Source organism: Falco peregrinus, unplaced genomic scaffold, assembly GCF_023634155.1.
Source record: "Falco peregrinus isolate bFalPer1 unplaced genomic scaffold, bFalPer1.pri scaffold_42, whole genome shotgun sequence".
NCBI classification, from domain to species: domain Eukaryota; kingdom Metazoa; phylum Chordata; class Aves; order Falconiformes; family Falconidae; genus Falco; species Falco peregrinus.
The window spans coordinates 767,448-831,149 of record NW_026599609.1 but is presented as its reverse complement, the minus strand read 5'-3'; the positions used below and the strand labels follow the sequence as shown (position 1 = coordinate 831,149).

At 50.7% G+C, this 63,702-nt stretch overlaps 2 protein-coding genes and 1 pseudogene across 2 annotated transcripts; all 3 read right to left on the bottom strand.

The window, feature by feature from the left end:
* Positions 1-3,473: 3,473 nt before the first annotated feature.
* On the bottom strand, positions 3,474-4,463 carry LOC129783478 (olfactory receptor 14C36-like). The gene has a single exon (XM_055793436.1). It carries the CDS (start codon positions 4,407-4,409, stop codon positions 3,474-3,476), a length of 936 nt encoding a protein of 311 aa, XP_055649411.1. The 5' UTR covers positions 4,410-4,463.
* A 17,287-nt stretch (positions 4,464-21,750) lies between these two features.
* Positions 21,751-22,684, bottom strand: LOC129783463 (olfactory receptor 14C36-like; annotated as a pseudogene).
* Positions 22,685-45,007: 22,323 nt separating this feature from the next.
* On the bottom strand, positions 45,008-45,910 carry LOC129783480 (olfactory receptor 14C36-like; the record flags this gene model as incomplete). The annotated part of the gene is made up of 1 exon (XM_055793438.1): positions 45,008-45,910. A coding segment is annotated over one exon (903 nt), but the record flags the coding sequence as incomplete, so codon positions are not given.
* Positions 45,911-63,702: the final 17,792 nt, after the last annotated feature.

The following is a 63,702-nucleotide window of genomic DNA, read 5'->3' as shown; positions in this document are numbered from 1 at the left end:
AGACAAAGCAGACAAAGCCAAGTCGGTTGTTGCAGTATGGTTGGATTTGCCTTTGCAGTCTAAGAAAAATTCTGTTGGATGGTCCAATTTTGTCAACTTGATCATAAGAATCTGAAAAAGATGTTTAGAGTTGACTGCAGTGGATCCAACAGCTGTGATTATCCCTGTACAACAATTCAATTTTGAATGGGCGCTGTCAAACGCTACTGCCCTTCAAGTGGCTCTTGCCAGTTTTCAAGGGCAAGTTCAGCACCATCATCCACCTCATCCACTTTTGAAAATGACTGTAGATGTAACTTTGCAGCCACGGCAGCTAAATCAGAGATGCCCAGTCAAAGGTGACACAGTGTTTACGGACAGGTCTGGAAAACCATGAAAAGCCACTGCTGCTTGGAAGCAGGACGGGCAATGGCATTCCCAAATTGTATATTTGGAAGGAACCCTGGAAGTTGAAGAGTTACAAGCTGCGGCCTTGGCATTTCAGTTCTTCCCAGGCACTCTTAATCTTGTTACTGATTCAGCCTATGTGGCAGCCCTCCTTCCCAAGTTGGATATCACTGTCCTTGGCCATGTCAACCATCCCAAACTTTTAGCAGCTTAGACTTTAGGTTGGGAAGGAATTTGGAAACGCCGCTCTCCATTTTATGTTATGCATTTTACAGCTGTTCTTCCCTACCCGTTCTCTAATTGAAGGCAATGCTAGAGCTGATGCTCTAGTTTCTGTGGCTCTGTCACTGCCTGTTCCTGATGCCCACCAGCAGGCCGTGTTAGCCCACCAATTTTATCATCGTATTTGGCAATCCTGGTATCATCAACTTGGCCAAAAGCGTCTCTCTCAGGCTGCTGCATGCAGCATTGTTGCAGCCTGTCCAGACTGTCCAAATGTTACCTCCATACCCAGTCTTGGAGTCAGTCCTAGAGGCCTTCAAGCTTTAAAACTTTGGCAAACAGATGTCAGTCATTACAACGAGTTTGGCAGACAAAAATATGTCCATGTTACAATAGGCACATATTCTGCTGCAATGATTGCTACTGCCCACACAGGTGAGACCAGTCGTGAGGTCATTTGGCACTGGCAACGTGCTTTGTCTGTGCTCGGTGTCCCCCTTGAAATCAGAACAGACAATGGACCTGCCTATAGCTCCAAGTCCATCATTCAGTTCCTTTCCCGGTGGGGGATCTCCCACAAATTTGGTATTCCCCATTCCCCCGCGGGCCAAGCCATCGTTGAACGCATGAACAATACTCTTAAATGCCTGCTTGAAACACAAGAAGGGCGAATGAAGGAAATGACCCCAGAGGCACGTTCAGAGAAAGCATGCTGTGTTTTGAACTTTTTGAAAATCTCTGCCAACCATGCGGTGCCTCCCATTGTGCGGCACTTTGTGTCACTTGGTAATAAGCAGCCAAAGCACAAAGGCATCTTAGTAGGCATGAAAGACTTTGTACTAGGCAGTGGTCAGGACTGCATGGATTGTTACCTTGGGGGAGAGGTTATGCTTGTGTCTTTACAGATGAAGGTCTGCAATGGATACCAGCTCGCTGTGTGCGGCCTGAGATTAGCGTGCTGGATCGTGGGAGCACGGCTGCCACCAGTCAACCCAACAACTGATGTGTGGTCTCCTTAGCACAGCAACTGAACCCATCCCGGTTTGGTGTGTCTCTGGTGCAAGGCAGTCAACCCTCCCACACATGCCTGGTTGGTGTGCCCTTCCTCAAAACTGACTTGCAACGTGTGTTAACAGACATTATTGCACAAAAGCCGAATGTACGATTTCATCAAAGACTTTGAGTAATGAAGGATCTTACTGAAAACCTTGGTATTTGGGATAATAGGTTAACTCTGTATAACGGTAACCCACAAGAAATTGATATTGTTGGCACATTGAATGCTGATAGTTGTTTTTATGTAGATGCTAATGTACCGGGAGGCCATGATGGCACCATGGCACCCACATAAATCAATATGTGCTCATGCTGATAAGCATAATGTGTTTAAACACAGTATAGCTTTGGATGAAACATGTAATGGTGTAGTTGAGTCATGGAACTGATGGGAATGTATTGCAGCAGCTCTTCTCTTACCCGGAGCAGCAGCAGGGAAAGCATTAAAAGAGTTAAATCACCTTATTTGTTAGGTAGTTAAGAATGCAAATCAAACCTCTAGTGTTTTGGGATTGTTAGCTGATGATTTGCCACCACATGCGATTTTACAAAACAGAGCAGCTATTGAGTTTTTGTTGTTGACTCAGGACATGGCTGTGAGGATCTTGATGGCGTGTACTGCATGGATTTAGGTGCCACATTGCAGCAACATGTTACCAAAACCTGAGAAACTGTCAGGGGTTTTTTGGCATCAATTCACTCAGTTGGCGGTATTGTTTGTTTGCTATTGCCTAGTTTGTGTCATATTTGCCAAGGGCCCTGCAGCGCACAGCACACCTGCCGCAAACAGCACACAGCTGTTCAAAAACAAAATAGGGGAATTGTTGGGGTCTGCAGTCGGTCTGCTAATGAGTTAGTTGACTTTGAAGGCTTAGTCGCGTACCTTTAAGACATCTACAAAAATGTCAGGCATGTAAACAGGATGTGAAAAAACCAGAACTTAAAACCGCAGCATACGGGCGCCTACAGCAACAGCAAACAGCAAGCAAGGAGAAGACATAAAGCCTATCAGCATCTGACACATGTACTGTCTAAGATATATAAGCAATATGTTAAAACAATAAATGCCATTTTAGCCATATTGCCTGAACTCACCCACGCATATACAGTGGTTTTGAGTCTGTCTTGACTTGCGTCACCACACCAACTGTGACAAGAGCTATGGGACTTGTGTGTAACAAGTGTCAGTGCAAACAAGGCTGCCTTTATATTGAAAGTGGCTGCCTTTACATTTAAAATAGGAATGGATCTGGGTCTCACTGAGCCCTGGAGTAGGACAGAGGTGACCATGCAACAGATGTTCCTGATGGGGGCTGGGGTGTAAGACAAAGAAGGGAAAGGAGTGGTGTTAGGGACCTCTTGGGGAATCTGGGGCAGCTTGTGTGGTGTGTCCAGGGGATATGGCACAGAGCAGGCCCCTCAGTCCTTCTCCTTAATTGCCTTGGTTCCTTCACCATGACCCCTAGATCTGCACACCTGCTGTGTGCCCCGACCTGCTGTGTGCCCACACCATGCAGACTCACCCAGCTTAAATCTACACTGGTATTTTCCTCTACCAGGCACTTCCCAGATATCAGTACTGGGAAAAAACTCTTTTATTACATAGATGTGACACAGGAGTCTAGCTGCACCATCCCCCAAAGCACACGTATAAAGGCCTCTGGGTCAAACAGGCTAGGTTCCTGCCTTGAGGAAGTGGACTCCATGCAGGCATTGCAAAACAAACAGGATTGTCACAGATTAAATGCTAAATGCACAGGAAGTTCCAGAGATGACCAGGAAATGCCTTGTGAGGAGATTCAGGCAGTTCAGTGCTGCTGAGAGACACCTGACTGCATCAGCTTCTTCAGTGCGTCCTTCAGCTCCTGGTTCCTCATGCTGTAGATGAGAGGGTTCACTGCTGGAGGCACCACCGAGTACAGAACTGACACCACCAGGTCCAGGGATGGGGAGGAGATGGAGCGGGGTTTCAGGTAGGCAAATATGGCAGTGCTGAGAAAGAGGGAGACCACGGCCAGGTGAGGGAGGCACGTGGAAAAGGCTTTGTGCCGTCCCTGCTCAGAGGGGATCCTCAGCACAGCCCTGAAGATCTGAACGTAGGACAGCACAATGAAAACGAAACATCCACAGACTAAACAGGAACTAGCCACAATAAGCCCCACTTCCCTGAGGTAGGTGTGTGAGCAGGAGAGCTTGAGGATCTGTGGGATTTCACAGAAGACCTGTCCCAGGGCATTGCCTTGGCAGAGCGGCAGTGACAGTGTATTGGCCGTGTGCAGCGCAGCATTGAGAAACCCACTGGCCCAGGCAGCTGCTGCCATGTGGACACAAGCTCTGCTGCCCAGCAGGGTCCCGTAGTGCAGGGGCTGGCAGATGGCCACGTAGCGGTCATAGGCCATGACGGTGAGGAGAGAACACTCTGCTGAAAGGAAAAAGACAATCAGGAAGAGCTGTGCAGCACATCCAGGGTAGGAGATGTCCCTGGTGTCCCAGAGGGAGTTGGCCATGGCTTTGGGGAGAGTGGTGGAGATGGAGCCTAGGTCGAGGAGGGAGAGGTTGAGTAGGAACAAGTACATGGGGGTTTGCAGGTGGTGGTCGCACACTATGGCAGTGATGATGAGGCCGTTGGCCATGAGGGCAGCCAGGTAGATGCCCAGGGAGAGCCAGAAGTGCAAGAGCTGCAGCTCCCGCGTGTCTGCAAATGCCAGGAGGAGGAACTGGGAGATGGAGCTGCTGTTGGACATGTGCTGCCTCTGGGCATATGGTCCTGTCACAGGAGAAAAAGACAGTGATAATTTAGGGGAGACTTCTGCAAGCAAAATCAAAGCCATTTCCCACAGACCATCCCCCCGTCACACACAGACATCCCTCTCTTTTCTCGGAGACCTTCCTGCAGCTGTGTGGCTGCAGCCCTGCTTGGTGCTGGCCGTGTGGGTGATGAAGAGCAGGGCATCTGCCCACGGGCTCTTGACCAGCCAGCCCCACTCTGCAGCAGTGGGTGGGGGCAGGGACCAGTCCTGGTGTTTAACTTTGTCCTCTGAAACCAGTGCCAACGCAGAAGGGCTGGTCAGCGTCTGCAGCGCCAGTGCTAAGGAACGGGAAGGGTGAAGGCATTGTAAGAGAGCTTTAGTTTTTTTCACAGCTCCCCCCCATCTCTCCTGTTGAGTATTTTCAGATGTCAGAAAAGCAGAGCATTTTTGCTGCCCTCCGGGGGAACAGAGTGAGGTCTGTGAGGCAAGAGGATTGCCTGTGGGTGAGTGCACAGTGAGGGGAGGCGGTCTGTCCATCAGGTTCCCAGTTTCTATGGGCTTGCACCTTCCTGAGATGAATGGTGGCCACACTCCCATGTTACCCTGAAATACCACAAGGCACTGCTGAGAACGGACTGACCCACCACAGACCAGTAAAGGTTGTAGACTTTCATCAGAACTCAGCATCCCACCCACAGCAAAGGATACACAGCTCATTTCACCCACCCCAACAGTGTTTTCTCCATCACAGAAACTCTACGCTTCTATGTGGGGCTTTCAGATCACTAATGGGTGCGAGGGGACAGGTTTCCACTCTGGAGGGCAACTCGCTGCTTGGAAGGGAACTTCAAGGAGGTAGCCAAGTGCCCTAACAAGAGCATCAGGTTCAGGGAGAACCAGCCCCTTGCCCAGCCCCACATAGGGCATTGCCCACAGCCCCACAGCTGAGAGGAAAGCTGGGACACTTGTTCCCATGGACACACCTGCAGGAGAGGACCCACAAGGTCAGAGTGTGACTCTGCAGCTGAAACACCCATCCCCAGAGAGCCTGACAGCAAGAGCTAGAGAATAAAACTAACCCAAAACGGCAGAGAAAGAAGTAAAATTGCACTGAAGGTCTAGGTAAGAGTGTCCAGGGCGAGCGAGCCAGGCACTGAGGGCAGCGTTGCCCTTGCCCAGCTCTGCTCGCCGCCTCCCACACACCAACACTGCCGGGCAGCTGCTCTCAGCCCCTGTGCTCTGCAGAGGGACCGGGGCACGTGGCTGCAGAGCTGCACCGCGGCTCTGCTGGAGCTCTGGCTGCAGAGGGGGTGGCTCACGCCTCGGGACCCCCAGCCCTGAGGGCAGAGGCTTTGCTGGGGGGAGAGCAGGCCAGGGGGATGCCTCAGAGAAAGGGGTCTGCACTGCACATGGTCAGAGAGAGCTTTCTGATTCTCCCTTCCACAACAATTCTGTCTGAAGTTTCCTATCAGTCCTTGCAATATCCTGGATGTCAGGAGACTTTCCTTGTGGGACGTATCTCCCTGTGCCAGGTCTTTCCCTGTCAGTGCTCACAGACCACATCTCTGCCTCTGTGCACTGGCCCCACACAAACGTGCCTCTCTGAAGGGCACTGGCTGGGCACAGGGTCCTGTCCGCAGGGGGAGAAGGGCAGCTCAGAACGACCCTGATGGCTCCAGCAAAGGTGCTGCTGCTGCTGTTCATAGGCGGAGGAGTGGCTGAGGGCACTTCAGGAGGCTCCTGGCAGACCTCCTCATCACTCAGAGTTACAGCTGGCAGTCTCAGGGACATCTTCAAACTCGAGATCTCCATTAACATTTCTGCCTCCCCTCTCCTGCCCCCAACAACAGAAAACTGAAAACACAGATTGAGGAGAGCCCTGGATTTATCATAGCAATCCCTGCGCTGACCTTTGATACGAAAAGTCTCATCCAGACATATTCTGAGGGTAACCTATACTTGTAAGCAGCGCTCACCCTTGCGGCACACTCTCAACAGCAGAGAGATCCTTCCCTATCAGGGGTCGGTCCATACGCCCCCAGAGCTGTCGGGAGCCCCCAGCAGGCTGAGAGCTGCCCCTGGCAGGCGGCAGAGCCCCTGCCCCAGCACACAGGCCCCTGGGCTGCAGGGACCCTGCTGGCAAGGACAGCCCTGGGCAACCCTGCCTGCACAGCCACCTTCACAGCCCTGCAGCCGGCCCTGGCACAAGGCAGCCCACATGCCCTGGCCCTCCCACGCTGCAGCAGGGAAGCCCTGCTCTGCAGCACACTCGCCTCCTCCACAGCACAAGGCTCCCACACGGTCCCACAGGCTGGGGGGGCCCCAGCTGCTGCAGACCCGGCTAGGAACTGCAGAGGCATTGCCCTGCAGCCACACACTTACCGGCTCCAGGGCTCTGCAGATTTCTCCAGCAGGGAGCTCTCAGCAGCCCCCCACCAAGGGCTGCTTTTGAGCTCTCCCTGCCTCCCTCCTCTGCCCCTCTGGGCTCCCTCCAGGTGTCCCTGGGGCTGCAGGGGAACCTGCTGGGCAGCAGGATGAGGCAATCCCTCACGGGCCTTGCCTCTCCTGGGGGGACACACTTATTTCCAGCAGTGGCAATTCCCTTACTAGAAAAAGTTTTCTGCAGGAGTATCAACTTTTGTTAACCCATTACTAGAGAGGACACCAGGAAAACTGCAGCAAAGGATCCAAGTACTCCTAAAAGAGCGTGTGTGCATGTGTGTGTCTGGTGGTTCTGCAGGCAGGGGCAGGGAGGATGTCTTCAGTGCTTCAGTAAGCCCTGCAGAGCCCATTTCAGCACTTCATTGCACAGTCCGAGGGCACAAGACTCAGCTCTCCTTTGCCCAGGCCATGTCTCTGCTCTGAAGCAAAGCCTTTGCACCCACGGGCTCGGGGACACTTGGTACCAGGTTGCCTTATGGCCAGGCAGAGCTGGGCTGGTGCCACAGCTGGGGGGCTTCAGCCCAGATGTGCAGCAGTGCTTTCATGTTACGACAAGGGGTTTCCTCAGACTCTTGGTTTTTAATGAGCCTGGCAGTTTCCAAAGAGAGACGAGACCCTTGTGTCTGACCAAGCTGCCCACGACCTGTGCTTTGGCAGCCCACTGTATCCGAGGGTGACTCTACCAACCTATCCAGGAACCCCGCTGACAGCATCATTGAGTCAGAGCCCTTAAAACACCTACTCACATCTCCAGAGACTTATAGGAAATGAGCTTCAGCTGAAGATTTTTATTATGCAAGTTTGTGACAGAGCAAGGTTCAAAGAATGCCAGTAATGGTAGGCTGACTGCAAAACACGCTTAAAGCAACACACTGAGCAACAGCTACCGTGAGTTAGTGCTAGCATAAAGTTCTTACCCTATAGGCGTCCCTAGGGGGAACGACAGGTTCAGCCCATCCACTGATCCCAGAAGTTCCCATGGAGTCTCCACTCACTTATCCCCTCATTGTCCACTTTGACACTTCATAGCACGTTGCTTATTCATTTACCTACATGGGATAGGTTACAAGTTTCTCACTCGTGAGGTACGTTAGTGCTCACCCTCAGGCAGCACCACGGAAGGCTTTCACTGACTGCACACGCTCCCCAAGCGGGGTTTTGCCCGCGTTTGAGGGCTGTTTGACATGGAGGTTGCAATCTGTCACTACCACAGTTACCTTTGTCTTACTATTGGCTGGGGGTTTTTTGGTTTGTGTTTTTAGGTGTTTTTGGTTTTGTTTTTTTTTTTTTTTTTATATGTATGAGGGTTGAAAGACCTTACCAGCTTGTCTTCGGCTGTGGCCAGAACTTCCTTGCTTGAATGCTCCTTCCTTTGGCAATGGTGTTCTTTCCACCCCTTGTTCTATGTCACTCATCCTTCCCAAGGTGACTCCCTTGGTCAAGAAGTCCCTTCATTCCCAGAGAGTGGGTCCTCACTTGACCTCACTTTGTTCACAGAGGTGTTTATCAGATAGTGAACCACTGAATCACTGTGGTAATTGAGTGGTTTAGAACACCCGCCACCTCCGGACTTATTTCAGTCCTGGCCCAGTTCATTGTATTGACATTTCGGTGGAGCTTGAGTGACTCCAGTCATTCATATTGTTGTTACTGTTTGGTATCCTGTGCCCAGGGAGGTGTAGTAGGACCTTGGAGGTGGGTAACTTTGGCATGGAGGTGTGCATTGGTATTACAGGGAGATTATTTCATCTGAGGAAAGTCCTATCACCTCAATGGTTGGCTCAGCAGTGGACAGCCTCTCGTAGCTTCTTATGTGACATCAGCTGTGTGGTACCATCAAGTTTCCCTTCCTGCAGGGAGCACAGCAGAGCTTGACTGTGGGGTCTCCACTTGCTCCACCCTCCACTACTCCCATCAGCAGGTGCTGAGATGGCAGGGTGTGTTGCTTAGGGAGCTGTGGTAGAGTAGATTCCGTCCATGACAACCATCCTAAAAGCGATGCAGTTACTTTAGCCTAGAAATCTTTCTATACTGCTAGGCTTCTGTTGGGTCCCAGTTTTCCCTAATTCCAAAGTAAAGAGTAAATTTCCCAGGGACAATTGAAACAGGAGACACAGAAAAAAGTCCCCTCAACCCCACTCTGTAGTGGGGTGAACTGGGAGTGACAATGCTGGAAAGCCCTTTGATGCCATGAGAACGTTTAATCTTTGATCACCCCAAGTTCCTCTTTCCCCCTTGCCATAAGGCAGGACAGACACCTGCAGAGCCCACAGCATAGTCCCTTGCTCCTTGGAACAGCCTCAGCCAGACCAACCACAGCTCATGAGAGGGACATCCAAAGGTCTTCCAAAAATCAGAAAGGCCTTTTCAGTGTGGTTTTGATGAGGAAAGCTTGAGGGTTTGTTCAGAGAAATCTCCCCTAACTTGTCACAGTCTTTTCCCTATTGGATAGGTCCCCATTCCCAGAGGCAGCAAATGCCCAGTGGCACCTTCATCGCCCAGTTCCTCCTCCTGGCATATGGAGACCCATGGGAGCTGCAGCTCTTGCACTTCTGGCTCTTCCTGAGCACCTGTCCTGGTTTCAACCGGGACAGAGTTAATTTTCTTCTTCAGTATATGATCTGTTTGGGCTATGATGTGAGAACAATGCTGAGAGCACACTCATGTTTTTAGTTGTTGCTGGGCGATGTTTATGCTAAGTCAAGGACTTTTTGGTTCCTTGGGCACTGCCAGCGAGAGGGCTGGAGGGGCACGGGATATTGGGAGGGGACACAGCCAGGACAGGTGACCCAGGGTAGCCAAAGAGGTATTCCATACCATATGACGTCATGCTGAGTATATAAACTGGGGGAAGAGAAGGAAGTTGGGAACATCTGGCATTATGGCGTTTGTCTTCCCGAGTAACCATGGCACGTGATGGAGCCCTGCTGCCCTGGGGATGGCCGAACACCTGCCTGCCCATGGGAAGTGGGGAATGAATTCCTTGCTTTGTTTGCTTGTGCCCGCGGCTTTTTGCTTTGCCTATTAAGTTGTACTTGTCTCAATCCTTGCGTTTTACATTCCTTCCCGATTTTCATCCCGATCCCTCTGGGTGAGGGAGGGGTGAGCAAGTGACTGCGTGGTGCTTGGTTGCCGGCAAGGGTTAAACCACGACAGCACCGACCTGGCTGCCCTCATAACCAACGGCCTCGTCATCACTGCCGTCATCAGCTCAACACCCGGATGTATTTCTTCCTCCTCAACCTCTCCCTTCTCGACCCGTGTTCCATCTCCACCACTCTCCCCAAAGCCCCAGAGGACCTTTGGTGCAGCTGAACCTCATGTCCAGGAAGGACAAAGTGCTTTGGAATGTGTCCTTGGCAATGCTACCTGTGATCCAGGAACACTGTGGAAATCATTGGTCTGTTCCTCAACTGCCTCAGCACAGGGATGATAATCAACGGTGCTGGCTAACTGGGGAGGCCCCAGAAGACTGGGGGTTAGTCAAAGTGGTGCCCACCTGCAAGATGGGCAGGAAGGAGGATCTGGAGAACTACAAGCCTGTAAACCCAATCCTTGTGTCAGAGAAGGTCATGGACGACAACTAGGTTGCTCAGGCAAGACTTGCCCTTGTTGAAGCCATGCTGGCTGTGCTGAATTACCTCCCTGCTCACCGTCGGCCTTAGCACAGCTTCTAGGAGGATCTTTTCCATGATCTTCCCAGGCACGGAGCTGATGCTGACAGGTGGCCAGTTCCCAGGGTTCCTCTTTCTACCCTTTTGGAGGATGCGTGCAATGTCTCTCTTTTTCCAGTCACCAAGAACTTCACCTGAGTGACTTGACATTTCCAATAGCATGGAGGGTGGCTTGGCGACTCCATCAGCCAGCTCCCTCAGGACTCAGGCATTCATCTAGTCAGGTCCCACAGACTTACTCATGTTCAGGTTCCCCATGTCTGTTGTTACTGGTTTGCCAGTTGTGTTTGTTGGGGGTGCACATTTAATTTGTCCTTCATTCTCTAAGTGACATGCCTAGACCAGTCCTTCTTCTCCTTCTTCTTTGAGTCCCGTGCCATGTTCAGATCCAGCCACACTTTGTCCCTCCTGACACATCCCTACGTAACTGGGCAGCATCCCTATACCCTTTGCAGGATCCATGGCCCTCCTTCCACATCCTCTGCAATTCCTGGATGGACCTCTTCAATCGGGTACATCTGACAGTTGACGGGATGTGTCAGGAAGACTCTCAGAGTTTCTGTAATGCAGAGGAGAAGGAGATGCTCCAGAGGAGGGCTTCCTTGCCACACCATCAGGGGAGAAGGCATGGCGGCTCTCTGCTCCCAGGCACAGCTGCAGGGGTGTGAAGTTGCTGTGTGTGGAACAAGGGGTGCCCAAGGCCGGCTGGGCTGAGTGGGTGGTGGGAGACTAGAATTCATGTTGCTGGTTTGGAGCAGGCACTGAGAACCCAGCTCTCGTTAGCACTTTTCTGAGCTGCTCCTTTGGCCCTGCACACACCAGGATGGCCCTGGGCAGTGCCGTGCTGCCAGGAGGGTGCAGAAGGGCAGAGCTGAGCACAGAGCGGGTGGGATGGCTATGTGAGCCCTGAGTAGCTCGGAGGCATGGGGCCAGAGAAGCAGCTCCAGGCAGGGACAGCTCCAGGCAGCAGAGACGTGGGCAGGCAGCAAGAGGGAGCTGCTCCCAGAAACACTGTGGGAGGGGGGATTCAGGCATCTCCCTGCCATCCCCTGCAGGGCAGGCACCTTCCCTGGAGAAAGCCCCTGCTCTTCTTTACCATCAGCATAGCCTCTGCACTTAGAGCCATGGGCTCGGTCGCCTTCTCCGTGGCCTCACCCCAGAAGGGGAGAAATCACCAAATACCCTCCCAGCTGCCCCATCCTGCCTCCACTGGTAGCAGCGCTGCAGCGTTTGTCCATCTTCCCCCCTTCTGTCTCTGCTCCTCGTGCTCTTATCACTCAACTTGGATGCGGCGTGGGACTCAGAAGCACTTGAGAGACCAGCCTGAGGGGTCTTGCCATACAGGTTAGCCTATGGCAGTAAGGTCTCCCAATCGCCTCCTGATACCTAAGCTCCCAGAAGTCCAAAAGAGACACCTCTCACTTCAGGACACCCCACCTTCAGGAGCTGGGTGGCTGCAGGCTGCGCTCCAGAAGGGCACAACTCTCCGGTGGCATCGCTGTGTGATCAGGGAGCCCCATGGAGAAGACACCCCAGGAATGCTGCTGGGTAGCTGTGCACAGGCAGCTGCAATGTGCCCTCTGTGTCCCTGGCTGCAGGGGCAGAGCGGAGATCCTTCTCAGGTATGATGAGGCAGCATGAGGAGTTTGCAGATCGGTACTTGGAAACTGGCTGCCTCTGCTCTCAGCAGCGTCCAGTTCCTTCTCTGGGAAGCACTGGGGGTGATAGTCCTGCAGGTCAAGGAGCTGCCAGCACAGGGCAGCTGAAACCAGGGCGGGTGGACAGACTGGCTGTCCTCAGTCCGCACAAAGGGACTGTCTCTTTGCCTCTCAGGGCCCACCTGATGGCACCTGCAGTGCAGCAGGAATGGCAGTGCCAAAACCACTCCTCAGCTGTGGTGGGGCAACCGGAACAAAATACACAGAGAAAAATCCCCTCAACTCCGCTCCATAGTTGGGTGAACACGGGGTGGCAATGCTGTGAAGCCCTTTGATGCCCTGAGTGTATTTAATCCTAGATCACGCCACGTTCCTATTTCGCTACTGCTGTAGGGAAGGACTGACTCCTGCAGAGCCCACAGCAGAGTCTCCTACTCCCTGGAGCACCCTCAGCAAAAACCAACTCATGAGAGATCTAGTAAAGGTCTTCGGGAAAGCAGAGAGGCCTTTTCAGTGGAGTTCCTCTGAGAAATATGTTAGGTTTTGCTCAGCAAAGTCTTGCCTAACCCTTTTCCCTCTCAGACAATCTCTATGCCAGGAAGCACCAGATGCCAAGTGGCAACTCCTTAACCCAGTTCCTCCTCCTGGCATTGGCAGACACGCGGGAGCTGCAGGTCTTGCACTTCTGGCTCTCCTGGGCATCTCCCTGGCTGCCCTCATGGCCAACAGCCTCATCGTCACCACTGTACTGTGCAATCACCTCCTCCACACCCCCATGTCCTTCATCCTCATAACCTCTACCTCCTCGACCTGGGCTCCATCCCCACCATTCTCCCCAAAGCCATGCTCAGATTCCTGTACGACCAGAGCCATCTCTTACCGAGGATTTGCTGCCCAGCACTTACTGATTCTCTTTTTCATTTCAGCAGAGTATTTTCTTCTCACTGTGATGGCTTATGACTGCTTATGAGATTTGCCATCTACCTCGCAAACCTGACAGCCTGCAGTTGTGCGTGAGGAGCTCCACAGTGGATGTCATTTCCCTCAGCTTTACAAAACTCTTGTCATGGTCTTCATCAGTGTTCTTCTGCCCAAGCGATGCCATGACACTCTGGGTGCAAACAGAAAGAGATGAGTAAAACACCAGCTGGATGGTCAGGCTGAGAGAGCAGTGGGGAAGGGCTCACACCCCACCTGGAGGCCACTGGGACATACTGGGGCAGTGTGGGCAGCACAGGGGACTCTCCTGCTTACAGTTTAAGAGCTGGAAAGATAATCCAGTGGAGGCAACTCTCACAGTGTCTGTCGGTGGCACGAAACTGAGAGGACCATCCCTGTGCCCTAGGGATGCCATGGAGGGGAACCCTGGCAGGTGGGGTGGCCGCCCTGTCAGGAGCTGCACAGATGCAGGAAGGACCAAGGGCAGAGCCTGCACCTCCCTCGGGTGGACTAACACCCTGCAGCTGCAGGGCCTGGGACCTGCCTGGCTGGGCAGTGTCTGTGCAGAAAAGGCCCTGGTGGTGCTGGGGGACAGAAGGCAAAACACAATCCCAGCCCGTGACCTGGTAGCAGAGGCAGCCAGCCGTGCCCTGGAGCGTATGAAGAGGTGCCTTGACAAGGGAGTGCGGGAAGTGATTGTGTCTCCGTGCTCATCCCTCGTTAGACCCCCTGTCCATGACTGTGTTCATTTTTGGGCCCTGACTGGGGAGGGAAGGAGGGAGGGAGCGGCTGGGTGGCTGCTGGGCATTTGGCCAGTGACAAGCCGTTACAGCAAGGAAGGTGTGTATGTGGGAGGGAGTTGAGGAAGGAAGGGAGGCAGCAGAATGTCCCCAGGACTTGGAGGGCCATGGAGTCATTTCATTGGCCACCCCATTCAGAATGAAGCTGGGAAGTGAGCCTGAAATTCAGAACCAACAAGGTCCATAGACAGGCCAGGCTGTTCCTGTGGTTGTGCCTGGAGACCCGCACACCTACAGCACAGGTTGTGCTGGGGCTGAATCTCCTGCCTGGCTTCAATGGCCTCCCGAAGCCATGGACAAAGCTTTGGGTGGAGGCCCCAGGTGAGGCTGGTCAGGGCCAGGAAGGCCTAGGGATGCTCTCAGGGCCCTGCCCCCATGGGATCCCACCTGCCAGTGCCCTCAGCAGGCCAGGTTCTCCTTCCCTCCTGTCCTGGGCTGTGCTCTGCTGCTCTCCTTCCCCATGTGCCTGGGCATCAGGGACACCACAACTGCACACTACTAGAAGCAAGGTGGCCCTGGTCTTCAAATCCCTGAGCAGATTGTCCTCTTTGGGGAGTCCCAGGTGCAGATGAGCATCAGAGTGGGTGGCCTGGTTGGTCTGGGGAACTCTCCCACAAAGACCTGGGCTCCTGGCATCCTTGCTTACCTGTGCAGTGATCACCAAGGAGACTGATTCCCCCAGAAGAGACAGGCTCTGTGATCCACAGGTTTCCTCAGGTCATTTCAAGAAGACGTTGTTCATGCCTCACCCTGACTGTATGACCTGTCGCTCTGTCCTGGCTCGGGCTGGCATGGAGTGCATTTTCTTCACAGCAGCCCTTCTGGTGCTGTGCTTTGCATCTCTTCCTAAGGCAGCGCTGACCACACACCAGTGTTTTGGCCACCGCTGCAGAGTAATCACCAAGGCTTCTCTTTCTCACACTCTGCCTGCGCTACAAGGAGACTGGGGGGATGCAAGGAGCTTGGGCAGCTGACCCCCAGTGACCACAGGGATATTGCATATCCCAGGACGTTGTGCTCATCAATAACAGCTCGGGGAAAGGAGGATGAAAAGAGGACATTTGTGGTCATGGCATTTGTCTTCCCGTGTCACTGACAGATTGCTGAAGAGCAGCTTTTCTGGAGATGGCTGAACCCCTGCTGCCCATGGCAAGGAGTGAGCGAATTGCTCATGTTGCTCTCCTTGCACACAAAGCTTTTGCTTCTCCTGTTGAACTGTTATTTTCCTGACCTGTGAGTTTTCTTCTGATCCTCTCCCCCATCACGCTGGGCATGTAAGGGGTCAGTGAGCAACAGATGCTGGGCATTTGCGTGCTGGCCAGTGTCAAACCACAACTAATTCCTCCCTCAGTGCCACCCTGGCTGCTCTCCCCTTTGATCCACACTCAAGCTCTCACCCAACCTCATTGCCTGTCCAATACAAGAGCTCCATGTATCTGAGCTGCCCTGACCTCACACAGAGCGTCCCCCTCCCCTCATCTTTCCCGTAGGTCTCCCCTACAGACCTTGTGTCTCCATCCCCTACCAAAGGCGTGGGAGCTGCCCTGCCCCTCCTCAGCGCTTACGCCACTGATGTCACAGCTCTGTGGTGGCACAGGGGGCTCCTGCTGCCCATGCCCCAGGCGGTGGGCTCTGGGGCCCATGTGGGCTGCAGCACCTCAGGGGTGGCACCAGGGCCAAGGGCAGGCTTGTCACACGGACACCGGTACCCAGGGATGGGAGCCCTTGTGTGGGAGGGGTTTGCTGCCCAGCAGAGGATGCTGGAGCGGGTGGCAGGGGGCAGCAGAAGGATGAAGGACGTTCCCACCACGAGAGCAAGGGCTGCAGTCCCCGAGGCCAGAGGGCAACAGGCCTGGGCTGCGCAGCCCTGGCAGGAGAGGGCTTTGCTCTCCCAGGTGACTCTGTAGCACCCTGCGGCCTGTGCCAGAGCTGAAGCTCGTCTCCAAGATGGGCAAGATGCTGCTGCTGGTGCTGAGAGAGCCCCTGGAGGAGGCCAGCCCGTGATCCAGCCCTCCTGGGGCTATCCTGCTGGTGGCAGGCCGGCCAGAGAGCAGCTCTGCAGAGAAGGACCTTTGGGTGCCGGAGGACAAGCAGCTGAGCAGGAGCCATCGATGCACCCTCATGGCAAAGGCCAATGGCCCCCTGGGCTGCATTAGGAAAAGCATCGCTGGCTGATGGGGGGAGGTGACCCTTCCCCTCCTCTCAGCACTGCTGAGGCCACATCTGGAGTGCCGTGTCCAGGGCTGGGCTTCCCAGAGCAAGGGAGTTGTTGACCTACTAAAGTCCTGCAAAAGGCCACCAAGCTTCTTGAAGGGACTGGAACGTGGCTCCCAGGAAGACAGGGTGAGAGATCTACAACTGTTCAGTCTGGAGAAGAAAAGGCTCTGAGAGTCTTATTAATGTATGCAGCATTCCATGCGAGCCAAGGTTACACTTTTTGAACTGAGGATGTTCAACCACTGCAGGTAGTTGCCAAGAGTGGTTATGGAAAGTCCACCCCTTGACATATTCCAAACCTACCGAGCCAAGGCCTTGTACAACCGGCTTGAGCTGGCTGCACGTTTTAAACTAATTGGTTCTTGAAGCTAAGCCTTGCATACTAGGCAATCCCTGACTGGTGGTTAACTACCAGCAATTAACCGCAAGGTGTTACCTTTCCTTGGCGCCAAGCTTGGTGCCATCCGTCTCCCACTCCCCTGTGCTCTGTAAACATGCCTCATCATGTTAATTGTTGTCTAGACAAGCTCGAGCACATTCCCCTCAGATAACTGATTGCCGCGCATGGTCCTAGTTTCCAGACCGCTCCTGCATCTCCCCCTTCCTGTTGCACAAAAGAACCCCTGAAACGGAGCAAAAACATGGCACAAGTAATAGAACAAATAAAAAACCAACTAAGACATATTATCAATGTCAAAATAACCCACTGTCTTTGTTCCATACAGTTTTACACTTTCCCCTTTTTGTTTTTGAACAGCTAGTACCAGGTTTGCCATGTTCTGCAGGGCCCTTGCAAACATGACAGCAACCAAGGCAATAGCAAACAAACAATACTGCCAATTGAGTGAATGGATGCCAAAAAAGGCTGAAATTTTCTCAGATTTTGTTAACATGTTGCTGCAATGGGGCGCCTAAAATCCACACAGCGCATACCATCAAAATCCTCACAGCCATGTCCCTGAACAAACAACAAAAAGCAGTGGCAATTTTGACTCACATTCTGAACTGCCTACCAAACAAGGTGATTTAACTCTTTAATGCTTTCCCTGCTGTTACTCTGGATAAGAGAAGAACCGCTGCGACACGTTCCCATCATAGCCTCCTACTGCATTAGCATCTACAGAAAGACAATTATCGACAAAGTGTAAACAATATCAGCTTCTTTTGGATTAACATTATACATAGATGGACGGGCACACCATACAAGAACTGGTTCAGTCAAAAAGTTCGAAACATCGCATGCCTTCTCTGAACATACCTCTGGGGTCATTCCCCTCATTCCCTCTCTTTTTTTATGCAAAGAGAAACACTTTTACCATAACAGAGAAGCCCCTATTTACATCTCTGAGCCCGGACACAAACCACAGCTGTATGCTCCACCAGGCTCAGGGCAGAAATTGTTCATGTAGTTACTTAGCTCTATATCACTACAAGTATGCAGACACCTATTAAACACTAAATAACCATGTTTATCTTTCCTATTCTCCTTCACAATACCCAGCTGTTCTCTCATCTCTTGTTAGGTCAAATATTCTCATTTTCCTCTCCTACATCTCTCTTCAGACATTCTCTATCCTCCTTTTTTTTGCTTGTTAATTGCGACAAGGCAAAGGTTGTGTGTAGCTGGGTGACCATGACCTGATTTATGTTAGAATCAACTAAACACTGAATACAGGAAAAAAAGGTATGGGAGACGTAAGGCAAACATCAATAAGGTGGTTAAAGATAATTATAATAAATCCTGTAATACTTTTGATCCATGGCCCAAAGTTTCCCAGCCGTGAGAAGAGACCAACGGCATCCCGCCCCTGGCTCTGCTGCAGATCCTTGTTTTAAGGCTTTTGAGTTTTGTATACTTTTGTAAATTAATTCACAGTGGTCACTCAGATTCACGTAACACATCCTACCAAAGTCTTCACACTTGTGTCCCTGTGCTAATAATAAAAATCAATAGCAACTCGGTTCTGTAGCAACATATGATGGACAGAATCAACATCTGTTAATACGCCAGAAAAAAAAAAATTAGTATTTTTAGTATTACTTTGTTTAGCAAGCTAGCAGCCTAATTTACTAAGCAAGTTAAGAGCGTGTACTATTCTTACAGAAGAGATTAGAGAAGCAAAAATGTGTTATGCCGCATTCCAGAACTCAGCCTGAGAATTACAGTCTGCTGTGAGTTCTGCGTTACAATCATTTGACACATGTTGGGGTTGCGATTGTGAAAGTTGCCCGTTTACAATTTTCATTGACATTATCACAGCTAGTTGTTTTAAAAGCAACCCTTGAGCTTCCTGAAGTTCGACTTGTTGCAAAATATTCTGAAGCCAATCAATCAAGTTAGTATTAAAGTTAGTGACTCTCTAGGACCCTGCAAGACTGTGGCAAGACTCCCGCACCCTGACTGCTTTAATAGCCATCTCATTCATTTGCAAACAGTTGTCCCTGGCATACCTTGCCTGAGTCACAGAATCGGCACAGTTAATTGCTCCAGCTATCTGCTCATAGTTAACAGCAATTCCCCGATTAAGGTTTTCAGTCAAGGCCACTACAGGTAGCTCACAAAAATCAAATAACCACATCATATACTGTATCAGTTAGTACCATACAAAGCAGTAACTTCCAATCATGCAGTGTGAGTGTATAAGGCTCTGCCATCACTTCAAGAAGGGACATAGCAAATGCATTATAAATCCTCCCTTCCCCCACTGCTTTGCTTAACCCTTTAACAGCCTCGTATTGCACAGGCTGCCACTCTGCAGGTTGATTTGTCTGACAAAATACTGAACATCACTGAACTGATTCCCACTTGCATTCCTGCCACCAATCCCTCACACTCCCTTTCACCCTCCCCAAAAATACAATCAATGCATCAGGAGAGACAAGGGGATGGGGGAAAGGTCTAGCTCTTTTCCAGATCTATAGGACCTGGATCAAAAGGTTTATCAGTGTCAATGGAATCATTCTCCGAGTTGTCCTGTTCCCGTGCTTGGTCCTGTGTTGTGAGGGTCGCTGCAGTCAGTGACAGAAGCTTTGGGGGCAGAGGAGGTGTGGACAGAATCGCCATCGCTGACGGTGTCTTGAGAAGAGTCGCGCTGTCGGTGGAATTTACAGCTTCCTCTGGTTTAGCACCGCTAGTAGAATTAGTCCACACTTGGCAAAGAGTAGTCAGAATTTGCCACCAAGATGTTAAATGCATTCCCGACACGGAGTTCCCCTCCGCGGCAGCATCATACAATTGGCTGCTGTATGTACACACTTTCATTCTTTCAAAGTCTCTAAAGTTTCTTGGCTGCTCACCTGTCTCGATGAATACAGGTGTTATCCTCGGGGTTTAGGTTGTCCGCCTGGTCCAGCCAGCAAGACGATCGTTCAGCCAAGCCTTTTCCTCCGGAACGCAGCCCTCTTCCACGAGCTGTCTTTTTGTACAGACCAGTTCCGTCCTTATTCTTCCAAGGCTTGGGAACACCACCATAGGGGTCACCATTTGAGGAGACTGAGGCACGGACTGCCAGATCTCACTAGAAGACCCTTTATGAGTCCATATACGTCTCTTTCTGGGGATGAAGCCTGATTCCCCATTACGGATTTCCCACAGCTCACCTCTCAACTCCGGAGGGATTTCAGGCCGGCTCCTGCTTCCTTTCAGCAGATCATTCAGAGGTCTGTGGGATTCGCTGCATGTCGCTCAGATAGGCGATTCGAGAGCCCTTCACGTTAGATCCTTAAACGCATCACGTCGGGGTCACCAATTTGCGGCGAATGAAGAGACGGGACGCAGCTTGATGCAAGCAAATGTCAATTTATTGTACAGAAGCACGCGTTTTTATACACTTTCAGAAGCTGCGCGTTTTAAACTAATTGGTTCTTGAAGCTAAGCCTTGCATACTAGGCAATCCCTGATTGGTGGTTAACTACCATCAATTAACCGCAAGGTGTTACCTTTCCTTGGCACCAAGCTTGGCGCCATCCGTCTCCCACTCCCCTGTGCTCTGCAAACATGCCTCATCATGTTAATTGTTGTCTAGACAAGCTCGAGCACATCCCCCTCAGCTAACTGATTGCCGCGCATGGTCCTAGTTTCCAGACCACTCCTGCAGCTGGCCGTGCCTCTCCTAGCGGGTTTCCCTGGGTAATCTCCAGAGGTCCCTTCCAATGTCAACGTTCTCTGTCATTCTCTGAGTTTCAAGGACACAAGCAAGACAGAATGAAATGAACAATGCATACCCTTGACCGCAAAGATAGCAGGGTCTATGGAGAGGACCCACGCTGGAGCAGGGCAGAAGTGTGACGAGGAAGGAGCAGCAGCGGTTTCCTGTGCCATCAACCCTCTTCAACATCCCCCCTACACCTCTCAGGGTGTGCTTGTGTAGGTGAATTGGGATCAATGGAGTAATTTGGCCCTGGGAGAAACTGGGGAATGGTCTTCAATGTTTTGGTCATTGTTTCTCACAATCAACATCTTGTTTTAATTGGCAATGAATGAAATTGATCTTTGGCAAGACAACACATCTTTGGCTATGACAGGGATCGGTAAGTAGTCTCTCTGCCTGTACCTTGACTCAGGAGCATCACTGGTTTATTTTCTCCCTTTGTCCTGTTGAGTCAGGGGAGCAGATGAAGAGCTGGGTGGCTGGCTGGGTGCTGGCCATGGTTAACCCTCCACAGGACCACATCAGGACTGCTGAGCCCACAGTGGGGCTCCCCCGCACAAGAAAGACCCTGCCAGACTGGAGCAAGTCCTGCAGAAGCCAGAAGGATGGTTGGGACCTGGAGCATGTTATGGACAAGGAGAGGCTGAGAAACTGGGGTTTATTTGAGATAACATCGAGAGTGAAAGACTGGACCCAGGCCAGTTGGTGGGATCTCCGTCAGTGGTTTACTTCACTATTTCTCAAAGCAAAGCCGTGAGGACATGATCTATTTGGAGATGTCTGACCACAGCCTTGGCTGAGTGGCCAACTGTGGCAAGAGCTATGGGACTTGTGTGTAACCAGTGACAGTAGGAAAGTGGCTCCATTTACATTTAGAGTTGCAATGGAGTTGGGTATCACTGAGCCACTAAGGATGACAGAGCTGACCATGCAGCAAATGTTCCTCGTAGCGACTGGGGTGTACAACAAGCAAAGGAAACGACTGATGCTTAGGACATCTTGGGGCACCTGGGGCAGCTTCCCCTGGGTATCCAGGGAACATGGCACTGAGCAGAGCCCTGTGTCCCACCCGATCACTGCCTTGCTTCCTTCACCATGACCCAAGGATTTGCACCAGGACACCCTGCCGTGTGCCCCCACCCTGTTATTTGCCCCAACTTTGCACACTCACACAGCTGAGCTCTACACTGGTGCTTTACTCTCTGGGGAACTTGATAGATATCTTCACTACACAAGCCCCTTAAATTACAGAGATGTGACACAGGAGTCCAGCTGCACCATCCTGGATGCAAACGTACAAAAGCCTCTGGGTCAGGCAGGCTGGGTTCATTCCTTTGAGGAAGTGGAGTGCATGCAAACACTCTAGGAGAAACACAATCGTGACATTAAAAGTGCTAAATGCACAGGATGTTCCAGAGATGACCAGGAGACAACTTGTGAAGAGATTCAGGCAGTCAGTTCTGCTGAGAGACACCTGACTGCATCAGCTTCTTCAGTGCGTCCTTCAGCTCCTGGTTCCTCATGCTGTAGATGAGGGGGTTCACTGCTGGAGGCACCACCGAGTAGAGAACTGCCACCACCAGGTCCAGGGATGGGGAGGAGATGGAGGGGGGTTTCAGGTAGGCAAACATGCCAGTGCTGAGAAAGGGAGATCACGGCCAGGTGAGGGAGGCACGTGGAAAAGGCTTTGTGCCGTCCCTGCTCAGAGGGGATCCTCAGCACAGCCCTGAAGATCTGCACATAGGACAGAACAATAAAAACAAAACAGCCAAAGAATAAAGAGGCACCAGACACAATAAGCCCCACTTCCCTGAGGTAGGTGTGTGAGCAGGAGAGCTTGAGGATCTGTGGGATTTCACAGAAGACCTGTCCCAGGGCATTGCCTTGGCAGAGCGGCAGTGACAGTGTATTGGCCGTGTGCAGCACAGCACAGAGAAACCCACTGGCCCAGGCAGCTGCTGCCATGTGGACACAAGCTCTGCTGCCCAGCAGGGTCCCGTAGTGCAGGGGCTGGCAGATGGCCACGTAGCGGTCATAGGCCATGACGGTGAGGAGAGAACACTCCGCTGAAAGGAAAAAGACAATCAGGAAGAGCTGTGCAGCACATCCTGAGTAGGAGATGTCCCTGGTGTCCCAGAGGGAGTTGGCCATGGCTTTGGGGAGAGTGGTGGAGATGGAGCCCAGGTCGATGAGAGAGAGGTTGAGTAGGAAGAAGTACATGGGGGTGTGCAGGTGGTGGTCGCACACTATGGCAGTGATGATGAGGCCATTGGCCATGAGGGCAGCCAGGTAGATGCCCAGGGAGAGCCAGAAGTGCAAGAGCTGCAGCTCCCGCGTGTCTGCAAATGCCAGGAGGAGGAACTGGGAGATGGAGCTGCTGTTGGACATCTGCTGCCTCTGGGCATGGGAACCTGCTCAAGGAGGAAAAGTAGTGACAAGTCAGGCAATTCTTCTGTTAAGGCAAGTGAAAGCCGTTTCTCCTAGATGCGCCCCCGCTGCCCCATGTCCCCCCCTCTGCCGTTCCTAGGAGAGCTCCCTTCCGAGCCGTGGCTGGAGCTGTGCTGAGTGCTGGCCGAGTGTGCTGTGAGGAGCAGGGGCTGTGCCCGCTGGCTGCCCAGCAGTGAGCCCTGCTCTGCAGCAGGGGCTTCATGGGAACCGTGGGGGCAGGGGCCAGTCCTGGCCTTGCACTGGCTCAGCCCAAACTGCTCCCAGCGCAGAAGGGCCTGTCAGCATCGGCTCTGCCCGTGCTGAGCAACGGCCATGGCCAGAGTCAGGTCAGGAGGGGTTTGTGCCGTGCTCAGGGAGAGCAGGGTGAGTGCTGAGAGGCAAGGGGACTGTCTGTGCCTTAGGGCAGAGGCAGGGACTCTGCTCTCTCCATCCCTCTCCTTCCCAGCTGCCCGGAAATTGCTCCTTTCTTAGATGGAGAGTGATCACACTGCCATGTTACCCTGACAAGCAGCCAGGCACTGCTGAGAGCAGAGGGATCCACTGCAGAGAACAGAATGCCTCATCCCTTACCGAAGGCTCAGCACCACACTGCTATCCAAGGACACCCAGGGCTCACTGTGTGCCCTGGCAGGCACATACATCTTGGGTGGACACCCGAAGTAGGTGGTCAAGTGTCTTGACCATGGCAAGTTCTTGCAGGAGAGTCAGCTCCTTCCCTGGCCTCACAGACTGCATTGCCCACAGCATCATCGGTTAGGGGAAAGCTGGGACACTTCCTTGCCGAGGACATGTCTGCACAGGAGGACCCACAAGGTCTGCGCCTGAGCCGGCAGCTGAAACCCCTATTGCCAGAGAGCCTGTCTGCAATGCCAATAGCATCTGAGCAAGGCCAGGAGAGAGACAAAGGGACACTCGGGAACTCCTTCCCCTTCCCCAGCCCGGCACACCACCTCCCACACAGCAGCAGTGCAGGGCAGTCACCCTCAGGCTGTGCTCAGCGAGAAATGGCACCGTGGCAGCAGGAGAGATGCACTTCATCCCTCCTGCTGCTCTGCTGGACCAGGAGCTGTTGAAACACATGGAACCAACGGTCTAAAGGCTGTGCTGGGTGGGAGAGGAGAGCAGAGGTGTGTTGCTCAGGGAAGGCACCTGCACGGCAGACCATGGCCAGGAGGTGCCCCCATCTGCCCTGCATCAGGGTCCCCCTCAGCATCTCCCCCCCTCCCTGCCCAGGGCTCTGCTGCCTGCAGCTGTCCCTGCCAGCAGCTCTTTCTCTGGCCCCAGGGCTCTTCCCTGCCAGCGCTCACAGAGCCCAGCTCAGCCCCTCTGTGCTTTTGATTGTGTCCTTGACAATGGACATCCCGTGATGCAGGGACACTTTGAAAATCATTGGTCTGTTTCTCTATTGCCTCACCACAGGGGTGACTTTCAACAGTGCTGGCTAACTGGGGAGGTCCAAGAAGGCTGAATGTTAGTCAAGTGCTGCCCACCTACAAGAAGGGTAGGAGGGAGGTTCGGGATAACCAGGAGGTCAGGACCAGCCAGCATGGATGTATGAAAGGCAGGTCCTGCCTGAGGAATCTGATCTCCTGCTGGGACAAAATGACCTGCCTAGTGGATGAGGGAAAGGCTGTGGATGCTGTCTACCTGGACCTTAGGAAAGCCTTTTGGCTGCATCTCCCACTGCATTCTCCTGGAGAAACTGGCTGCTCATGGCTTTGTTGGGTGTTCTCCACGCTGGTTTTGAGCTGGCTGGACAACCAAGCCCCAAGAGGGGTAGTAAATGGAGTGACATCCAGGTGACAACAGCCCATAAGGAGTGGTGTTCCCCAGGGCTCAGTGCTGGGGCCAGTCCTGCTTCAGAACTTCATCAATGGTCTGGATTGAGTGCACCCTCAGTGAGTTTGTGTACAACATCAAGTGGGGTAGCAGTGCTGATGTCCTTGAAGGCAGGAAGGCTCTGCAGAGGGATCTGCACTGGTTGGATCATTTGGATGAGTCCACTTGTATGAAGTTCAACCAGGAGAAGTGCCAGTTCTGTACGTGGGTCACAACAGCCCCCCACAACGCTACAGGCTTGGGCCAGAGTGGCTGGAAGGCAGCCTGGTGGGGAAGTACCCTGAGGGTGCAGGTTGGCAGATGGTTGAGCAAGAGCCAGCAGTGTGCCCGGGTGGCCAAGAAGGCCCATATCATCGTGTCTGCTATCAGAAACAGTGTGGCCAGCAGGACCAGGGCAGTGATGGACCCCCCTGTACTCGGCACTGCTGAAGCCACACCTTGAACACTGTGTTTCCATTTTGGGCCGCTCACTTCAACAGTAATGTTGAGGTGGTTTAGTATGTCCAGAGAAGGGCAACAAAGGTGGTGAAGGGTCTGGAGCCCTGCACTGTTGAAGAGCACCTGAGGGGACTTAGGTTGTACAGTGTGGAGAAGAGGAACCACAGGGGGGATCTTTCTGCCTGAAAGGATGTTGTAGACTTGAAAGGTTGGGTTGTAGACCTGAAAGGTGGGGTAGGTCTCTTCTCCCAGGTAAGAAGTGACAGAACAAGAGGAATATGCCTCAATTTACACCAAGAGAGCTTTAGATTGGATATGAGGAAAAACATCTTCACTGCAAGGATGGTCAGGCATTGGAACAGGCTGCCCAGGGAGCTGGTGGAATCACCAGCCCTGGAGGTGTTTCAAAAGTACATAGATGCAGTGCTTCGGGACATGATTTAGTGATGGGATTGGCCGTCCTGTGGTAACGGTTGGATTTGATTCTCTTTAAGGTCTTTTTCAACCTAAATGATTCTCTGTTCCTATGCCTCTATGATATTGCAAGCCTAGCTAGACCAGTTACTGAGCAAGTTGCTCTAGCTGACCCTGCCTCAGTTGGAGGGCTGGATTCGATGATCTCCAGCGGTCAGTCCAACCTGGAAAAAAAAGCCATATATATGAAAGATCATATATCATGTGTATGTCAACAGAACTATGGAAGTTCATGTGAAGAATATTTCTCCATAGAAATGGCCTGTGGGAAATGCATTTGAGAAATCTGAAAGAAACAAGGCTGCTTTTCTGTGGCCAGGTCATGGGTTAGAATGAGGGTGACAGAGGGGTGTGTTATGAGGAGGACAGCTGATTCTCAGGAACTCCTCATGCAGGAGGACATGCCTGGCTGTGAAGGGGCCTGTGAGGTCAGTTCTGTCTCTGGAGGTGACAGGCCGGCAACAGGAACATGGCTGGGAAAGTCCTTCTGCCAAGCTACAGCATAGGACCTCTCCAGGAAAAGGGCTGGGGTACAGGCTGTCATGTCCATTTTGCCTGTGGACATGAGAGGACAGCAGCAGGCATGTGGCTTGGTCACGTCTCTGGGAGAAGCTGAAAGGCCAGCAGCAGCCATTTGGTTTAGAAGACCATGTGGAGGTGACTTCACTTTTTTGAGGGGAAAGACCACCAAAAATAGCTTTTGAGTTAGGTTCCCTGCTTGGAGGGCAGTTCCTGAGGTGGTAAAGCTTTCCTGGGTAGTGGGAAAAAAGAGGAGAGGGGAAAAGATTTCACAAAGTGTAATGTTGCAAATGGAGAGTGGCTATCGGGAGGAAGAACTGTCACTCTAGGGGTCCTGCTGCGGTGCAAGAGCTCAGCCAGAGGGAGCCTGGATCAGCCCATGGCTTTGTGTTTCAAGGAACAGCCGGTGAGAGTGGAGGTACCTCAGCGAAGGTATGGCAATGTTGGCGTGGGAGCAAGGCAGGGCAGCGAGATGGTGCCTGCAGCCTGCAGGGAAACAGGGGCAGGGCTCCAACCATGTAGGACAGCCTGTGGTGAAGAGGGCAGAGGGCACTGTCAAGGCTGGAAGGCACCAGTAGAACCCAGGTCTGTGTCCCCTTGGCTGTGGCAGCTGTCTCTGCCTCTGAGGGCCATGACAAGACATGATGTCCTCACGGCACGGGGGCATCGTTGCCTCCTTGCAGCCCCATGGGGAAGCTGGAAGTCGCTGTGCCATTGCTGTCCTTCACTGGGCATTGGATGCCCACCTTCCATGGTCCCCAGGAAGAGCCCTGAGCCCTCTGTGAGGGACAGCACCCACCTCCCCACAGGCTGCAGGTCACGGCTTGGCCTTTCTGCTTCATCAAGCAAGCCAAGGCTTTGCTCAGCAGCAGAGCTGCCTGCACAGCGCCTTTGCCTTCCTGCACTCACAGCCTCCAAGGATGGGCTCTAACAAGGCCATGGGGAGGCTTTCTCAGGCATGGCCCTCAGTGGGGCCCATTAATGCTTCCAGGGACTGTGGCCTTTGCTCCGGACTTGGTGTTCTTGAGAGGTTTCTTCAGGCTCCTCTGAACCCCTGAAGTCCAGAGCACCACAGACACCCTGGGCTCATGACGAGGGAGAACGCCCTGACGAGCCCTGTCTCCTCCATCAGGGACATCTGGTCTTCAAGTTTGGCTCCTACGCTTAATGAGATAAGTTTCAGCCGTACAGTGAAAGAGAAAGGCAGGTAATGAGCACTTTGGGGAAATGATAGAAGGCTTTTCCAATTACTATTGATGCACAGTGTCTCCTGAGGAGGTGCGGACAAGTAGGAAAAGCAGTCCCTGGAGCTAATAACTGCGTGGACAGCCTTGCTCCCCAGCTCTCCAGCCTCAATATTTTTGTCTTCAGCCCCATGAGACTTACATCACTTTACATCAGATCTTCAACCAACTCTGCAGCTGAATATAGCAAATTCTTGGCTATAATTATTGCCTGCTTTCCTTAGAGAACAGGGTGTAAGCAGGAATAAAAGAGGGATTAATTATCGTGTGTGTGTGGGGGGGGGGGGGAGTGGGATAGAAATTAATAAATAAAAAATACATTTCTCAGCTGTATAATTGTTAGTTCAAGCAAATCCCCATGAAGTCTATTGCCACTACTGAAGAGTTGCCCATAGGGAATATTAGAGACACTACTGAAAGACAGTCCAAATTTTCCTCTCTGAACCTTAAAGCACAAGCTACATAGGTAAAATGGATTGGAGCGATCAAAGAGAAAGAGGAGAAAGGCATCTGGAGATGAACTTCTTAATCCATAGCTGTAAATCAGGAAACCAGGACGCCAGGCTATTCCAAATGTCTTCAATTTCATAGAAGGTGCAAACGTTCTGGAACTCACGACAAATAATAGGATGTGTTCAAATTTTTTTTACACATATATCTGTAGAATTTCTCCCACTTTGATCTACGTAGATGCAACAACTGGTATTAAGAAGAGCACAGACTCTGCCTTCAGACGCCACCTTCATATCTAACGCCATTCCATTTTGCACAGCTATAGGGGCTATTTCTCACACTTCTTCCTGCAAAGCCTTCATGGCACCTGCAGGGTCCTTGGCCATCTCTTCCATTGCTGTGCATCTCTTTATCACTGCCTTCTCCAATTCAGGAACCGCTAACCAAGGAGTAACCAAGGCCACAAGCAGGCTGATGATCTGGGCTATCATTATGACACCCATTACATCTGAGAAGCTCATAGGCCACTAGGAGGCACGTGGCCATGAAGGCGAGCTTGAGGTCCCTGGAGTGTCCAGTTCCCTTGTGGGATTGGCCATCAGCAGCCCAGCTGGTTATGGCTGCAGTAAGAAAGGCACTTGGACTCTGAGACAAAGTGTCATTTCAATTGGCCTTGGCTAGAGCCAACTCTCTACACACAGAGACAATCGTGTCAGCTGTATGCCGTCCCTTCCGAGGCCGGGAACACGGAGTTTCCAGCATTGGGAGAGCGGTGCAGCAAGTTGTGCAGATCCTGCCTGCAGAAGGGTTATCCCACACTGCTCCCGTCAGCTCTTGAAGTGTTTTCTGCCAGGGAAACCCATTCTAGTCATCACTTCTCGTGTTCTAAGAGGAGATGTTCACTTGGGAGTTGGTAACTGCAGCCTCAGACAAAGGTAAGGGCGTGCGGTTGGCCATTCACCAGCAGCTTCCTGCAGATTTCTTCTTCCAGTATGGCTTATTCTGCAACCCAGGGGCACACTCAGCACAGCTCAGCCTGAAGGCCAAGAGGTACGTGGAGCACAGCACAGGCCTGCTCAGGTTTTCTGTGACACTCATCACTAACTCCTCCATGTGCAAAGGGCTTCTGCTCAGATTCTCTCAACCTCCTGATGAAGGTTAGAAGGAGAACGACATCTCCTTTAGACCGCTAGAGAAAGGGAACTTTACTTGAAGGCCTTGGTTGAAGGGAAAGTGGAAGATGATCTGCAGGAGCGGGCTGGAAATTAGGACCATGCATGGCAATCAGTTAGCTGAAGGGAATGTGCTAGAGCTTGTAGGTCACTAACCCTGGGAAGACAAGGAGTGTGAATAGACACAACAATTAACATGATGAGCCATGCTGAGAGAGCATAGGGGAGTGGGGGACGGATGCCGTGAAGGAAGGGTAACACCCTGCTGTTAATTGCTGGTAGTTAACCATCAATCGGGGACTGCCTAGTATGCAAGGCTTAGCTTCAGGAACCAATCTGTTTAAAACGCGCAGCTTCAGGAACCAACTGTTTAAAACGTGCAGCTTCAAGAACCAATCTTTTTAAAACGCGCAGCTTCTGAAAGTGTATATAAACTCGTGCTTCTGTACAATAAATTGACATTTGCTTGTATCACCCTGCCTCCCGTCTCTCCATCGCAGCAATGATCCCTGACCAACATGGCACAAATGCTTTGCTGGACTTGTTTTGAACAGAAAGACAAGGCAGGAATGGTGAAAAATGTGGACAGCACCTTTCTGTCAAGTATGGGTGACGCTGGTAAAGTAGAAATCAAGGGCAAGTCAACAAGACAAACTGTAGCAGGGCTGAGTAGAGAGGAGAGATCACCTCCACCAACCCTTGGGCAGTGCTCTTCCTAATGCAGCCCTGGATGCCATGGGCCTTATTTGAAAGGTGCAAAGCCCGGAGAAGAGGAGGCTTTGGGGACACCTAATAACAGCCTTCCCATATCTTCTTGGGCCATATCAGCAAGAAAAGGCAGCCAGGTTCTTGCCTGTTGTGCGTGATGGGAGGATGAGAGCCAATGGGCATCAGCTGAAACAAGGGAAGACAATGTCCTTCCCCATGAAGACGGTCAAGCAGTGGAGCAGATGTCCCACAGAGCTTGTGCCATGTCCATCCTTGGAGCTTTTCAAGCCCCACTTGAAGGAAAGCGTGAGCTACTTGCTTCAACCCCATAACTGATCGTTCTCTAAGCAGCATGTAGGCCTGGACACCTCCTGAGGTCCCTTCCAGCATGAATGATTCTGGATCTCCATCCACCATGGATCTTGCCTTCGTGATGGCAGGGAAATCACTCAGGTTTCCAGCGGCTGTTGAAGCCAATCAGAAAGTTGGTCAGATGACCTGCGATGTTCTTTTCCCACTCCAAGCTTTGCTGCTCAGATGCAGGGCTGCTTGGCTGGTTCCTATGGATTCCTATTCTTCACCCTTTCCTAACTTTTCCCTCCTTTCCCACGCACAATTGCTTCTCGTTGACCACCCCTGTATCCTCCCATGCAAGCAGCTCACCTCTCCTTTCCCTTTCCTCCCTGGCCATTGGCTGTCCTCCTTTGGTGATTCTTTGGAGGTTTTCACCATAGGTGGCCACCCAGACAAGGGATTCATCATCCCCCTTGACTCAGCATCATCCCCCTTGACACAGCACCGTTGTGGCCACATCCAGGTTATCTGTGCCTGGGCTTTGAGGTTTCTCATTCTGGAGGAATGGGGGAAAAGTGGAGAGGCTGTGGAGGATACCTGCCTCGATTGAGTTTGGTGCCTGTGGAGAGAGACTGAAGGTCCTGGGCTTCTTGATACTGGCAAAGTGGAGCCTCAGGGCACCACAGTAACAGCATGCACCTGCTTGAAGGGGGGTGTCAGAGATAAGGGAGTGATTCCTGATAGTGACAGGAAGAGAAAACCTCCGCAAAGTGCTGCTTGGAAGGGTAAGATTGGATGTGAGGAAAAAGAAATGTCCCTCTGAGGGTTGCCCTCTGATGCCAGAGTTCACCCAGAGGGAGCCTGGATCGTCCCATGGCTTTGAGTTTCAAGGAGCAAGCAGGGATGAGGGGAGAAACTCCAGAAAAGGCAGAGAAATGCAGGTGTGAGGGCTGGGTGGGAAAGCAAGGAAGATGCCAACCCCCAGAGTGGAAAGAGGTGCCACATGGACAGTGTAGGGCAACTTGCAGTGGAGATGGCCCAGGGCTGCAGCGAGGCTGAATGGCCCCACAGCGGGATGAGGCCTCTGTCCCCCTGGCAATGGCAGCTGCCTCTCCCACCAAGGCCTGTGACATAGAACTTGATTTGGAGGGTCTTATGTTCTGCCCTCCAAGAGCCTGGGGGTCAGGGCTTGGTCTTTCTGCTTCATAAAAAAATCCAAATGTGTTTTGCAGCATTACAGCCACTGACACAGTACCTTTGCCTGCCTGCAGGTCTGGCCTCTAATTAGCTACTCTAACGAGTCCATGGGGACGCTTTGTCAGCAATGGCCCTCAGCGGGACCCATCAATGTTTGAAGGTATTTTCAGTGTTGCTTCTGACTTACATTCCTTCAGTGGTTGGTTCAGTCTGCTCTCAGTAGCTCAGGTTCATGGCAGGAGCCCCCAAGGCCCTAATGAGGTATTTGCCTTTTCTCATTTCCTTCAAGTCTTGAAGACCTGTGCAGCTAATTGAATCTGTTCCATTCATGTAGATAAGAGAGAGGATTTCAAAGTGCACTTCAAAATAATTATTTTTCATTTCATAGGTTGTATTTTGCTACTTTTTAGGCTAGAGGGGAGGTTCTAGCAGCAATCTCCAAGTGATAATGATGCAGAGGGTCTCCTCATCAGGTCTGGACTGGTAGGAAATGCAGTCGCTTGAGGTCTAACACCAGATGGACAACCTTGCTCTGAATGTCCCCAAGACCACCCTTTTTCTCATTGTCCCCTGGGACTCACATCCCTTCTCCTTACGTCAGACTTCTCCCCTCAATTCTGCAGGTGGGTGCTGCAGCTCCTTTGCACCATCCCCACCAATTTGCCTTAGAGGACAGGCTGCACACAGGTGCAGAAGAATTATTCAAATCTGCAAGCAATGTGAAGAATGATCAAATGTCATAAATAAGCCAACACCCTCCACAAGCAGGTGCCATGTCCAAGCTGTCTCTGATGAGGTGCCTTTCTGCAAGGGACACTCTCATGAGAAATCTTTTAGGTGCTAGATACAGAAATATAGATCTAAAGACAAGGGAAGAGTTGGGTAAGGAGACAGTTTGGCTGTGGGGAGACATGCAAGCTTTTCCTTCCTGAAGTAAAAACAGCAGCACAGGTGAGACGTACCTAAAAGACCAAAGAATAAAGGGAGGAGAAAACAGGTGAATAACTGAAAGAGCCTTTGCTGAGACAGTCTGCTGAAAAGATGACTTCAGAAGTCGTCACTGTCTCCTGCTCAGGTACAAATATGTTAAAGATGAGAGAAAATAGGGGCGTGGTATAACTAATAACAATGGTGAAGTTCTGGTATAAAATCAGTATTTCCTTGAAGTATCGCTTTTGAAAGCTCCTTGAATTGGCAGAGGTCACTTGTGAGAAAGGACAAGTAAGTGTTGCAACTGTCTTGGAAGGAGTCCGTAAGTGCAGCTCGGGGAACCACAGGCTGCACGGACCCCCAGTGGTGAGGGGTGTGCCACCAGTTAGAGTCCTCTTGGGTGACATTTCTGGCACCTGAGCGGGTAACTGTCCAGGTGGATTTTCCAAGGGTAAATCCTGCCTCGCCAACCTGACAGCCTGCAGTTGTGCATGAGGAGCTCCACAGTGGATGTCATTTCCCTCAGCTTCAGCAAAACTCTTGTCATGGTCTTCATCAGCGTTCTTCTGCCCAAGCGAGGCCATGACACTCTGGGTGGGAACAGAAAGAGATGAGTAAAACACCAGCTGGATGGTCAGGCTGAGAGAGCAGTGGGGAAGGGCTCACACCCCACCTGGAGGCCACTGGGACATACTGGGGCAGTGTGGGCTGAAGAGGGTCCCAATCAGAAAGTCAGCCAAGTAACGACAATCACACCAATGTGGCTACATATCGTCCTACTTTATTTAGCAACTTTGTCATATTTATACTTCTAATACACTGTTCACGCGGCAGCTGCCTGACAGTCATTGGTTGTCGGTTACGTATTCATGTTACTTGTTGATTGGTTGTCATGCTGCAAGCGCCTAATAAGGATGTGCTAACTTAGCGGTTTTCATATCTTGCTTGGCATCCGGCCTTGTTCTTGTACAATGCTCATTATTCTTTATTCTGCCTATTCAAGGACAGTACAAGATCTTCAAAGGAACTTTGTAATCTGCAGGCCAGGGTTGTCCAACTCCTGCAAGGGGACAGTATGCCCTTGTTCTGCCAAGAATTCCCCTACACATCCCCCTTTTTCTTTCTGGATAACCCAGGCTCTATCAACGATTGATTCTAAATCTTTCTTCAAACAGGACAAAATACAACAAAAGATAACAAGCACAGCAAAGATAATAACAAAAATTTAATCCCTTCCATCAATAAGGTTTTCGACCAGCCAGTGATTCCCCATCCTGTAAGCCAATCGTCATAAGGATTTTCAGTAAAACTGAGTTTCTTCATATTATCTTGTAGTTGGGAAAGCTTTCTGTGAATGGACTCAGAATGATCAGCAAGATTCATACAGCACATTCCCTCAAAACCCTCACAGCCGTGTCCTTGTGCTAATAACAGAAAATCAATGGCAGCTCGATTTTGTATTAAAGCATGTCGTATACTGTCGACATCAGTGGTGAGTCATCTAATACTCTGGAGGTAATGTTAACTTGTTCTCTGTCCAACAAGCCAACTGTCTCAACTGAGTGAGAGCCTTGGCAGAAGCCACTTGTGGTGTAAAGAGTGATGCTAAAATGACAGATGGACGTTCCCACAACTCAACATCATCTGCACATTCAGGTCCCAATTGGTATACACTACGTCTGATGCGTTTAAACTTGTTACTTATGTTAAGCATTTGATGGATACCAGGGGCAAATAATGTTAGTTTGCCAAAGCAGCATGGTCCTCCCGGTGCCCTTGCAGGTACGGCGGGCCAGGCACCATCTCCACAAACGAGGAATACTCCCCGAGGCAACATCTTTGCTTTTTCATTTGTCTCACCAGACCATGAAACAGGCCAAGTCCAATCGTTACAGTAACCGGTGATGTTATAATGCCAGGGGGACCCAGGGGCAATTCAAGGATTATCATTTCTTGTTTTGTGGATCCTAAAATTACCTGAGTCAATGTCTTTCTTGTAAAACCCCCAAAATAAACAGTAGTTTCCCAGCATAGATCCTAAGATGTCAAGCTCCTGAGGTTCCATGCCGGTAACATTCCGGCCCTGAGCAATTTGGAACGCTTGAGCCCCCGAGGGGTTTCTTGGAATACCAAGTGATTGGCACCAATCGGCTTGCACAGACCCACTGTTGATGGTGCAAAAGTCATTTGCTGCTTGGTCGAGGTAGTCGGAGTATATTTTACCTGTTGTCCAGTGCCCAAACTCCTTCATATGGTTTAAAGGGACCCCAATCAAACAGGTATGAAATGGGTCAGATGGGGTAGCTAACGGTAAGCAAAATGAATCTTGCCCTGTCTTGTTGGCCCAGGTAACCCACATGTGCATTTGTGGTTGGACAGGAACCCATGCTGTTCCTTGTGAGGGCATGCTGATGACTCCTATCAGCCCTACAATCAGGTCAAACAATTCCATTATCTCACAATCTTGTTCCCAACTGACAAAAGAAGCACCACAAGCCAAGAGCTTGTGTTTTCTTTGTAGCTAAAACAACAGTTAAGTTTTTTGTCAAGGCCCACCAAGAGATAGCTTCTATTCTGCTGTCAATACTTTCTGGCATCCATATTTCTGGAAAATGTTGACTTGGCTTAGGGTTCAAAAATTCCCTACAAGTATTTTCAAAAGTAATATTAGCAAAGCTCTTTTGACAATCTAAGTACAAAGCATAATCATTTCGCAAGCGGCTACAACCTATAACAAAATTCTGTCTACAGTTACCACAACTTAATATTATTGCTGCTCGTTCCCTATAGTTTTCACAAACAGCATTCTTCGTATTACAAGTTTTTTTCAACGCAGCATTACAAGCTCGTGACCCAAATGATTGTCTTCTCGCTGCTGTCAACAGCACGTCTTCTATGGTGGATGGGACTGGCCCAAGCTCTGCACAGAGTTTGTTAAAGACTGGCTGGAGATAAAGCTGTCACCTATATTTTCTCCATTCTTCTGGAGTTGACATGCAGGGCGGACAAATCTGCTAGGGACCCATAGAGGTCCTTTATCTGTGGAAACACAAAAACACCCTCTACCGATGAACAACACTGGACTGGGTCCTTCCCAGTTGCCTGTAGTCATGTTCTTAGAATGAACCTGTAACCCAGGCATGGCCTGTGTTTGACTTCCCTGAATAGCCTGATGATGTATAACAACGGGGGCCCTTCTCTTCCTTCTGTCAGGGACAAATAATTCAATGTAAACAACACCTTGTTTAATCGCTTGGTTACATCAGTCTTTTCTGGCGTCTTTCATGTCACTTAGCTGTTGTCCATGCGGCATCACACTCCATTTGATTGGTCCCAGAGTGGCGCCCACACACTGCTCCCCCCTTGTGCGGGCATCCTGCTTTCTCTCATCTTTCTGTCCAACTCTCTTATCTCTCTGTGAATACAGTTCTTTATCTCTCTTGGCCTTGCATATGTCCTTCACAACACCTGCAGCTTGTTACGGCTTCGGCCTGCTCGGCCTGCTATTACAACAGTTACTTGGTCTGGATTGCTCATTATATGTCTGTTGTCTTCCAGCCACTCCACAAATCCCCTTTTTGTTTTTGAGTGATCCAGACCCCTTTTATCATTCAGTCCATCATTCTCATAAAGCAATTCCACACACAACCCAATATCATTAAAAAGATTACAATGGCAATTAATACCGTTATCCCGTGCAGAAACAAATCTTTTAACCCTCCAGTAATTCCTAAACTCTGTAGCCAGTCCGTTAACCCGTTCTCAATCTTTATGGCTTGTACTTTTTTTTTAATTCAGCAAGCTGCTTATGAATAGAGTTCGAGTGATCAGTCAAATTCATACAACACTTCCCTTAGCGCTGTCCACTATAGGCTATTGTCTACTGTTCATGCTGTTTCCTTATCTTCTACAGGTGACATCACATTCCTCCTTTGTTCTGTCTCATCCTAGTTTCTTCTCATACTCCCTCAAAGTTATTTAACTCTTTGCTGCAGGATCAAAGCTGCACATCGTCAAAGCAAGGCCAAAGCTGCACTTTATCTACGTTAAAGCAACCCACTGTCTCTGTTCTGTACAATTCTACAATTCCCCCTTTCTGTTTTTGAACAGCTAGTACCAGGTTTGTCATGCTCTGCAGGGCCCTTGCAAACAGGACGGCAACCAAGGCAACAGCAAACAAACAATACTGCACATTGAGTGAATGGATGCCAAAAAGGCTGACGTTTTCTCAGACTTTGATAGCATGTTGCTGCAGTGAGGCGCCTAAAATCCATTCAGCACATACCATCAAAATCCTTAGAGCCATGCCCTTGAGCCAACAAGAAAAAGCCAGTAGTTGCTCTGTTTTGTATGTCATAGCGGCAAATTTGACTCAGATTCTTAACTGCCTACCAAACAAGGTGATTTAACTCTTTAATGCTTTCCCTGCTGTTACTTCGGGTAAGAGAAGAACCGCTGCAATACATTCCCATCAATTCCAATAATCAACTGCATCATTACATGATTCATCCAAAGTTATATTGTGTTTGAGTGCATTATGCTTATCAACATGTTCACGTGTTGATTTATGTGGGTGTCATGGTCCCGTCATAGCCTCCTACTGCACTAGCATCTACATAAAGACAACTATCGACATTCCAAGTGCAAACAATATCAACTTCTTTTGGATTAACTTTATACAGAGGTAATCAATTATCCCAAATATCAAGGCTTTCAGTAAGATTCTTCATTCCCTACATACATTCACTTTTTGCAACAATGTCTGCAAAGTCAGTTTCAAGGAAGGGCACACCAAACAAGGACTGGTTCTGTAAGGAGACCCACACATCAGTTGTTGGGTTGACTGGCGGCAGCAGTGCTCCCACGATCCGGCACGCTAATCTCAGGCCGCACACAGCGAGCAGGTATCCATGGCGGACCTTCATCTGTAGAGACACAAGCATAACCTCTCCCCCAAGTTAACATCCATGCGGTCCTGACCACTGCGCGGTACAAGGGTCTTTTGTGCCTACTAAGACGCCTTTGTGCTTTGGCTGCTTATCACCAACTGACACAAAGTCAAAATGGGAGACACCGCATGGTCGGCAGAGATTTTCAAAAAGTTCAAAACATCAGCATGCTTTCTCTGAACGTGCCTCTGGGGTCATTCCCTTCATTCCCTCTTTTTTTTATGTAACCAGAGAGACTTTCCCATAACAGAGAAGCCCTTATTTACATCTCTGAGCCTGGACACAAACCGCAGCTGCATGCACCCCCAGGCTCAGGGCAGAAATCATTCAGCAGTTACATAGCTGTATATCACTACACGCATGCAGACACCTATTTATCACTAGATAACCGTGTTTATCTTTCCTACTCTCCTTCACAATACCCAGCTGTTCTCTCATCTCTTGTTAGGTCAAACATTCTCATTTTCCTCTCCTATATCTCTCTCCAGACATTCTCTATCCTCCTCTTTTTTGCTTGTTAATTCCAAAGAGGCAAAGGGTGTGTGTAGCTGGGTGACCATGACCTGATTTATGTTACAATCAACTAAACACTGAATACAGGAAAAAAGGCACGGGAGTTATAAGGCAAACATCAATAAGGTGATTAAAGATAATTATAATAAATCCTGTAATACTTTTGATCCATGGCCTAAAGTTTCCCAGCCGTGAGAAGACACCAAAGGCATCCCACCACTGGCTCTGCTGCAGATATTTGTTTAAGGCTTTTTAGTTTTGTTTGCTTTTGTGGATTGATTCAGAGTGGTCGCTCAGATTCACATAACATATCCTATCAAAGTCTTCACACTCTTGTCCCCATGCTAATAATAAAAATCAATAGCAACTCGGTTCTGTAGCAACATATGACGGGCAGAACTGACATCTGTTAATAAGCCAGAAAAAATAATATACTTGTAGTATTACTTTCTTTAGCAAGCTAGCAATCAGTGACAGGAGCTTTCGGGGCAGAGGAGGTGTGGACGGAATCGCCATCGTTGGTGGTGTGTTGAGAAGAGTCTCGCTGTTGGTGGAATTTACAGCCTCCTCTGGTTTAGCACTCGTGCTGTTGGTGGAATTTACAGCTTCCTCTGGTTTGGCACCGTTAGTAGAATTAGTCCACACTTGGTGTAGTGTAGTCAGAATTTGCCACCAAGGTGCTAAATGGATTCCTGTCTCGGAGTCCCCTTCCGTGGCAGCATCATACAATCGTCTGCTGACCACTTTCATTTCTTTTAAAGTCTCTAAAATCAACCTCCACATTGTGGAGAATATTGCACTTTCTTCAGAGCCTGACCTAATGTCCTCCCACAGTGCCGCGCTGGTCTTATACCAAGCTGTTAACGCAAAAGCCGCGCTCACTGAGGGGATCAGCCCTCGCTGCCGAGCCCGTGACAGCAACTTCCTCAGGCTTCCCTCATCACAAGATAACCCTCTCTGAGAGAGGATATGTTGGAGGAGCTTCACCACTGCCGCTTCTTCTTTGCTCAGCATGGCCCCCATCTCCTCCCCGACCGCTCCCCTGATCGGGGCAAGATTCCAACGGCTGCGCACGCATCTTCCCAGGCACTGAGGCAGCGCCTGCTATGGCCAGCTTCTTCTGCCCCCTCTGAGCCGCCTCTGCACTCCTGGAAGCATGGACGAGAGGGTCCCTGTTCGGGCGCCACTTGTTGATGCAGTAGGCTCAGACACAACTTATATGACCAATGTGATCAAGTTAGTGCCACGTTATTAATAGACTCACACCAATTTATACTCTACAGCTAAAAATGCACACACTACGCACGCTTTGTTATGTAAAAGGTGATCGGTTAAAACTGCTCGTTCACACGCTCCCACCTCCCAAGTTGTTGGTCCCAGTGCGGTGCCAACACGCTGCTCCCCCCTTGTGCAGGCATCCTGTTTTTATCATCTTTCTGTCCAACTCTCTTACCTCTCTGTGAATACACAGTTTCTTTGTCTCCCTTGGCCTTGCACATGTCCTTCACAACACCTGCAGCTTGTTAGAGCTGCGGCCTGTTATTACAATCAAGTTACTTGGTCTGGATTGCTCATAATATGCCCGTTTTCTTCCAGCCACTCCACATTTTTGAGTCTGTTTTGACTTGCATCACCACAACTGGTGACCCCAACGTGCTGATGTGACCCAATAAGGGGTATCATAAGGAGACCCTGAGACGGTGCCGACATGACCCCGGTAAGGGGTGTCAGGAGCAGATCCTGAGATTGTGACCAGCGGGTTGCTGGGAAGATGGAGCCTGGTGAAGCAGAATAGCGCAGTGGAGCGGCTGCAAGATCCCAGGAGAACGTGACACCAGAAATGTGAGCCAACAGGGACAGCATGGGGACTAATTTAAGGAAGATACCATGGTGCTGTCAGTGTTGAAGTTAGTGTTACAGCAGCGTGGAACTACTTTAGATGGGCTCTGGTTAAGATGTATGTTATTGTGGGCCAAGAGACAAGGAGTAGAAGCATCCACCATGACTGCTTTTAGTGTGTCGACCTGGGAGAATTTAGGATCGACACTGTTAGAAGCTGCAGCGAAAGGGGACAAAGAGGTGTCGTGGCTTTTGGCTACATGGGCACTGCTTAGTGATGCTGTGGGGGGCTTGAAAAGTCAGCAAGACGTCAGTGGGGGTGTATCAGCCAGACCTCCCCTGGATCACCCTTCAGTCAACAGACAAGAGGGTGAGGTCGTGGGGGAGGGGGAGAATCCGTGCCCCTTACCAGTCACCACGCCTCATTGTCCCAAAGCCCCCAGATCTGCCCAATGGCATCGACCTATGTTCGGTAGTGATTCCGAGGATGAGGACGGCAAGCAGAAACCTCGGCGGACTGATCCCTGCCCCCCTGAGTCCCACCAACATTTATGGCAGCCCACACTCCCTCCTCCCACAGCTGCTTCTCCCCTCCCGCCTGCCCCCTCTGCTCCTCCCCTGCCTACGCAGGGTGGAAATGCCAAAAATCGGGAATCATGTCCAGCTACGACAAGGTTATCAGTCAGAGGCAGTGATGAATGTGGTGGTGGTAGAAATCCAGTATCCAGTGTAATGGTAATGCCACGCGGCCCTCGGCAATTTTGGCAGGCTGTAAAAGATGGGGTACTGAAAGAGGGAAACTGGAATTTAGTAGGACATACAGGTAGACCGCTCCTTGATGTTACTACTCCTTCCACTGTTGCACTGCATGCATGTCCTGTTATAACAGGAGACGTGGCTGCTGGTAATCCCAAGGTTCATACAGCACCTGCTTGGAAAGTAGTGCAGGACTTGCAAAAACCTGTTTCTCAGTACGGGGTGAATTCGTCGGTTACAAAGCAATTGTTACATTTGCTTACCATGGACACTTGGACTCCTTTCGATATTTCTCAGGTGGCGCAGATCATTTTCCAACCTGTGCCACTATCAGTCTCCCACGGCACATGGCGGGCAGCGGTGGAACAGCAAGGGCTGCAGAATATGAACCTTGCACAGGATGATCCCCGGGTTGGTAATGGGCCTGACGTGTTGATGGGTACTGGGCAGTATGCCAGCCCTCAACATCAGGCTCAGTGGTCCACCCTAGTGTTAGATCAAGTCCAAAATAACCAAGTCCATGTTAGTGTTTGTGATATAGACTTTACGGATCAAATATGTGCCTTAGTTTCTACACCTGTGCCTCCTGTTATGATTCCAAAAAATACACGCCTTGCTCAGCTTGTGCTTTTTGAGAGTTTTGTTCCCCAAACAGAGCCTAGATGACGGGTCAATGAAGGATTCACCTCCATTGGAATACCTCAAGTGTCTTGGACACAAGAACCATCTCCACAAGGACCCAACATGACCTGCACTCTGGCGTTGTCGGGAGGCACTCCGGCACAAGTGAAGTTGAGCGGTCTTCTGGATACCGGAGCAGACGCAACTGTCATATCGAGAAAGGACTGGCCACCTCATTGGCCTCTGGTAAATAACGCAGCGGGAGATGTAGGTCGGGGGGGGCGTGACTACAAGCTACTTGTCTGTAAAACCTATACAGATCAAAACACAAGAAGGACAGACTGCCTCCGTCCGGCCATACGTTACCACCACAGCACTCACTCTGTGGGGCCGAGATTGTCTAGGACAGTGGGGAGTTTGGATCACCACGGATTTTTAACTGGGGCCACTGTACTGCAGGCAGTGAAACAGCCTCCCCTTGGTCTACTTGGCTGACCGACAGACCAGTATGGGTAGGTCAGTGGCCCCTGCCCCAGGAAAAGCTGTGTGCCCGGCATGAATTACTTAAGGAAAAATTAAACACGGGCCACACTGAAGAGTCACATAGCCCGTGGAACAGCCCTGTATTTGTGATGAAAATGATTTCGGGGAAATGGCGATTGCTGCATGACCTGCGTAAAGTCAATGCAGTGGTGGCCCCTGTGGGGGCCTTGCAGCCGGGATTGCCGTCTGCCACCGTGATACCAATGGAGTGGGACATTGTAGTTATTGATCTGTAAGGCTGTATGTTCACCATTCCTTTAGATCCAGAAGACAAAGCAGACAAAGCCAAGTCGGTTGTTGCAGTATGGTTGGATTTGCCTTTGCAGTCTAAGAAAAATTCTGTTGGATGGTCCAATTTTGTCAACTTGATCATAAGAATCTGAAAAAGATGTTTAGAGTTGACTGCAGTGGATCCAACAGCTGTGATTATCCCTGTACAACAATTCAATTTTGAATGGGCGCTGTCAAATGCTACTGCCCTTCAAGTGGCTCTTGCCAGTTTTCAAGGGCAAGTTCAGCACCATCATCCACCTCATCCACTTTTGAAAATGACTGTAGATGTAACTTTGCAGCCACGGCAGCTAAATCAGAGATGCCCAGTCAAAGGTGACACAGTGTTTACGGACAGGTCTGGAAAACCATGAAAAGCCACTGCTGCTTGGAAGCAGGACGGGCAATGGCATTCCCAAATTGTATATTTGGAAGGAACCCTGGAAGTTGAAGAGTTACAAGCTGCGGCCTTGGCATTTCAGTTCTTCCCAGGCACTCTTAATCTTGTTACTGATTCAGCCTATGTGGCAGCCCTCCTTCCCAAGTTGGATATCACTGTCCTTGGCCATGTCAACCATCCCAAACTTTTAGCAGCTTAGACTTTAGGTTGGGAAGGAATTTGGAAACGCCGCTCTCCATTTTATGTTATGCATTTTACAGCTGTTCTTCCCTACCCGTTCTCTAATTGAAGGCAATGCTAGAGCTGATGCTCTAGTTTCTGTGGCTCTGTCACTGCCTGTTCCTGATGCCCACCAGCAGGCCGTGTTAGCCCACCAATTTTATCATCGTATTTGGCAATCCTGGTATCATCAACTTGGCCAAAAGCGTCTCTCTCAGGCTGCTGCATGCAGCATTGTTGCAGCCTGTCCAGACTGTCCAAATGTTACCTCCATACCCAGTCTTGGAGTCAGTCCTAGAGGCCTTCAAGCTTTAAAACTTTGGCAAACAGATGTCAGTCATTACAACGAGTTTGACAGACAAAAATATGTCCATGTTACAATAGGCACATATTCTGCTGCAATGATTGCTACTGCCCACACAGGTGAGACCAGTCGTGAGGTCATTTGGCACTGGCAACGTGCTTTGTCTGTGCTCGGTGTCCCCCTTGAAATCAGAACGGACAATGGACCTGCCTATAGCTCCAAGTCCATCATTCAGTTCCTTTCCCGGTGGGGGATCTCCCACAAATTTGGTATTCCCCATTCCCCCGCGGGCCAAGCCATCGTTGAACGCATGAACAATACTCTCAAATGCCTGCTTGAAACACAAGAAGGGGGAATGAAGGAAATGACCCCAGAGGCACGTTCAGAGAAAGCATGCTGTGTTTTGAACTTTTTGAAAATCTCTGCCAACCATGCGGTGCCTCCCATTGTGCGGCACTTTGTGTCACTTGGTAATAAGCAGCCAAAGCACAAAGGTGTCTTAGCAGGCATGAAAGACCTTGTACTAGGCAGTGGTCAGGACTGCATGGATTGTTACCTTGGGGGAGAGGTTATGCTTGTGTCTTTACAGATGAAGGTCTGCAATGGATACCAGCTCGCTGTGTGCGGCCTGAGATTAGCGTGCTGGATCGTGGGAGCACGGCTGCCGCCAGTCAACCCAACAACTGATGTGTGGTCTCCTTAGCACAGCAACTGAACCCATCCCGGTTTGGTGTGTCTCTGGTGCAAGGCAGTCAACCCTCCCACACATGCCTGGTTGGTGTGCCCTTCCTCAAAACTGACTTGCAACGTGTGTTAACAGACATTATTGCACAAAAGCCGAATGTACGATTTCATCAAAGACTTTGAGTAATGAAGGATCTTACTGAAAACCTTGGTATTTGGGATAATAGGTTAACTCTGTATAACGGTAACCCACAAGAAATTGATGTTGTTGGCACATTGAATGCTGATAGTTGTTTTTATGTAGATGCTAATGTACCGGGAGGCCATGATGGCACCATGGCACCCACATAAATCAATATGTGCTCATGCTGATAAGCATAATGTGTTTAAACACAGTATAGCTTTGGATGAAACATGTAATGGTGTAGTTGAGTCATGGAACTGATGGGAACGTATTGCAGCAGCTCTTCTCTTACCCGGAGCAGCAGCAGGGAAAGCATTAAAAGAGTTAAATCACCTTATTTGTTAGGTAGTTAAGAATGCAAATCAAACCTCTAGTGTTTTGGGATTGTTAGCTGATGATTTGCCACCACATGCGATTTTACAAAACAGAGCAGCTATTGAGTTTTTGTTGTTGACTCAGGACATGGCTGTGAGGATCTTGATGGCGTGTACTGCATGGATTTAGGTGCCACATTGCAGCAACATGTTACCAAAACCTGAGAAACTGTCAGGGGTTTTTTGGCATCAATTCACTCAGTTGGCGGTATTGTTTGTTTGCTATTGCCTAGTTTGTGTCGTATTTGCCAAGGGCCCTGCAGCGCACAGCACACCTGCCGCAAACAGCACACAGCTGTTCAAAAACAAAATAGGGGAATTGTTGGGGTCTGCAGTCGGTCTGCTAATGAGTTAGTTGACTTTGAAGGCTTAGTCGCGTACCTTTAAGACATCTACAAAAATGTCAGGCATGTAAACAGGATGTGAAAAAACCAGAACTTAAAACCGCAGCATACGGGCGCCTACAGCAACAGCAAACAGCAAGCAAGGAGAAGACATAAAGCCTATCAGCATCTGACACATGTACTGTCTAAGATATATAAGCAATATGTTAAAACAATAAATGCCATTTTAGCCATATTGCCTGAACTCACCCACGCATATACAGTGGTTTTGAGTCTGTCTTGACTTGCGTCACCACACCAACTGTGACAAGAGCTATGGGACTTGTGTGTAACAAGTGTCAGTGCGAACAAGGCTGCCTTTATATTGAAAGTGGCTGCCTTTACATTTAAAATAGGAATGGATCTGGGTCTCACTGAGCCCTGGAGTAGGACAGAGGTGACCATGCAACAGATGTTCCTGATGGGGGCTGGGGTGTAAGACAAAGAAGGGAAAGGAGTGGTGTTAGGGACCTCTTGGGGAATCTGGGGCAGCTTGTGTGGTGTGTCCAGGGGATATGGCACAGAGCAGGCCCCTCAGTCCTTCTCCTTAATTGCCTTGGTTCCTTCACCATGACCCCTAGATCTGCACACCTGCTGTGTGCCCCGACCTGCTGTGTGCCCACACCATGCAGACTCACCCAGCTTAAATCTACACTGGTATTTTCCTCTACCAGGCACTTCCCAGATATCAGTACTGGGAAAAAACTCTTTTATTACATAGATGTGACACAGGAGTCTAGCTGCACCATCCCCCAAAGCACACGTATAAAGGCCTCTGGGTCAAACAGGCTAGGTTCCTGCCTTGAGGAAGTGGACTCCATGCAGGCATTGCAAAACAAACAGGATTGTCACAGATTAAATGCTAAATGCACAGGAAGTTCCAGAGATGACCAGGAAATGCCTTGTGAGGAGATTCAGGCAGTTCAGTGCTGCTGAGAGACACCTGACTGCATCAGCTTCTTCAGTGCGTCCTTCAGCTCCTGGTTCCTCATGCTGTAGATGAGGGGGTTCACTGCTGGAGGCACCACCGAGTACAGAACTGACACCACCAGGTCCAGGGATGGGGAGGAGATGGAGCGGGGTTTCAGGTGGGCAAATATGGCAGTGCTGAGAAAGAGGGAGACCACGGCCAGGTGAGGGAGGCACGTGGAAAAGGCTTTGTGCCGTCCCTGCTCAGAGGGGATCCTCAGCACAGCCCTGAAGATCTGAACGTAGGACAGCACAATGAAAACGAAACATCCACAGACTAAACAGGAACTAGCCACAATAAGCCCCACTTCCCTGAGGTAGGTGTGTGAGCAGGAGAGCTTGAGGATCTGTGGGATTTCACAGAAGACCTGTCCCAGGGCATTGCCTTGGCAGAGCGGCAGTGACAGTGTATTGGCCGTGTGCAGCGCAGCACAGAGAAACCCACTGGCCCAGGCAGCTGCTGCCATGTGGACACAAGCTCTGCTGCCCAGCAGGGTCCCGTAGTGCAGGGGCTGGCAGATGGCCACGGAGCGGTCATAGGCCATGACGGTGAGGAGAGAACACTCTGCTGAAAGGAAAAAGACAATCAGGAAGAGCTGTGCAGCACATCCTGAGTAGGAGATGTCCCTGGTGTCCCAGAGGGAGTTGGCCATGGCTTTGGGGACAATAGTGGATATGGATCCCAGGTCGAGGAGGGAGAGGCTGAGGAGGAAGAAGTACATGGGGGTTTGCAGGTGGTGGTCGCACACTACTGTGATGATGATGAGGCCATTGGCCATGAGGGCAGCCAGGTAGATGCCCAGGGAGAGCCAGAAGTGCAAGAGCTGCAGCTCCCGCGTGTCTGCCAATGCCAGGAGGAGGAACTGGGTGATGGAGCTGCTGTTGGACATGTGCTGCCTCTGGGCATATGGTCCTGTCACAGGAGAAAAAGACAGTGATAATTTAGGGGAGACTTCTGCAAGCAAAATCAAAGCCATTTCCCACAGACCATCCCCCCGTCACACACAGACATCCCTCTCTTTTCTCGGAGACCTTCCTGCAGCTGTGTGGCTGCAGCCCTGCTTGGTGCTGGCCGTGTGGGTGATGAAGAGCAGGGCATCTGCCCACGGGCTCTTGACCAGCCAGCCCCACTCTGCAGCAGTGGGTGGGGGCAGGGACCAGTCCTGGTGTTTAACTTTGTCCTCTGAAACCAGTGCCAACGCAGAAGGGCTGGTCAGCGTCTGCAGCGCCAGTGCTAAGGAACGGGAAGGGTGAAGGCATTGTAAGAGAGCTTTAGTTTTTTTCACAGCTCCCCCCCCATCTCTCCTGTTGAGTATTTTCAGATGTCAGAAAAGCAGAGCATTTTTGCTGCCCTCCGGGGGAACAGAGTGAGGTCTGTGAGGCAAGAGGATTGCCTGTGGGTGAGTGCACAGTGAGGGGAGGTGGTCTGTCCTTCTGGTTCCCAGTTTCTATGGGCTTGCACCTTCCTGAGATGAATGGTGGCCACACTCCCATGTTACCCTGAAATACCACAAGGCACTGCTGAGAACGGACTGACCCACCACAGACCAGTAAAGGTTGTAGACTTTCATCAGAACTCAGCATCCCACCCACAGCAAAGGATACACAGCTCATTTCACCCACCCCAACAGTGTTTTCTCCATCACAGAAACTCTACGCCTCTATGTGGGCCTTTCAGATCACTAATGGGTGAGAGGGGACAGGTTTCCATTCTGGAGGGCAACTCGCTGCTTGGAAGGGAACTTCAAGGAGGTAGCCAAGTGCCCTAACAAGAGCATCAGGTTCAGGGAGAACCAGCCCCTTGCCCAGCCCCACATAGGGCATTGCCCACAGCCCCACAGCTGAGAGGAAAGCTGGGACACTTGTTCCCATGGACACACCTGCAGGAGAGGACCCACAAGGTCAGAGTGTGACTCTGCAGCTGAAACACCCATTCCCAGAGAGCCTGACAGCAAGAGCTAGAGAATAAAACTAACCCAAAACGGCAGAGAAAGAAGTAAAATTGCACTGAAGGTCTAGGTAAGAGTGTCCAGGGCGAGCGAGCCAGGCACTGAGGGCAGCGTTGCCCTTGCCCAGCTCTGCTCGCCACCTCCCACACACCAACACTGCCGGGCAGCTGCTCTCAGCCCCTGTGCTCTGCAGAGGGACCGGGGCACGTGGCTGCAGAGCTGCACCGCGGCTCTGCTGGAGCTCTGGCTGCAGAGGGGGTGGCTCACGCCTCGGGACCCCCAGCCCTGAGGGCAGAGGCTTTGCTGGGGGGAGAGCAGGCCAGGGGGATGCCTCAGAGAAAGGGGTCTGCACTGCACATGGTCAGAGAGAGCTTTCTGATTCTCCCTTCAACAACAATTCTGTCTGAAGTTTCCTTTCATTCCCTGATCATATCGCTTCTGCCAGGAGATTTTCCTTGTGGGAGGTATCTCCCTGTGCCAGGTCTTTCCCCGTCAGAGCTCACAGATCCCATCACAACCTCTGTGCTCTGGCCCTACACAAAGCTGCCTGTCTGCAGGGCACTGGCTGGGCGCAGGTAACTTGTTTGCAGGTAGAATAATGGTCAGGTGAGACTGAGCCTGGTGGATCCAGCAAAGGCAAAGCTCCTTTTGTCCATGGGAAAGGAGTGACTGAATGCACATAGGAAGACTCAAATAAAACCCTCTGATATTTCAAAGTTACAATACAGGAGTCTAGGGGACTTGTCATTATTAAGAACTCCTTCATCGTGTATTCCAACACATTCCCCAAGAGTATAGAACGGAAACAGACTCAAGAAAGTACTTTACCTTTACACTAACCTTGCTTTGTACTAATTTTTGAAACCACCAATGGAAAATATTCTGGCAGTGAGCGGAAGCTGTGAGCAGCCCTGAAGCACACAACACCCTCTTAACAACAGATAAGCACTTCCTTGTGTGGGGTCACTCCTTGCACACACAGCTTCTCCCCGCAGCCGCACGGGAGCCCCCGGCAGGCTGAGAGCTGCCCCTGGCAGGCGGCAGAGCCCCTGCCCCAGCACACAGCCCCCTGGGCTGCAGGGACCCTGCTGGCAAGGACAGCCCTGGGCACCCCTGCCTGCACAGCCACCTTCACAGCCCTGCAGCCGGCCCTGGCACAAGGCAGCCCACATGCCCTGGCCCTCCCACGCTGCAGCAGGGAAGCCCTGCTCTGCAGCACACTCGCCTCCTCCACAGCACAAGGCTCCCACACGGTCCCACAGGCTGGGGGGGCCCCAGCTGCTGCAGACCCGGCTAGGAACTGCAGAGGCATTGCCCTGCAGCCACACACTTACCGGCTCCAGGGCTCTGCAGATTTCTCCAGCAGGGAGCTCTCAGCAGCCCCCCACCAAGGGCTGCTTTTGAGCTCTCCCTGCCTCCCTCCCCTGCCCCTCTGGGCTCCCTCCAGGTGTCCCTGGGGCTGCAGGGGAACCTGCTGGGCAGCAGGATGAGGCAATCCCTCATGGGCCTTGCCTCTCCTGGGGGGACACACTTATTTCCAGCAGTGGCAATTCCCTTACTAGAAAAAGTTTTCTGCAGGAGTATCAACTTTTGTTAACCCATTACTAGAGAGGACACCAGGAGAACTGCAGCAAAGGATCCAAGTACTCCTAAAGGAGCGTGTGTGTATGTGTGTGTCTGGTGGTTCTGCAGGCAGGGGCAGGGAGGATGTCTTCAGTGCTTCAGTAAGCCCTGCAGAGCCCATTTCAGCACTTCATTGCACAGTCCGAGGGCTCAAGACTCAGCTCTCCTTTGCCCAGGCCATGTCTCTGCTCTGAAGCAAAGCCTTTGCACCCACGGGCTCGGGGACACTTGGTACCAGGTTGCCTTATGGCCAGGCAGAGCTGGGCTGGTGCCACAGCTGGGGGGCTTCAGCCCAGATGTGCAGCAGTGCCCTCAGCCAGGTGCCCACGCAGAGGCAGCTGCAGCCCGTCCTGTTGCAGACAGAGCTGTGACACTGAGGGAACCAAGTGCCAAGGCAGGTGGCAGAGCTCAACACAGCTGCTCGGCAAGGACAGCAGCCTCCAACAGCCCAGGCATCCACCACGCGGTTTAGACCGGTGAGGCAATTCCAGGGCACCCGAAGGAGCGTTCCCTCCTTCTGCACAGGCCACAGCCTGCCAGTGTGTGACCTGGGGCCTGCACTCTGCTGCTCTCCTGCCTCACTGCCCCTGGGAGACGAGACTCCACCATTGCTTTGCTCCTAGTACCAAGGTGGACACGAATGACGCAGGGTTTCAGATCCAGGGGAGCATCACAGCTGTTGGCCCATCTGGCAGCTGTGCTAGAATACTGATGTAAACAGTAAACCTACAGACACATAAAGGAGCATTGTCACTGTGCTGCCCTGTGACTGTCAGTAGGTGGTTACTTGACCACTGGCTTGGAGGATCCCACCAAGCCTCTGTCTCGCTGCTCCCCTCCTTCTTCACTCACCTTGATGTCTGTAGGGTTGTTCTCTCACATCATTCTCACTCCTCTCCCTTTCTGCTTTGTCCTTTCTGCCATAGGGTATCACAGAGGTGCCACTAGAATTGCTTATTGGCTCAGGTTTGGGCAGGGGCTGGTCCATTTTGGAGTCAAATGAAAGTCGCTGTTATGGTCATGGAGTCAGCTCTTGATCTCTTCTCACCTCTGCCAGCCCTACAAACACCTCCAAACCACTCCCAAACCCTTGCCATGTAAACCCACAGGATCTCTAAATTCCCCAAGAAGATGTGAGGTTATTGATCCTAAGGCTTCCTCACGCTGCTTAAATAAGACTTTTCCCCTTCCTCTCCCTGATTTAGGTTATTTCAGAGCAGTTACCCTGAACCACACCTGTGTCACCTGGGCCAAGCTCAGACATGTAACTACAAAAATAATAATGGGTACCAAGTGTCCAAGGTCACACGCAAGCAAAATATTTTGCTGCAGAGCATGCTGGGGTGGTGGGCAGAGGTCACTGTGAAGGTGAAATGAGATGTCCCTAAGGAGAGCAATCCATGCTGTCCTTGGGACCAGAGACACGCAGGGCTGGACTGTGCAGTGCTGCAGGAGAAGGCATTGCTGCCAGTGATGCCTCTGCAGCCCCAGTGGACATGTGGTTCCGGTGAACCTTATACCCAGAAAGGACAAGGTGCTTTTGATTGTGTCCTTGACAATGGACATCCCGTGATGCAGGGACACTTTGAAAATCATTGGTCTATTTCTCTATTGCCTCACCACAGGGGTGACTTTCCACAGTGCTGGCTAACTGGGGAGGCCCAAGAAGGCTGAATGCTAGTCAAGTGCTGCCCACCTACAAGAAGGGTAGGAGGGAGGATCGGGATAACTACAGGCCTGTCAAACTGATCTTAGTGCCAGGGAAGGTTGTAGAGCAGATCGTCCTGAGCATCATCACACAGGAGCCACAGGAAAACCAGGAGGTCAGGACCAGCCAGTATGGGTTTATGAAAGGCAGGTCCTGCCTGATGAATCTGATCTCCTGCTGGGACAAGGTGACCTGCCGAGTGGATGAGGGAAAGGCTGTGGATGCTGTCTACCTGGACCTTAGGAAAGCCTTTTGGCTCCATCTCCCACTGCATTCTCCTGGAGAAACTGGCTGCTCATGGCTTTGGTGGGTGTTCTCCATGCTGGGTTAAAGCTGGCTGGACAGCCAAGCCCCAAGAGGGGTAGTAAATGGAGTGACATCCAGGTGACAACAGCCCATAAGGAGTGGTGTTCCCCAGGGCTCAGTGCTGGGGCCAGTCCTGCTTCAGAACTTCATCAATGGTCTGGATTGAGTGCACCCTCAGTGAGTTTGTGTACAACATCAAGTGGGGTAGCAGTGCTGATGTCCTTGAAGGCAGGAAGGCTCTGCAGAGGGATCTGCACGGGTTGGACCATTTGGATGTGTCCAACTGTATGAAGTTCAACCAGGAGAAGTGCCAGTTCTGTACGTGGGTCACAACAGCCCCCCACAACGCTACAGGCTTGGGCCAGAGTGGCTGGAAGGCAGGCTGGTGGGGAAGTACCCTGAGGGTGCAGGTTGGCAGATGGTTGAGCAAGAGCCAGCAGTGTGCCCGGGTGGCCAAGAAGGCCCATATCATCGTGTCTGCTATCAGAAACAGTGTGGCCAGCAGGACCAGGGCAGTGATGGACCCCCTGTACTCAGCACTGCTGAAGCCACACCTTGAACACTGTGTTTCCATTTTGGGCCCCTCACTGCAAGAGAAACGCTGAGGATCATGTCCAAGAAGGGCAACAAAGCTGGTGAAGGGTCTGGAGCCCTGGTCTGTTGAAGAGTGTCTGAAAAGACGGTTTTCTTTTGAAAAGTGGTTTTACTCTGGAGAAGAGGAGACTCAGGAGGGATCTTACTGCTCTCTAGAGTTACCTGAAAGGAGGTTGTAGATGAGTGGGGGTAGGTCTCTTCTGCCACATAACAAGTCACAGAACAAGAGGAAATAGCCTGTAGTTAGAGAGGAGAGCTTTAGATTGGATATGAGGAAAAACATCTTCACTGCAAGGATGGTCAAGCATTGGAACAGGCTGCCCAGGGAGCTGGTGGAATCACCAGCCCTGGAGATGTTTCAGAAATACATAGACACAGTGCTTCGGGACATGGTTCAGTGACGGAATTGGCTGTCCTGAGGTAATGGTTGAATTTGATGGCCTTTAAGGTCTTTTCCAACCTAAATGATTCTCTGTTCTTATGCTTCCGTGATTTATTGCAAGCCTACCTAGACACGTTGCTGAGCAAGCTGGTCTAGGTCACCCTGCTTCAGTTGGAGGGCTGGATACAACGATCTCCAGAGGTCAGTCCAACCTGGAAAAAGAAGCCATAGAGCTATAAGAGCATATATAAAAAATGTCAACACAACTAGGGAAGTTCATGTGAAGAATATTTCTCCATAGAAATGGCCTGTGGGAAATGCATTTGAGAAATCTGAACGAAACAAGGCTGCTTTTCTGTGGCCAGGTCATGGGTGAGAATGAGGGTGACAGAGGGGTGTGTTATGAGGAGGACAGCTGATTCTCAGGAACTCCTCATGCAGGAGGACATGCCTGGCTGTGAAGGGGCCTGTGAGGTCAGTTCTGTCTCTGGAGGTGACAGGCCGGCAACAGGAACATGGCTGGGAAAGTCCTTCTGCCAAGCTACAGCATAGGACCTCTCCAGGAAAAGGGCTGGGGTACAGGCTGTCATGTCCATTTTGCCTGTGGACATGAGAGGACAGCAGCAGGCATGTGGCTTGGTCACGTCTCTGGGAGAAGCTGAAAGGCCAGCAGCAGCCATGTGGTTTAGAAGACCATGTGGAGGTGACTTCACTTTTTTGAGGGGAAAGACCACCAAAAATAGCTATTGAGTTAGGTTCCCTACTTGGAGGGCAGTTCCTGAGGTGGTAAAGCTTTTCTGGATAGTGGGAAAAAAGAGGAGAGGGGAAAAGATTTCACAAAGTGTAATGTTGCAAATGGAGAGTGGCTATCGGGAGGAAGAACTTTCACTCTAGGGGTCCTGCTGCGGTGCAAGAGCTCAGCCAGAGGGAGCCTGGATCAGCCCATGGCTTTGTGTTTCACGGAACAGCCGGTGAGAGTGGAGGTACCTCAGTGAAGGTATGGCAATGTTGGGGTGAGAGCAAGGCAGGGCAGCGAGATGGTGCCTACAGCCTGCAGGGCAACAGGGGCAGGGCTCCAACCATGTAGGACAGCCTGTGGTGAAGAGGGCAGAGGGCACTGTCAAGGCTGGAAGGCACCAGTAGAACCCAGGTCTGTGTCCCCTTGGCTGTGGCAGCTGTCTCTGCCTCTGAGGGTCATGTCAAGACATGATGTCCTCACGGCACGGGGGCATCGTTGCCTCCTTGCGGCCCCATGGGGAAGCTGGAAGTTGCTGTGCCATTGCTGTCCTTCACTGGGCATTGGATGCCCACCTTCCATGGTCCCCAGGAAGAGCCCTGAGCCCTCTGTGAGGGACAGCACCCACCTCCCCACAGGCTGCAGGTCACGCCTTGGCCTTTCTGCTTCATCAAGCAAGCCAAGGCTTTGCTCAGCAGCAGAGCTGCCTGCACAGCGCCTTTGCCTTCCTGCACTCACAGCCTCCAAGGATGGGCTCTAACAAGGCCATGGGGAGGCTTTCTCGGGCATGGCCCTCAGTGGGGCCCATTAACGCTTCCAGGGACTGTGGGCTTTGCTCCGGACTTGGTGTTCTTGAGAGGTTTCTTCAGGCTCCTCTGAACACCTGAAGTCCACAGCAGCAAAGACACACTGGGCTCATGACAAGGGAGAACGCCCTGACGAGCCCTGTCTCCTCCATCAGGGACATCTGGTCTTCAAGGCTTGAACACTTAATAAGTTTCAGAAGTGTAGTTAAAGAGGAAGGCAGGTAATGACCACTATGGAGAAGTGATAGAAGACTTTTCTAATGGCAACTGATGCAGCATGCCTCCTGAGGAGTTGTGCAGAGGTTGGAAAAGCAGTTCCTGGAGCTAAACACTGCATGGAGAGCCTCACTTCTCACCTCCCCAGCCCCACTGTTTATCTCCTCAGCCCCATGGCACTTCCATCACTTGACATCTGACTTCTCCAACCAGCTCTGCAGGTGAATATAGGAAGTGCTTGGCAGTAATTATTGGCTGCTTTCCTTTAGAGAAGAGGGTGTAAACAGGAATTAAAGAGGGATTGCTTATCAGGGTGTGTGTTGGGGGAGTGGGTTAGAAATTAATAAATAAAAATAAATTTCTCAGCTGTCGTATTGTAAGTTCAAGCAAATCCCCATGAGGTCTATTGCGACAACTGAAGAGTTGCCCATAAGGAATATTAGAGACACTGCTGAAAGACAGTCCAAATTTTCCACTCTGAACCTTAAAGCAGAAGCTACATAGGTAGAATAGGTTGGAGTGATCAAAGAGGAAGAGGAGAAAGGCATCTGGAGATGAACTTTTTAACCAATAGCTGTAAATCAGGAAACCAGGACATCAGCATATTTTCTTCAATTTCATAGAAGGTGTGAACTTCCTGGGACTCATGACAAATATTAGGATGATTCCAAATTTTTTTGTATCTCTAGAATTTCTCCCACTTTGATCTACGTATACGCAACAACTGGTATTCTCTGAGGTTTGCCCTCTGATGCCAGAGTTCACCCAGAGGGAGCCTGGATTGTCCCATGGCTTTGAGTTTCAAGGAGCAAGCAGGGATGAGGGGAGAAACTGCAGAAAAGGCAGAGAAATGCAGGTGTGAGGGCTGGGTGGGAAAGCAAGGAAGGTGCCAACCCCCAGAGTGGAAAGAGGTGCCACATGGACAGTGTAGGGCAACTTGCAGTGGAGATGGCCCAGGGCTGCAGCAAGGCTGAATGGCCCCACAGCGGGATGAGGCCTCTGTCCCCCTGGCAATGGCAGCTGCCTCTCCCACCAAGGCCTGTGACATAGAACTTGATTTGGAGGGTCTTATGTTCTGCCCTCCAAGAGCCTGGGGGTCAGGGCTTGGTCTTTCTGCTTCATAAAAAAATCCAAATGTGTTTTGCAGCATTACAGCCACTGACACAGTACCTTTGCCTGCCTGCAGGTCTGGCCTCTAATTAGCTACTCTAACGAGTCCATGGGGACGCTTTGTCAGCAATGGCCCTCAGCGGGACCCATCAATGTTTGAAGGTATTTTCAGTGTTGCTTCTGACTTACATTCCTTCAGTGGTTGGTTCAGTCTGCTCTCAGTAGCTCAGGTTCATGGCAGGAGCCCCCAAGGCCCTAATGAGGTATTTGCCTTTTCTCATTTCCTTCAAGTCTTGAAGACCTGTGCAGCTAATTGAATCTGTTCCATTCATGTAGATAAGAGAGAGGATTTCAAAGTGCACTTCAAAATAATTATTTTTCATTTCATAGGTTGTATTTTGCTACTTTTTAGGCTAGAGGGGAGGTTCTAGCAGCAATCTCCAAGTGATAATGATGCAGAGGGTCTCCTCATCAGGTCTGGACTGGTAGGAAATGCAGTCGCTTGAGGTCTAACACCAGATGGACAACCTTGCTCTGAATGTCCCCAAGACCACCCTTTTTCTCATTGTCCCCTGGGACTCACATCCCTTCTCCTTACGTCAGACTTCTCCCCTCAATTCTGCAGGTGGGTGCTGCAGCTCCTTTGCACCATCCCCACCTGTTTGCCTTAGAGGACTGGCTGCACACTGGTGAAGAAAATTGTTTTCTATCTGCAAGCACTGTGAAGAATGATCAAGTGTCATCAATAGGAAAACACACTCCACAAGCACATGTCAAGTCCAAGCTGTCTCTGATGAGGTGCCTTTCTGCAAGGGACACTCTTATGAGAAATCTTTTAGGTTGGCAGATACGGAAAGATAGATCTAATCACAAGGAAATATCTGGTTATAGGGGACAGATGGGCTGTGGGAAGACATATACTTTTTCTCCTGGAAGCTGAAACGAGCTGCAGAGGTGAGAGGCACCTGTAGGACCAAAGAAAAAAAGGAGGAGAAACCTGAAGGATAATGGAAAAAGACATTGTCGAGACAGTCTGCTGAAAAGACATCCTCTAGAAGTGGTTATTGTCTCCTAGTCAGGTGCAAATATGTAGAAGATGAGAGAAATTAAGGACAGATGGTATAAAGGATTAGTGGTAGTGACATTCTGGAGGAAAATTGGTATTTCTTAGGAATATCCCTTTGGAAACCTCCTTTTATAGGCAGAGGTCTCCTGTGAGAGAGGATGGATGAGCAGGTGTTACAAACATTTATGAAGAGTCCAGAAAAGCCACTCAAATAACCACAGGCTGCACGGACACCCAGTGGTGAGGGGTGTGCCACCAGTTAGAGTCCCCTTGGCTGACATCGCTGGCACCTGAGCGGGTAACTGTCCAGGTGGATTTTCCAAGGGTAAATCCTGCCTCGCCAACCTGACAGCCTGCAGTTGTGCGTGAGGAGTTCCACAGTGGATGTCATTTCCCTCAGCTTTACAAAACTCTTGTCATGGTCTTCATCAGTGTTCTTCTGCCCAAGCGATGCCATGACACTCTGGGTGCAAACAGAAAGAGATGAGTAAAACACCAGCTGGATGGTCAGGCTGAGAGAGCAGTGGGGAAGGGCTCACACCCCACCTGGAGGCCACTGGGACATACTGGGGCAGTGTGGGCACCACAGGGGACTCTCCTGCTTACAGTTTAAGAGCTGTAAAGATAATCCAGTGGAGGCAACTCTCACAGTGTCTGTCGGTGGCACCAAACTGAGAGGACCATCCCTGTGCCCTAGGGATGCCATGGAGGGGAACCCTGGCAGGTGGGGTGGCCGCCCTGTCAGGAGCTGCACAGATGCAGGAAGGACCAAGGGCAGAGCCTGCACCTCCCTCGGGTGGACTAACACCCTGCAGCTGCAGGGCCTGGGACCTGCCTGGCTGGGCAGTGTCTGTGCAGAAAAGGCCCTGGTGGTGCTGGGGGACAGAAGGCAAAACACAATCCCAGCCCGTGACCTGGTAGCAGAGGCAGCCAGCCGTGCCCTGGAGCGTCTGAAGAGGTGCCTTGCCAAGAGAGTGAGGGAAATTATTTTTTTCCACATTATCATCACTCATAACACCACATGTAGACCGCTGTGTTAATATTTTGGCCTTGACTGGGGAGGGAAGGAGAGAAGAAGTTTCTCAATGGCCCCAGAGAGAACCCATTACAGCAAGGAAGATGTGTATGACTGGGAGTGAGTTCAGTGAAGAGTCACTGAGAGGCTCAGGGGTGGAACACTTTCCCAGGAGGGGAAACGGAGGGCAAGAGCCTTGTTCAGCCTGCACAAGGGGAGGACTCGGGAGCACCTGCCGGTCACAGTGAGGACATTGCCAGGAAGATGAATCCAGTATTGGAACTGTGTTGTGTGGCAGGAGTGTGATAGGCAGTCATCAGATGTGGAAACAAGGACGTTCTTGGCCAGAGGTGATGCAATGATTTATCTCCAGAGCATGGGGTGCTTGAAGCTGTAAACAAAATGGGAAAAAAGCTCTACTTGGAAGCTCTCTACTTCTTTGCTAGAAGTGGGGGAGGTAGAGGAATCTCAGTGCTTTCTGGTTGCTGTGGAAGAATGAAGACCTTTAAGAAAAGAGGCGAAGGTAACAGTCTTGCTTCCCACTTTCAGTTCTTGACACCCAGCAATCTCATGTGCTTTTCCTTCCTCTCCTCCAAACAACTGACCAATTGATGTGAATAAAGGAAGCAGAGAAGCCTGGGACTTGGAGGGTCATAGTGTCATTTCACTGGACAGCCCATTCGGAATAAACCTGGGAAGTGAGCCTGCAAGGCCAAAGGAACAGGGTCCATGGACAGGCCAGGCTGTGCCTATGGTTGTGCCTGGAGACCCGCACACCTACAGCACAGGTTGTGCTGGGGCTGAATCTCCTGCCTGGCTTCAGTGGCCTCCCGAAGCCATGGACAAAGCTTTGGGTGGAGGCCCCAGGTGAGGCTGGTCAGGGCCAGGAAGGCCTAGGGATGCTCTCAGGGCCCTGCCCCCATGGGATCCCACCTGCCAGTGCCCTCAGCAGGCCAGGTTCTCCTTCCCTCCTGTCCTGGGCTGTGCTCTGCTGCTCTCCATCCACACATGCCTGGGCATCAGGGACACCACAACTGCACACTAGTAGAAGCAAGGTGGCCCTGGTCTTCAAATCCCTGAGCAGATTGTCCTCTTTGGGGAGTCCCAGGTGCAGATGAGCATCAGAGTGGGTGGCCTGGTTGGTCTGGGGGACTCTCCCACAAAGACCTGGGCTCCTGGCATCCTTGCTTACCTGTGCAGTGATCACCAAGGAGACTGATTCCCCCAGAAGAGACAGGCTCTGTGATCCACAGGTTTCCTCAGGTCATTTCAAGAAGACATTGTTCCTGCCTCACCCTGACTGTATGACCTGTCGCTCTGTCCTGGCTCGGGCTGGCATGGAGTGCATTTTCTTCACAGCAGCCCTTCTGGTGCTGCATCTCTTCCTAAGGCAGCGCTGACCACACACCAGTGTTTTGGTCACCGCTGCAGAGTAATCACCAAGGCTTCTCTTTCTCACACTCTGCCTGAGCTACAAGGAGACTGGGGGGATGCAAGGAGCTTGGGCAGCTGACCCCCAGTGACCACAGGGATATTGCATATCCCAGGACGTTGTGCTCATCAATAACAGCTCGGGGAAAGGAGGATGAAAAGAGGACATTTGTGATCATGGTATTTGTCTTCCCGTGTCACTGACAGATGTGCTGAAGAGCAGCTTTTCTGGGGATGGCTGAACCCCTGCTGCCCATGGCAAGGAGTGAGCGAATTGCTCATGTTCCTGTCCTTGCACACAAAGCTTTTGCTTCTCCTATCGAACTGTTATTTTCCTGACCTGTGAGTTTTCCTCTGATCCTCTCCCCCATCACGCTGGGCATGTAAGGGGTCAGTGAGCAACAGATGCTGGGCATTTGCGTGCTGGCCAGTGTCAAACCACAACTAATTCCTCCCTCAGTGCCACCCTGGCTGCTCTCCCCTTTGATCCACACTCAAGCTCTCACCCAACCTCATTGCCTGTCCAATACAAGAGCTCCATGTATCTGAGCTGCCCTGACCTCACACAGAGCGTCCCCCTCCCCTCATCTTTCCCGTAGGTCTCCCCTACAGACCTTGTGTCTCCATCCCCTACCAAAGGCGTGGGAGCTGCCCTGCCCCTCCTCAGCGCTTACGGCACTGATGTCACAGCTCTGTGGTGGCACAGGGGGCTCCTGTTGCCCACGCCCCAGGCGGTGGGCTCTGGGGCCCATGTGGGCTGCAGCACCTCAGGGGTGGCACCAGGGCCAAGGGCAGGCTTGTCACACGGACACCGGTACCCAGGGATGGGAGCCCTTGTGTGGGAGGGGTTTGCTGCCCAGCAGAGGATGCTGGAGCGGGTGGCAGGGGGCAGCAGAAGGATGAAGGACGTTCCCACCACGAGAGCAAGGGCTGCAGTCCCCGAGGCCAGAGGGCAACAGGCCTGGGCTGCGCAGCCCTGGCAGGAGAGGGCTTTGCTCTCCCAGGTGACTCTGTAGCACCCTGCGGCCTGTTCCAGAGCTGAAGCTCGTCTCCAAGATGGGCAAGATGCTGCTGCTGGTGCTGAGCGAGCCCCTGGGGGAGGCCAGCCCGTGATCCAGCCCTCCTGGGGCTATCCTGCTGGTGGCAGGCCGGCCAGAGAGCAGCTCTGCAGAGAAGGACCTTTGGGTGCCAGAGGACAAGCAGCTGAGCAGGAGCCATCGATGCACCCTCATGGCAAAGGCCAACGGCCCCCTGGGCTGCATTAGGAAAAGCATCGCTGGCCGATGGGGGGAGGTGACCCTTCCCCTCCTCTCAGCACTGCTGAGGCCACATCTGGGGTGCCGTGTCCAGGGCTGGGCTTCCCAGAGCAAGGGAGTTGTTGACCTACTAAAGCAAGTTCTGCAAATGGCCAACAAGCTGGTGAAGTGACTGGGGCATCTGTCAAAGGAAGAAGGCGTGAGAGACATAGACAGTTCCATTTGCAGAAGAAGAGCCTTTTGAAAGTCACATTAATATAGATAAAACTCCATCTGAACCCAAGGAAATTATTTTGGACTCTGAGGGTGATCAATCAATGGAAATGATTGCCAGGAGCAGCTGTGGAATGTCCATCCCCGGAGATATTCCAAACGCACCTAGACAAGGTCTTGAACAACCTGCTCAAGCTGAGCTTGCCTCATCTGAGGATTGCACTGGATGATCTCCAGAGGTCTCTTCCAAACTCGATTCTCTGTCATTCTGGTATCATCAAAGAGTAAAGTAAAGACAGAAAGAAATGTAACACATACACCTTTGACCACAAAGATGGTGGGGTCCATAGAGAGAAACCAAGCTGGAGCAGAGGAAATGTGTGAGGAGCAAGGAGCAACAGAGATGTTCTGTGCCATCACCCCCTCTTCACTATCGCCCCTATGTAGGAGGGGGCCTGGAAATCAGGACCATAAGTAACAACCAGTTAGCTGAAAGGAACGTGCTGGAGCTTGTAGGCCACAAACCTTGGGGGGATGGCTACAAACCCTGGGAGGATAAGGAGGGTGAATAGATAACAACCAACAGGATGAGTCTGGCCGAGAAAAGATAAGAAGATGAAGAACAGATGGTGCCAAGGGGAAGCATCAAACAGCATCCTGTCTATCCATCGCAGCAAACTGGAGACCCCGATGTGATGGGTTTATGAACCGCCAGGCTGAGCGGCAGGCTGCAAGTCCCACAGAACGTTGAATGAGCTGCTGAAAGGAAGCAGGAACCGGCAACTGAAGTCCCTCTGGAACTGAGAGGTGAGCTGTGGGAAACATGGGAATCAACTGTCTTCTTCTATGAGGGATGTATATGGACTCATAAAGGGTCTTCTAGTCAGATCCGGGAGCCCATGCCTCAGTCTCCTCAAATGGTGACCCCTATGGTGGTGTTCCCAAGCCTTGGAAGAATAAGGACGGAACTGGTCTGTACAAAAAGACAGCTCGTGGAAGAGGGCTGCGTTCCGGAGGAGATGTCTTGTCTGAACGATCGTCTTGCTGGCTGGACCAGGCAGACAACCTAAACCCCGAGGATAACACCTGTATGCATCGAGACAGGTGAGCAGCCAAAAAACTTTAGAGACTTTCAAAGAAATGAAAGTGTTCAGCAGAAAATTGTATGATGCTGCCGCAGAGGGGGACTCTGCATCGGGAATGCATTTAGCACCTTGGTGGCAAATTCCAACTACTCTTTGCCAAGTATGGACTAATTCTACTAATGGAGCCAGACCACAGGAAGCTGTAAATTCCACCGACAGCGAGACTCTTCTCAACACACCGTCAACGATGGCGATTCTGTCCACACCTCCTCTGCCCCCAAAGCTCCTGTCACTGATTGCAGCGACCCTCACAACACAGGACCAAGCGCAGGAACAGGACAACTCGGACAATGATGCCATTGACACTGATAAACCTTTTGATCCAGGTCCTATAGATCTGGACAAGGAATTAGACCTTCCCCCCTCCACCCCCCACCGCCTCTCCCGATTTATTGGCTGTACTTTCGGGGAGGGTGAAAGGGGGTCTGAGGGATTGGTGGCAGGAATGCAAGTGGGAAGTGCTTAAGCGAGGGGTTTTGGAAGTCGCTATGGCATGTTCAGTATTTTGTCAGATAAAGCAACCTCGAGAGTGGCAGCCTGTGCAATACGAGGCTGTTAAAGAGTTAAAGCAGTGGGGGAAGGGAGGATTCATAATACCTTTGCCATGTCCCTTCTTGAAGTGATGGCAGAGCCTTATACACTCACACTGCATGACTGGAAGTCATTGCTTTGTATGGTACTAACTCTGACACAATTTATGATGGGGTTATCTGATTTTTGTGAGCTACCTGTAGTGGCCTTGATTGAAAACCTTAATTGGGGAATTGCTGTTAACTGTGAGCAGTTGGCTGGAGAAAATAGTTGTGCTGATTCTGTGACCCAGGCAAGGTATCCCAGGGACAACTATTTGCAGATGAAGGAGATGGCTATTAAGGCAGTCAGGATGGGGGAGTCTGGGCGAGCCTCTAGCGACTCATTCGCCACAGTCTTGCAGGGTCCTAAAGAGTCATGTACTAACTTTATTGATCGGCTTCAGAATATTTTGCAACAAGTCGAGCATGAGGAAGCTCAAGGGTTGCTTTTTTAAACAACCAGCTATGATAATGCCAATGAAAATTGTAAATGGCAACTTTCACAATCACAACGCCAACATGTGTCAAAATGATTATAACGCAGAACTCACAGCTGACTGTAACTCTCAGGTTGTGCTCTGCAATGCAGCATAACACATTTTTTTGCTTCTCTAATCTCTTCTGTAGAATAGTACACACTCTTAACTTGCTTAGTAAATTAGGCTGCTAGCTTGCTAAAAAAAGTAATACCACAAATACTATTCTTTTTTTTTCTTTTTTTTTTTTTCTGGCTTCTTAACAGATGTTGATTCTGTCCGTCATATCTTGCTACAGAACCGAGTTGCTATTAACTTTTAGTATTAAAACAGGGACACGAGTGTGAAGACTTTGATAGGATGTGCTATGTGAATCTGAGTGACCACTCTGAATCAATCCACAAAAGCATACAAAACTTAAAAGCCTTAAACAAAAATCTGCAGCAGAGCCAGGGGCGGGATGCCGTTGGTCTCTTCTCGTGGCTGGGAAACTTTGGGCCATGGATCAAAAGTATTACAGGATTTATTATAATTATCTTTAACCACCTTATTGATGTTTGCCTTATAACTCCCATACCTTTTTTTCCTGTATTCAGTCTTTAGTTGATTGTAACATAAATCAGGTCATGGTCACCCAGCTACACACAACCTTTGCCTCTTTGGAATTAACAAGCAAAAAAGAGGAGGATAGAGAATGTCTGGAGAGAGATGTAGGAGAGGAAGATGGAGAATATTTGACCTAACAAGAGATGAGAGAACAGCTGGGTATTGTGAAGGAGAGTAGGAAAGATAAACACGGTTATCTAGTGATAAATAGGTGTCTGCATGCGTGTAGTGATATACAGCTATGTAACTGCTGAATGATTTCTGCCCTGAGCCTGGTGGTGCATGCAGCTGCGGTTTGTGTCCAGGCTCAGAGATGTAAATAAGGGCTTCTCTGTTATGGGAAAGTCTCTCTGGTTACATAAAAAAAAGAGGGAATGAAGGGAATGACCCCAGAGGCACGTTCAGAGAAAGCATACTACGTTTTGAACGTTTTGACTGAACCAGTCCTTCTTTGGTGTGCCCTTCCTTGAAACTGACTTGCAGACATTGTTGCAAAAAAGTGAATGTATGTGGGGAATGAAGAATCTTACTGAAAGCCTTGATATTTGGGACAATTGATTACCTCTGTGTAATGTTAATCCAAAAGAAGTTGATATTGTTTGCACTTGGAATGTCGATAGTTGTCTTTCTGTAGATGCTAATGTAGTAGGAGGCTATGATGGGAATGTATTGCAGCGGTTCTTCTCTTACCCGAAGTAACAGCAGGGAAAGCATTAAAGAGTTAAATCACCTTGTTTGGTAGGCAGTTAAGAATCTGAGTCAAATTTGCCGCTATGACATACAAAACAGAGCAACTACTGGCTTTTTCTTGTTGGCTCAAGGGCATGGCTCTAAGGATTTTGATGGTATGTGCTGAATGGATTTTAGGCGCCTCACTGCAGCAACATGCTATCAAAGTCTGAGAAAACGTCAGCCTTTTTGGCATCCATTCACTCAATGTGCAGTATTGTTTGTTTGCTGTTGCCTTGGTTGCCGTCCTGTTTGCAAGGGCCCTGCAGAGCATGACAAACCTGGTACTAGCTGTTCAAAAACAGAAAGGGGGAATTGTAGAATTGTACAGAACAGAGACAGTGGGTTGCTTTAACGTAGATAAAGTGCAGCTTTGGCCTTGCTTTGACGATGTGCAGCTTTGATCCTGCAGCAAAGAGTTAAATAACTTTGAGGGAGTATGAGAAGAAACTAGGATGAGACAGAACAAAGGAGGAATGTGATGTCACCTGTAGAAGATAAGGAATCAGCACGAACAGTAGAGAGTAGCCTGTAGTGAACATCGTTAAGGAATGTGTTGTATGAATTTGTCTGATCACTCAAAAAGCATAGCTCAGAAATTAGCAGCACTGCGCAAGAATATGAAGCATGTTACTGAAGGACATGATCCTTTTTCTGACTGGCTTTCAAGCCTTGGGTTAGGGGGCTGGTTACAAACCATAATCAAAGGAGCATTGATGGTATTGACAGTATTGTTGGTTGTA

What these genes read in the sequence shown, in the direction of transcription:
- LOC129783478 (XM_055793436.1), bottom strand. Translation starts at nt 4,409, where the DNA reads ATGTCCAACAGCAGCTCCATCTCCCAGTTCCTCCTCCTGGCATTTGCA.